This window comes from Trachypithecus francoisi, unplaced genomic scaffold (assembly GCF_009764315.1).
Source record: "Trachypithecus francoisi isolate TF-2019V2 unplaced genomic scaffold, Tfra_2.0 Lachesis_group16, whole genome shotgun sequence".
NCBI lineage: Eukaryota > Metazoa > Chordata > Mammalia > Primates > Cercopithecidae > Trachypithecus > Trachypithecus francoisi.
The window spans coordinates 81,571,351-81,643,439 of record NW_022681461.1 but is presented as its reverse complement, the minus strand read 5'-3'; the positions used below and the strand labels follow the sequence as shown (position 1 = coordinate 81,643,439).

The 72,089-nt window shown below is 37.0% G+C and overlaps 3 protein-coding genes and 2 pseudogenes across 3 annotated transcripts; 2 read left to right on the top strand and 3 right to left on the bottom strand.

The window, feature by feature from the left end:
• Nucleotides 1-6,051: 6,051 nt before the first annotated feature.
• LOC117099402 (olfactory receptor 13C8) lies at nucleotides 6,052-6,948 on the top strand. Its single transcript, XM_033238764.1, has one exon. The coding sequence runs from the start codon at nucleotides 6,052-6,054 to the stop codon at nucleotides 6,946-6,948; it is 897 nt and encodes a 298-aa protein (XP_033094655.1).
• Nucleotides 6,949-16,986: 10,038 nt separating this feature from the next.
• Nucleotides 16,987-26,211, top strand: LOC117099265 (olfactory receptor 13C7-like). The gene is made up of 3 exons (XM_033238714.1): nucleotides 16,987-17,038; nucleotides 20,381-20,521; nucleotides 25,262-26,211. Exons 1-3 carry the CDS (start codon nucleotides 16,987-16,989, stop codon nucleotides 26,209-26,211), a joined length of 1,143 nt encoding a protein of 380 aa, XP_033094605.1.
• An 11,485-nt stretch (nucleotides 26,212-37,696) lies between these two features.
• Nucleotides 37,697-38,650, bottom strand: LOC117099401 (annotated as a pseudogene).
• Nucleotides 38,651-44,153: 5,503 nt separating this feature from the next.
• On the bottom strand, nucleotides 44,154-45,105 carry LOC117099400 (annotated as a pseudogene).
• A 9,614-nt stretch (nucleotides 45,106-54,719) lies between these two features.
• Nucleotides 54,720-55,676, bottom strand: LOC117099399 (olfactory receptor 13C9). The gene has a single exon (XM_033238763.1). It carries the CDS (start codon nucleotides 55,674-55,676, stop codon nucleotides 54,720-54,722), a length of 957 nt encoding a protein of 318 aa, XP_033094654.1.
• Nucleotides 55,677-72,089: the final 16,413 nt, after the last annotated feature.

Here is a 72,089-nt window from a genome sequence, read left to right as displayed (position 1 = left end):
TGGTAGTTTCTTTGGCTGTGCAAAAGCTCTTAGTTTAATTAGATCCCATGTGTCAATTTTTGCTTTTGCTGCCGTTGCTTTTGGTGTTTTAGACATGAAGTCCTTGCCCATGCCTATGTCCTGAATGGTACTACCCAGATTTTCTCTAGGGTTTTTATGTATTAGGTCTAACATTTAAGTCTCTAATCCATCTTGAATTATTTTCGTATAAGGGGTAAGGAAAGGATCCAGTTTCAGCTTTCTACTTATGGCTAGCCAATTTTCCCAGCACCATTTATTAATAGGGAATCCTTTCCCCATTTCTTGTTTCTCTCAGGTTGTCAAAGATCAGATGGCTGTAGATGTGTGGTATTATTTCTGAGGACTCTGTTCTGTTCCATTGGTCTATATCTCTGTTGTGGTACCAGTACCATGCTGTTTTGGTTACTGTAGCCTTGTAGTATAGTTTGAAGTCAGGTAGCGTGACGCCTCCAGCTTTGTCCTTTTGACTTAGGATTGTCTTGGCAATGCGGGCTCTTTTTTGGTTCCATATGAACTTTAAAGCCGTTTTTTCCAATTCTGTGAAGAAAGTCATTGGTAGCTTGATGGGGATGGCTTAAATGTCAATGGACTAAATGCTCCAATTAAAAGACACAGACTGGCAAACTGGATCAAGAGTCAAGACCCATCAGTCTGCTGTATTCAGAAGACCCATCTCACATGCAGAGACATACATAGGCTCAAAATAAGGGATGGAGGAAGATCTACCAAGCAAATGGAGAACAAAAAAAAGCAGGGGTTGCAATCCTAGTCTCTGATAAAATAGACTTTAAACCATCAAAGATCAAAAGAGACAAAGAAGGCCATTTACTCATGGTAAAGGGATCAATTCAACAGGAAGAGCTAACTCTCCTAAATATATATGCACCCATACAGGAGCACCCGATACATAAAGCAAGTCCTTAGAGACCTACAAAGAGACTTAGACTCCCATACAATAATAATGGGAGACTTCAACACTCCAGTGTCAACATTAGACAGATCAACGAGACAGAAAGTTAACAAGGATATCCAGGAATTGAATCATCTCTGCACCAAGCGGACCTAATACACATCTATAGAACTCTCCACCCCAAATCAACAGAATATACATTCTTCTCAGCACCACATCGCACTTATTCCAAAATTGACCACATAATTGGAAGTAAAGCACTCCTCAGCAAATGTACAAGAACAGAAATTATAACAAACTGTCTCTCAGACCACAGTGCAATCAAACTAGAACTCAGGACTAAGAAACTCAATCCAAACCGCTACTACATGGAAACTGAACAACCTGCCCTGAATGACTACTGGGTACATAACGAAATGAAAGCAGAAATAAAGATGTTCTTTGAAACCAATGAGAACAAAGATACAACATACCAGAATCTCTGGGACACATTTAAAGCAGTGTGTAGAGGGAAATTTATAGCACTAAATGCCCACAAGAGAAAGCAGGAGAGATCTAAAATTGACACTCTAACATCACAATTAAAAGAACTAGAGAGGCAAGAGCAAACACATTCAAAAGCTAGCAGAAGGCAAGAAATAACTGAGGAGTTTCATTAGTTTAATAGCTAAAGCAATCAGTTAAGATCTAGCTGTGAAGGACCCAACAAAACTTTGGCCTTTCCTTCAAACTGAAACTACAAACACTTTAGTTTCCACTGATTAGTCTAAAACTTAGCTAAAAACTCAGAGGAAAAAGGATTGTCTCTTTTTAGAAAATAAAATAAATTAGGTAAATGACAAGTTAATGGGTACAGCACACCATCATCGCACATGTATACATACATAACAAACCTGCACGTTGTGCACATGTACCCTAGAACTTAAAGTATAATTTAAAAAATAAAATAAAATAAAATAACTGAATGTTTAAAAAAAGAATTCTTAAAGCATGTAAAATAAAAAAGCCAAAAAATTAAAAAATAAAATAAATTATTAAAATCAAATGTTTTCTTAGCAATTTAACCTAAAAAGAACTACTATGTGTCCATTTCCAAAGAAGATGAATTCGAGTCAGCTTCTCTACAAACCAAAGAAGGTGTCAACAATTGCCGTGAGAAACACTTACAGAACTACAAAGCACAGGTCACAGTCAAATATTGGGGAGAAAAGTACATGACCCTGAAGAATATTCCCATAACAATCTTGCGTGTTTGTGTGTGTTGTCAGCTTTAATATCCCCTGATCAAAACTCCAATGGCTCCCAATTGCCTAGATAATAAATAATAATTCCTTAATTCTACATTTGATATTCATCACAAATTGGCAAAGCAGCTCTCCTCTTTTTTTTTTTTTTCTTTTCCTGCTATCCTCCTGTAATTGTCTTTTTCTTCAGAATTCCCACTGATGCCTTTTAGCCTCAATCTATTACCTGAGGCATTTCCCTCTCAGCTCATCAGGACCAAATTCAATTAATGCGATGAAATCTTGTGCTACCCCTCTCTCAGAAGATTTCTCCTTCTTTGAAGTGCATCTGTACTTAATTTGGGTGTTTGAATAAAACGTGTAGTGATTCAGAGGATTCCCCGGGGAAAGGTGACTGATTTCCTACCAACATACCTCACTACATAGCAATGCTGTGGTGATTTTACCAAGGTCCACATTCTGTCCCTTAGTCCCACAGACTTAAAATTGATTTGATAAGTAAGAAGAGGCTGAATCTCATTCACAGGTGTAGATTCACATGAGCTCACAGATAGGACTAGAAAGTATAGTGCCAAGCTTTACAATGAGAAACAAAGGCCCAGGGGAAGCAGCTACCAAATTTCACTGCTCATTCGTTCTTTATATGCAAGTTACCTGAATGCGGGCTTGTCATTGGAAGGGAACACACTGTCAGATCAAGAGGATTACTTATGTGAATGGCATAGTTCATGGCATCAGGCTAATACAAACGCCAGATTCATTTTCCTCCACACTAAGGATAACCTTTCCAGTGGGACCACAAGACTGAAATTCCTTGGGTGAATCCCCTGCCTTCACCAGACCTTGGAAACTTCCTTTTGTTCTCCATTGCTGACCATCTACTTTATAACTGACTTTTTTCTTTACCTAGATGAAAAACTTTATTTTTAAAAATGTTTGGTCTAACTACACTCTTATAAAATTTTGTAAGTACCTCAATTTTTTATTCACTTAATCCATATTATGTTGTTTTTATGGCATCAGAAGTCGATTGCTCTTTTTCTTTTATCTATTTTTTTTTTAATCTATGACAGTCCCTTCTATTAAAACTACATTTCTTTTTCTGGCTGGGACAGAATGCTCCCTCATATTTTTCTCTTATAAAACTGACTATGCAAGTTGTATACTTTTATTCTTTCACATGAATTTAGGATAAGTACTCGTATCCCTAAAAAAAAAAAAAAAACAGCTAAATCTCTAATGGATTCAATTGAATGTATAGACTAATTTGAGAGGGAAATGACAGCATTCTTATATTTTTATCCTACCTATTACATGTCATACCTTTTCAATTACTCATATTCTACTATGCCCTTCATTATAATTTTTGAAGAATTTCTGTAAAGGTCTTATGTATGCCTTGTTGAGATAAACATTTTATCATTTGTTGTTAAATATACAGAAAGCTATTGATTTTTCTGTTAAGCTTGCTTCCAGAAGTCTTACTCATTTTTCTCATCTGGCCTTATAAATTTTTGTCTTTTTTAATCTATACTTCAGTCATTTCCTTGTCTTATGATTTTAACCAAGACTACCAATTTTATATTAAAGAGTAACTATAAAAGTGGGCATCCTTATCTTATTCCAGATCTGAATAAGAATGCATAAAATGGCCGGGTGTGGAGGCTCACACCTGTAATCCCAGCACTTTGGGAGGCTGAGGCAGGCGGATTATCTGAGGTCAAGAGTTCAAGACCAGAGTGACCAACATGGTGAAATACTGTCTCTACTAAAAATACAAAAATTAGCTGGGCGTGGTGGTGCACGCCTGTAATCCCAGCTACTCAGAAGGCTGAGGCAGGAGAATCACTTGAACCCAGGAGGCGGAGGTTGCAGTTAGCTGAGATTGTGCCACTGCACTCCAGCCTGGGTGACAGTGCAAGACCCTGTCTCAAAAAAAACAAAACAAAACAAAACAAAAAAACTTTAAGAATGTATAAACTGTCTCCATTAAGTAGTAGTGAATAGTAACTTAATATCTTTTTTTGGTATATAGTTTTCTTTGAAGTTCGGAACATTACCTTCTGCTTGAGGATTTCAGATAGTTTCTATAAAAATTATAAATTGAACTTTACTAAATGTGTTTTCTGCATCTTTTGAAATAATTACTACTTTTTTCCTTAAGTCTATTCATCCATAATTTACTGATGATGTTTACCAAATGTTTAAGAAAGGATAATTCTTATCTCCTACAATAATAGACCCATTTCCTTGGGTTGTTATGAATAAAAAAAATTAGAAATGTATCTGGCATAATCAATACATAAATTACTATTTTATTATTATTGTTTTTGATTAAAGGATTAAAATGCAGATTATTAATGTTATGTTTTATGTAGTGCATTGACGATTTTAAAACTGTGCTCCCTGGAATCCTCTTAAACTTAACTGAGGGAGTAAGAGTGAATAAACAAGTAAAGTATGGTGTTTTCTTCTCCTCTGTACACTAGTGTAACTTCAACTGGAGAAATTTTTCTTTTTATTTGTTTTATATATATTCGTTATAAATTTTATTTTTCAATAATTAATGGTTAGACATCATTGGTTTAGTTCAATGTATATATTTTGAATACAAGCACTATGATCACAATTGATTCGTTAGTTGTTGCATGTGTGAAAATAAATTAGGTAGAGGCTACGATAAACACCATTACATATTTTAATCAAAGCCTGTGATAAAACTGGCGTTGTAAATATTTTTAATTTATTCAATTTTTTAAAAATCATTTCTTTGAATGCATACTTCCTCATTATACTGAAAAAAGATATTGGAGGAATATGAAGGTATGTTCCTTTTCTCAACGAGGTTATCCTCCTCAAAGAGGTTATATGCAGATACATAACCACTACTATACCACCAGTAGTCCAGACTGAGTTTTCAAAAGATGCTCAACCACACAGGGCCACTTGATGATTTTGATGGGCCCTAGGCACTTTTTTTTTTTTTTTTGCCTTTGTGGGGCCTTATTTCCATAAAGATTTAAAAGTTATATTTTATTTCTGTATCGTTATAAAAACAAATATAGTATTTATTAAAATTTAAAGTTCACTTTTTTATTCATATTTTAAAAGAAATCAAAACATTTTCCTAGGTTTCTCACAATATGGTGGGCGTACTGTGCCTACTAGATACGTTGGCCCTGCAGCCATGGGTCAAGATTCCAAATCCAAATAAGATCCTGCCAGGTAATATAAACAATTGAAACCAACAATTGAGAATAACATGAGAACGACATGTTAATTAATAACTTATATTCACCTCCAGTGACAAGAGAGAGTGAGGATAGTAGTCTGGTAGAATGGAGAGACATGCATTGGATCCAATGCGTCAGTTATTAATATAACTAAGCTCCATGACAGAGACAGGTCTAATGTTTTCAAATATTCTAATTTATTCAAAGACAAGCTGAAAGCACAGATTTTTATACCGCATCTGTTGATTAGAATGTCGATCTCTATTTCGAATTTAAACACAGTACAGACAATCACTGCCAAACAAAGCACACCTGTCTGCTGAATTCAGGCTGTAGGACACTGATTTACAGCCAATGGGTTAAGAGGCAGAACTTGTGGAAATAGCAATAAAGTGGATTGGGATCCAAAAATCCTATAATCATATGTGTTCTCTCTTAACTCTGAGACAGTTAGGTTAGGATTCCTGCTCTAGTGGCCTGGGTTTTACAGGAAGAAATTTTCCCCAAACTTATATTGTTGCATCCAAATACAGAACTGCAATAATACAGAATATGATTCTTAAAAGTAGCTCTCACAGACACTGTATTAACATATTCCTGTTCTATCATTCACAGAGTTCTGTTGGAGAACAGTGTATGTAATATGGAAAGGACCAATGACTCCACGTTGACAGAATTTGTCCTGGTAGGGCTTTCTGCCTACCCAAAGCTCCAGACAGTTTTCTTCGTTCTAATTTTGTGGATGTACCTGATGATTCTGCTTGGAAATGGAGTCCTTATCTCAGTTATCATCTGTGATTCTCACCTGCACACTCCCATGTATTTCTTCCTCTGTAACCTTTCCTTCCTCGATGTTTGCTACACAAGTTCCTCTGTCCCACTAATTCTTGCCAGCTTTCTGGCAGTAAAGAAAACGGTTTCCTTCTTTGGGTGTATGGTGCAAATGTTTATTTCTTTTGCCATGGGGGCCACGGAGTGCATACTCTTAGGCATAATGGCACTTGACCGCTATGTGGCCATCTGCTACCCACTAAGATACCCTGTCATCATGAGCAACGGTGCCTATGTGGCCATGACAGCTATGTCCTGGGTCACTGGGCTTGTGGACTCAGTAGTGCAGACAGCTCTTGCAATGCAGTTACCATTCTGTGCTAATAATGTCATTAACCATTTTGTCTGTGAAATTCTGGCTATCTTGAAACTGGCCTGTGATGATATTTCAATCAATGTAATTAGTATGACAGGGTCAAATCTGATTGTTTTGGTCATTCCATTGTTAGTAATTTCCATCTCTTACATATTTATTGTTGCCACTGTTCTGAGGATTCCTTCCACTGAAGGAAAACATAAGGCCTTCTCCACCTGCTCAGCCCACCTGACAGTGGTGATTATATTCTATGGAACCATCTTCTTCATGTACGCAAAGCCTGAGTCTAAAGTCTCTGCTGATTCCTGTACTGAAGACATAATTGAGGCCCTCATCTCCCTCTTCTATGGAGTGATGACTCCCATGCTCAATCCTCTCATCTATAGTCTGTGAAACAAGGATGTAAAGGCTGCTGTCAAAAACATACTGTGTAGGAAAAATTTTTCTGATGGAAAATGAATACTTGATTTATACCACATGACTTAATATTCAACGCTGCTGCAGACATAAAATTCAGAAAGATAAAATTACCATGTGAAAACAAATTTGCCATGTGGCATTCAAAACCATATGGTACAAATAGTTTTGGGCCAAACACAGTGACTCACGCTTGTAATCCAAGCATTTGGGGAGGCCGAGGCAGGTGGGTTACCTAGGTCAGGAGCTTGAGACCAGCCTGGCCAATATGGCAAAACCCTGTCTCTACTAAAAATACAAAAATTAGACAGGTATAGTGGCATGGGCCTGTAGTCCCAGCTATTTGGGAGGCTGAGGCAGGAGAATTGCTTAAATGAGAAAAGTGGAGGCTGCAGCGAGCCGAGATCGTGCCACTGAACTCCAGCCTGGGTGACAGAGCGAGACTTCATCTCGAAAAAGAAATATTTTCTTTTTACTATTAGATTTTTGTTTAAAAACATATAACTACAGAAATAAAACATGTTCGTGGTGTTAAAACATACTATCATGGATAAATATTGAAAATCTCTTTGGAAGCCTGAGCAAAAAATAATCACTCTCCAATCTTCAGAAAATAATCAAGGCAAAAGGCATTTGAAAAAGCAATTTACGATCTATATTCAGTTCATTATTTATTAGTATGCAAAGTAAATATTAATCAGTACATGATGTATTATATATTCATTTTTAATTGTTCATTTATTTACTGTACAATGTCCACCACACATATAAGCTCCCTGGGGATAGGATCTGACCCTACAACATCTAAAAATCCTGTAATATAGCCTGACATATAATGGGTGCTCAATAAATATTTTTGAACAAATGGGTGAGCCACCTCATATATAAAATGAGAAATGTGTGTTTGTCATATCTGAGGTAGCAAAGGTTATTCAAACCAGAAACTGATTAAATACTTCTAAATAAACTGTATTGGCATTAGTCATATACATTCCTTAATAACGAAGGCATCACCTTTTATTTTCCATAATTTTTCTTGAATTTGATTCATAATGAGACTAAGATAAATGAAAGAGTTCCCTGGTAATGCATCCTAAGTTTTAATTTAATAAAATATAAGTAGTCTAGTAGCATAGTGCTACTCTTGGACTTTGAAAAGAGACAAGGCTGAAACAAGGACTTTTGATCTACTCTATTTAGATCACACAGAATCTAAATAGTAGAAAAACTAGGCAGAATGAGTGACTGCCAAAAATTGTGATATGAGAATAAGAAGTGGCAGAAGAAATTAAGTCAAGTCATCCAGTGTACTGAGGAGCACAGGGTTTTGGGCACTGAGGGGTAAGACAGAAATGGCTCAAAATTGAGATCATCTCTATTTATACTCCCTGTGGGGCAGCACCCATGTGAGGAAGTCCTACTTCCATTGAGGGAACTGAGTCAGTTATGGTCAATAGAAGAAAGCATTCCCTTTACCTCCAGATCTTTGAGGAGTCTATGGTAGTTGAAATATAAAACAAAAATCCAAAGTAAAAGACTAGAGCTACTTCTAAGTTGTGAGAATAAGACCACAACACTTTCCTGTCTTGTTAAAAGATAATTATTGTAATTTCGTAATATAATCAGTTAATTCACGCACAGCATTTAACAGTGCCTGGAATATCCTAAATGCCCAATAAACATCAGCTATTTTATTATTTTTAGTGTTAGGTATTCTTTAGTAAGTCAGAAACCTTTGAATTGGCACAAGATTTTTATCCTTTTTTTTTTAGAGAATAACTGATGCTATTAACTCTCTCATCTCTCAGCTTCAAATCTACTTTTCTATGTTCTGGCTTGTTAATTACGGTTGGCAAACTGAAAATCACATTTCTCCTTGGTTAACGAGCTTCTGTCAGACTCCGCCAGAAGAAGTGCTAGAGGGCGAATGAAAGCTTGGATGAAAATAAGGGATTTATCCCTCCCTATTTGCTTCCCATTCCTGTCAGCATCACCCCAGCTTTGGTTCTTCACTATGACAATTAGCTGCTTCCAATATTGGTTTTAGTTCCATCTATTCTTCTCCATAATGCAGAACTAATAATCTACCAGCACCATATCCTCAGAGTCTTGAGTCTGTCACTCGGCTCTTACTTCTGGTAAATTAATAAGGCCTGTCAAGTTTTTAGTCTCTCATGAGGTATCTTTAAAAGCAATGAAATATGCAATTATCTGCTTGAGAAATGTAGCAAATCAGATGGGTAATAAGCAATAGACTGGGTCAAGCTACCATTCCCATACAGAACTATATAACAAAATGTATGTGTAAGACATGTGCTTTTACTTTTTTTTTTTTTTGTAGTTTCAATCCAATCTTTATTTTCTCTTTGCTTTTTTTTTTTTTTAATTATTATACTTTAAGTTCTAGGGTACATGTGCATAATGTTTATATCATGTATAACTCCCCAATGCAATCCCTCCCTCCTCCCCCCTCCCCATGATAGGCCCCAGTGTGTGATGTTCCCCTTCCCGAGTCCAAGTGATCTCATTGTTCAGTTCCCACCTATGAGTGAGAACATGCGGTGTTTGGTTTTCTGTTCTTCTGATAGTTTGCTAAGAATGATGGTTTCCAGCTGCATCCATGTCCCTACAAAGGATGCAAACTCATCTTTTTTTATGGCTGCATAGTATTCCATGGTGTATATGTGCCACATTTTCTTAATCCAGTCTGTCACAGATGGACATTTGGGTTGATTCCAGGTCTTTGCTATTGTGAATAGTGCCGCAATAAACATACGTGTGCATGTGTCTTTGTAGTAGAGTAATTTATAATCCTTGGGTATATACCCAGTAGTGGGATGGCTGGGTCATATGGTACATCTAGTTCTAGATCCTTGAGGAATCGCCATACTGTTTTCCATAATGGTTGAACTAGTTTACAATCCCACCAACAGTGTAAAAGTGTTCCTATTTCTCCACATCCTCTCCAACATCTGTTGTTTCCTGACTTCTTAATGATTGCCATTCTAACTGGTGTGAGATGGTATCTCATTGTGGTTTTGATTTGCATTTCTCTGATGGCGAGTGATGATGAGCATTTTTCATGTGTCTGTTGGCTGTATGGATGTCTTCTTTTGAGAAATATCTGTTCATATCCTTTCCCCACTTTTTGATGGGGTTGTTTGTTTTTTTCTTGTATATTTGTTTGAGTTCTTTGTAGATTCTGGATATTAGCCCTTTGTCAGATGAGTAGGTTGCAAAAATTTTCTCCCATTCTGTAGGTTGCCTGTTCACTCTGATGGTAGTTTCTTTTGCTGTGCAGAAGCTCTTTAGTTTAATGAGATCCCATTTGTCAATTTTGGCTTTTGCTGCTGTTGCTTTTGGTGTTTTAGACATGAAGTCCTTGCCCATGCCTATGTCCTGAATGGTACTACCTAGATTTTCTTCTAGGGTTATTATGGTATTAGGTCTAACATTTAAGTCTCTAATCCATCTTGAATTAATCTTCGTATAAGGGGTAAGGAAAGGATCCAGTTTCAGCTTTCTACTTATGGCTAGCCAATTTTCCCAGCACCATTTATTAAATAGGGAATCCTTTCCCCATTTCTTGTTTCTCTCAGGTTTGTCAAAGATCAGATGGCTGTAGATGTGTGGTATTATTTCTGAGGACTCTGTTCTATTCCATTGGTCTATTTCTCTGTTGTGGTACCAGTACCATGCTGTTTTGGTTACTGTAGCCTTGTAGTATAGTTTGAAGTCAGGTAGCGTGACGCCTCCACCTTTGTCCTTTTGAGCTAGGATTGTCTTGGCAATGCGGGCTCTTTTTTGGTTCCATGTGAACTTTAAAGCAGTTTTTTCCAATTCTGTGAAGAAAGTCATTGGTAGCTTGATGGGGATGGCATTGAATCTATAAATATATACTTCTGCAGTTGCTTTGTTGTTTCTAAACTGTAGACTATTAAGTCTCTTTAGTATACTCTCAAATGGCATAATCATAATAATTATATAATCATTATATAATAATCATAGCCTCATGGAAATGTGAGACAATACTAAGTGTACCAACATACACATAATGGAAATAACAGAAGGAAGACAGCAGAAAAAAATACTTATTTAAGTAATTGCTAAAAACATCACAAATTTGATGAAACACTAGTCTATACATCCAAGAAGATCAATGAACTTTAAGTAAGGTAAACTAAAAAGAGATCTACACTCAGATACACCATAGTCAAAATATTGTAAGATAAAGAAGGAAAAAAAAACACCTCATAAACTTCAAGAGAAAACTGGTTCATCATGTGTAAGGGAGCCACTATAAGATTAACAGCAAACTTCCCATCAGAAACAATTGAGGCTATATGGCAATTGGATAACATATTCAAATGTCTGGAAGAAGAAATAAAACACAAAAATAAATGTCAACCAAGAAGCCCATGTTCAGCAAAACCATATTTCAAAGATAAAGGTGAAATAAACGTGTTACCTGATAAACAAACTGAGATGATTCTTTGCAAGCACACTTAGACTTGCTTTATGAAAATACTAAAGGAAGTTATTCAGGATGAAAAAAAAAAGTAATACCAAACAGCAATTCAATACACACACATACACAGAAAGTAACTCAAAAATACAGTTTAAAAATTAAGTAAATGAATTAAAATGCTATGTTAGCTTGTCTGGTTTGGTTGCCTAATTGTCTTATAAACATGGGTGTTCCTGTTGGTTTATTTTGGAGGGAGAAGAAATGACACTTATTCACTTGTTTCAAAGGAACTTTACAGAACTATTCCACTCACTCCTTACAATACTGTCAACATCTGGCCCTTGGGAAAGGCACAGACTGTTTTGTTTCACTAAACTCTGAAAATACAGTTCCTTTCCCTACATTGTTATTTCTCCATGCTCTGCTGCTAAGCATGGGCAGCTTCAGCCAAAGTCAATATTCTTCAGTAGGAAATGTCAGTCCCTTGAATTTTAAGGTGCTTTATGAAATGGCTCTCTTGAAAGATTACCTTCCCTTGTAGGTGGTTATAGAGTTTGGGGTAGAGAAAGAAGAGTTTATGGTGATGGTAGAATGTACATCATAATCATCTTTGCCCCTACAAAATTCACACAACTGATGTTTGCCCCTAAAAAATTCACACAACTACATTCTTCCCTTTCTCTCACAGATACTGCGAGTGTGTAACAAATAATGTGTGAAGAGAACTGGTTTCACAATTTTTTATCATGTTCTAAACAGTAGTCCATAAACTCACTTTAGTATACACGAGTTTAGGGTACCTATTATATTGCTCTGTGCTGTTGGAGCATCTGACACAACATGATATAATGCTAAATGAAACACCAAATATAAAAGTATGTCTATATCATAATCACAACTGTTTAAGCCAGCTCTACAGAAAAAAAGAATTCCCTAACCAAGCCTGAATATGACATTGCCCATTGTCCTTGCCCATATTTCCCACACACCATTAATTTTATGACTGGTTACATGGTGATATGGTTTGGATTTGTGTCCCCGCCCAAATCTCATGTCAAATTGGAGGAGGTGCCTAATGGGAGGTGGTTGGATCATGGGGGCAAGTTTCCCCCTTGCTGTTCTTGTGATAGTGAGTTCTCACGAGACCTGATGGTTTTAAAGTGTGTGGCACTTCCCCCATTGCGCTCTCTTTCTCTCCACCATGGGAAGATGTGCTTGCTTCCCCTTTGCCTTCTGCCATGATTGTAAGTTTCCTGAGGCCTTCCAACCATGCTTCCTATTAAGCCTGTGGAACTTCAGTTAAACCTCTTTCCTTCATAAATTACCCAGTATCAGGTGATTCTTTATAGTAGTGTGAAAACAAACTAGTTTTTAGTTTGCTAAAAAATGTCTAAAAATTTTAGCTAGTTACAGAAGATCTCATAAAGATGGATCAAAAAATGACTGAAGCCAAACAACAGACTTAGAGGGAACTCTAGCACTTTACTGATATATTTAATCCTTTTGATTTTCTTCAAGTGCCTGCCTAGAATTCTCCTTTGTCTCCATCCCAAATGAAATAAAGCAGAATGTTCAAAAGAATAAGAACTCACACTCATGAAAGAAAATTTTACAAATCGTTCTTCATTTCTGCTACTCCTATAGGATAGTAAATTAAATAGGTCTTTCTTATTAATAGTACCAAAATGAAATCTGGACTACATTCAATCTCCAGCTTAAGGCATAGTCTTTGCTTACTGCATCTGTTGCTATGAAACAATAAATTTTTTCCTAAAAAATCCCTCTAACTGTAATACAACTGGATATCAAATAAAACTGACATTGATATATACTTGGCATTACAAAAAGTGGCTATTTTCCCTAAGGAACCTCTTATTTCACGCCCTATGGTAGTCATTAGTGCTATTCACTGAACATTCTGGTTTTCCTTTTAGGAATACAGAAAAATTGCTATTCCCCTTGAAACTGGGCCCAAATTTTCTTTGCTGTGACCAATGAAGTTCTAGTGGAAGTGGCATTTATTGTTTCCAGATAGAAATATTTATTTGCCAATGAGAGACCCTGCTGCTCCCTCTTCCCCTTGCCACGTGGAAAAGTACATTTCAAAATAAAGCCTCCATTAGTCTAAGTCCCTGAGTGACTTTGTCAGAACCTTCCTGTCATTCATGACACATTATACTTGCAGCAGCATCAACAAGTAAACAATTATTGCAATAAGCCACAAAGGTTGAAAGGCAATTTGTTATTACATCCTAACCATCCTACAGCCATTCCTGACACACAAACCCAAACATACAAATAAAGGAAAAGGCTATGAGATGAAACAAAGTGAGAAGACCTGCAAAAAAAAGCAGCAATAAGATTAGATTGTTGGTAAATGCCATTATCAGCTGTGCAGATGGATTTTAAGTAAAAATTTGGAAATTTGAATCTGGGACTCCTCCATTAGACCTGAACCCTCTAATAGGGCAAAAGGGGCTTTTCAGGGTCACTGTGGATGATTTTACCAGATGTACTGCACAATTTCACAACACTCAATAATAAGCTATTCAAAACCTAGAAAGCATAGACTTGAAAATTTATCATAGCAATTTTCAGGGAGATAGAAGTAAAGTACTTTGTTTTAACAGTATCACCAGCATAATTTCTTAAAAGCTGGAGAGCAAACGTCCTAAGATGAGTCCTATTTTCTAGTGCTCACATATGTAACATATAAGCTAGCAGCAGCACTTAATGGTTTCACGTTAGTACCACTTCCTTATTCCCAACAAAAGCAGATCAAATGTTCTCTGGAAGAAATAATCTTCAATTTAATTCTGCAGGATACCCAAAGAAAAATTGAATTTACACTCACAAATCACTAAACACAATAGAAGCAAACTGCCATTAGTGAGAGTCCACACTCACAATAACCACAGTCATTGTAAATGAACTAAACTCATAATTTTTAAAGTAGTATTAGTATAATAGAGATATAATTTTTTATTTTAAGGGAATACATAACTTTCATATTATTTTAGTGTGTATATTTTCTACTACATAGGAAAAATAGGGGTTGAAGTACAAAGAAGGAAAAAGTATACTAGGCAAGTAATAACCAAAAGCTGATGTTACTATATTAATGTGACAAAATTGATTGAAGATCAAAAAGCATTACTAGAAGTAAAAGAGGAAGTTGCATTATGATAAATGTTTATTTGATCAGTAAAATGTGTATTCTAAGCTTTATTCTCCTAATAAAACAGCCTTAATCTATAAAAGAAAACTTAATATAACTATATATCATCTTTTTTTTTTTTTTGAGACGGAGTCTTGCTCTGTCGCCCAGGCTGGAGTGCAGTGGCCGGATCTCAGCTCACTGCAACCTCCGCCTCCCGGGTTCACGCCATTCTCCTGCCTCAGCCTCCCGAGTAGCTGGGACTACAGGCGCCTGCCACCTCGCCCGGCTAATTTTTCGTATTTTTAGTAGAGACGGGGTTTCACCGTGTTAGCCAGGATGGTCTCCATCTCCTGACCTCGTGATCCGCCCGTCTCGGCCTCCCAAAGTGCTGGGATTACAGGCTTGAGCCACCGCGCCCGGCCAACTATATATCATCTTAAGCACTGAAAGAATAAACAGACAAATGTAAGGATCAGCAGATTTGAACAAAAACATTAACAAGCTTATCAGCCCAACTATTATGAAATATAGATTCTTCTAAAACACATTTGAGACATTTGCAAAAATTGACATTACGTTAGGCTGAAAGCAAGAATCAGTAGATTTTAAGGAAGCAATATTAAACAGTCATATTCTCTTTCCTATATACAATTAAGTTAAAGGTAACTAATTAATTTAAAAGCTCCATAACCCGAGACAATTAAAACACACTTCTAAATGATTAAGTAGCAGTGATGATCAAAATATTTCACTTCTATGGCAAGTGTTCTAGTAAATTAGAATGAACATTTATCATAAACAACCAGTGTAGCTGTAGTAATTAATGTGTGCCAGCAAAGTGTCAGCCCTTGCTTACAGGTAAGAGAAAAAAATTAAAAACAAAAAAATTTAAATTACAACCCCCAAATTAAAATCTCATAAAACCATGCTTAAGACTGCAGCCAGTAGTACAGCTGTATCAGCTGTTTATAGCTAGTGTCCATTCTGATTGGGTGGCAGCTATGCCATAATCTTTGTTAAATACATTCACTATTAGTCCTGCTAAGAAATAAAGTGTAATTGAACAATGTACATTAAAGTTTACTAGATACCGAAAAAGTAACTTTTTCTGGAAAATGTTTATACTGAAATTCTTGTAGAAAACTTGACTTCATAAGGAAGAAAAAAGAATGAAATGAAAGCAAAGAAAGACAATGAAATAATCTAAGTAATTTGAATGCAGAGTGGATATGCCAAGCATTTTGCTGTTTATTCATATTATATTATTTCTAATTAAATCTTCATAATAATAGTGAAAAGTATATTTTCTTGTTCTTAATTCACAGCCAAAGACATTAAGACTCCTAGAGGTTCTAAGTGGAAAAGCTATGTTTCTTTTCTCTACATGCCTACTAGTCAGGAGGGAAACATCTGAAAGTCCAGTTGCTTCTGAGTCATGAAAAATAATCCAAAGGTATTAGAAGGCAAGAGAGTTAATAGATGTTACTGGATTTTACCTTTGCATTTCTCTAACACTGTTAAGCTGGATAATTAGATTAATTTGGGGGACTATGATGACCAAGTCCTGCAATGATTGTGGCCGTGATTTAGAGTGGATAATAGTTTGACCTTTCCTTGATCCCAGTATTGCATCATCCTCTTGAGAAACTTATGGATATCCCTCTACTCACAGGTAAAGGACAGTACGTGCTAAGACCAAGGGCTTTAACCAGAAAACTGCTGAATAAACCTAGGGTCATGGGTTTTCAGTGCGATGTACTTTAGGGAAGATGAGAGGGTGCAATAATTTTTTGTTAATTAAGAGAGACAGAAAAGCTTAGTGGTAAAGAGGCTAAATATGCTGTCAAACTGTTTAGATTGGAATCTCACCTCCACATCTATCTTGCTAGCCTATGCAAGTGATTTAATGTCTTTGAAGCTCAGTTTTCTGATGTACTGTGAAGGTTAAATGTACCAGCTCACTCATCCACATGTACAGCACTTCTCTCACTCTAGAGAAAAGATGCTTAGTTCAACAAACCAAGGAGATGGAGAAATAGGGGAGTTTAATTATAAACAGGTTTACCTGAGGTGATAGTGAATCACCAGGTAGATGGAATTCAGCCGGTATATGGGGATGCAAATTAAAACACTAATAATGGACATTCCATTTGATGTTATAGATGGTGTAATTCTTGATGCAAATAATGTAGGTAATACAGAATATGAGAAAAGTAGAGCAACCATTACTAACTTCAACCCACTTTCTAAAGAAGAAAGAAATACAAGCACTAAAAGAGAGGCAAGCAGGCTGTCCAATGGCTGGAAAAAGAGGCATGGCTGTGTTGTCTCAGAGATCACAAAATGAAGAGCCTCCATAGCCAAAGGGACTATCCTAACTCCGAGAATGGGATTTGGAGATACTAACATCAAAAATATCAGAGATACCCATGTAGAAAGTGAGTTCAGAAATGGTTCCTCTTGGGCATATTGGAGAGGAAACTCTACGCCAGTGAAAAGTCCAAAGTTGTCAGGATCACTAGGACTCTAAACAAAGATGATAGAGCAATTATTTTGCTGAGCCCAGAAAGGAAGTTATTTTGACTGTCTCTGGACCAACATCCATGAGGTTTCTAGAGAAATGGGAAAACGAAGAAAGCAACTTTTCCTCATTGCAAATTAATTAAAAATGAAACAACCACTTCAGTGACTTATGTTTTCTGTAGCTCAGTTAAGGGAACACAGTAAACATCATTTATGTCACAAATACATTTAATCCTCATAAAAACCTGCATAATTTACACAATGAAGAACATGTAGTCCAAAAACGTTATACGAATTGCCCTAGGTCACACAGCTAGGAAGCCACACCGTGGAGGGTGGAGTGCAACTAAAGAGATTCCAAAATTCTTACACTTCTTATTACCATACTGTAGAGCTCCATTTTTTTCTGATTGCTAAAAGACCTGCCAAGACCTCTCTATCCACCTCTGCAGCAAATAGATAATGACAATGTACAGCTCTATATGACCTTTAACGGTGTAAAACAGAGTGCTTCCAAACAGGCCAACCAACTCAGGAAGACCATTTCTTTTCTGTTATCTCTAGCCTGGTAACTTTCTCCCACAGGAATATAAAACACAGTCGAATATTTATACCTGAGCAGGCAACTACATCTCAGAGGACATCATTAAAAGTTGACTGACCTACTTCTCTCTGGTACAAATAGGTTACATAGGGATGACATCCCACGTGCCTGCTAACAGTCTAAAGTCAAGCTTGTTAAAGTGAACCTGTAACTTTTTAACAACACTCTTCCCTCCACAAGTTTCCTGAAGGGAATCTGGGGCTGTTCCTAGGAGATTGATTTTTCCTCTTTAGTTGTAACTAAACAGTAAAAAAAGGAGCATATGAGATCCTCGTGTGGAAAATTTGAAATGAATAATCACTTTATTCTTGGTAAAGAGAGCAGTCCTCTATGAACTGCCATCACCAAGTCATTTAGAAAATGTAATTAGGCTAAAGAAGACTTATTCCAATAAAGACATAGAGTCACAGAGATAAACTGGTGAGAAAGGGAATATGATAACACATGCATTTTGTTTGATCACATGGAATTAATGAGATTTGCCACAGTCCTCACCCTTCTATATTGCTTCACATCCAGTCTGTTTCATTCAAGTAGATCAATTGTATCGCAGTGAAGATATTTGAGTTTGTGACCCCAGAATACATTAAATTATTCAGGTATTTCAATTTCATCCTGGGAAATTAATTCGGGGCCTACATAATTAATGTTGTGATTTAAAAAAAAAAAAAAGAATTGGAGTTGTAAGGAAATAGAATGGATCCAACTTTTGGAGCGGAGAGGTTTTTCTCCTGTACTGTTCACATATCCAGGACAGCCATGGGATGGGACAATATGAAGGACAATCCTGCAGCACCAAGGATAGGATTCATTAAGACTTTTTCCCAATTCTGATTTACATAATCTACAAAGACACTTAAAGATGGCACAAAGTAAGAGCACAGGGCCACTAAGATGACTGGCAAATAAAGAACGAGAAGTAAATGACCATACTAATCAGCATGCCTTTGTAATCTGACTATCCTGTTGATTCAGAATCACTGTGGAAGCTATGCCCACACCCAAACAACAAACTGTTTGTTCATCTGAATCTATATAGGTGATATTCTGTTAAGTGAGGATACTCCAGGTTTCTAGCAGAGGCTGTATCATAAGCATCCATGAGATGCTTCACTGAGAGTATATTATATGGAATATAACACAAATGTGAGCAAGTGTTCAAAGGTTGATCACGTTGCTTAACTTTCTGTCATGATTGCTCAAATTTGTGATGAAATTTGAGAACTTAAATTTGAATGTCTCAAATAATTATACCATTTTTAACATTGTTTAGCACCAATTTCAACTAAAAATGTATCCGCATCTGTCCCTTTGACATCTGGTAGCATTTGACACAGGCATCCGCAGTGAGAAGGAAATTGGACCATGCTGACCTGCCACCTCCAGTGTTTCTGCCATACTACGGTCTTCACCCACACTGACTTCACATAGAGCTCCAGGAGAAGCATGATGCTCTAGCTCAGCCCTGGCTACTGATGAAACATCCAAAGATGAATATTGGGTTGGTTTGAAAGAGCTCATATCTTTTAGGGAGCTGAAGTTCTAGGACATACTAGTGAATGTTGCTGGAATGACAGTACTAGCCTTTGGAAGTATGAGCCATGTTGCTCTCAAACATTTTCTGCTTTATTTTATAGGCACCTGTGCTGCACATGAAAATGAAGAACATGCAGTCAGACTGTAGCATTTTCTCTCATTTTGAGACAAATTTCACAGTCCAGAAGACAATTCTCACAAGACACCAAGTTGTGACCATTTACCAGTTTGCTATGATTGTGAAACTAGGCCCTGACAAGGATTTTTTTTTTTAATTAAGAAGTAAAACATGGGCAACAATCAATCATTTAACAAATCTCAGCTGAAAAACAGAGTAGTGGTTTGAAATGTATCACATTTTAAGAATATCTGCCATGCAACTACCTGGAAAATATACTGAAGGAAGGGAACAGTGGAAGTTGAGAGAACAGTTAGGAAGCAGCTGCAAAATGCCATTTTATCTTATTTATAATTGTCAAAGATTGAATATATCCAAGGTATATATGTATATATTGGGTAATGATTATCAAAATCAAATTAATTAACACATCCATCACCATCTATGCTGTACATCAGATATCTTGTTCATCTTTTTATTTTATTTTTTCCGAGACAGGGTCTCACTCTGTTACCCAGCCACGGGTCACTGCAACATTGATCTCCTGGGCTCAAGTGATCCTCTCCCACCACAACATCCCCATAGCTGGGACTACAGTCATGCACCCCCTTGCCCAGCTAATTTTTTGTAGAGATGGGATTTCACCATGTTGCCCAGGCTGGATCTTGTTCACCGAGTTACTGAAAGTTTGTACCATTTGACCAATACCTCCCCATTTTCCCCACTCCCAACCCCTAGCAACCACCATTCTACTCTCTGCTCCTATGAGTTTGACAGTAATGCCATGATAAGTTTGTAAAAGTAAGTGCTGAACTCCCCTCCAAAAGAGGTGAGTCTCCCTTGAGTAAGCGTCAACTTAAGAACAAATTATGGGAAAACTAGAGTTACATCATTGATCATTATGCTTAATATGTTTTATTTCCTTGATATCCTCTTAAGAATATTCAGGTATAGCCAAATTGCCTGATTATGCCTACTCTTCCTCACATTTCTTTTTAGAAAGAGGAGGTACTGTATCCAAATTGAGAATCTTCTGGTATCATCTGAAAAATATAAGTGGAATTCAAATTCCTGGGAATTTTTTCCATTACTATGGAATGGTATGGAATGGTATGGATGATTTTCAAACCCAGTCAGGAGGTAAGATAAACAGAGAAGATTTTATTGTGATTATTTCAAAAGAAAAACATCTTATCAACAAATATAAAGACTTTTGAGTTGACATGGTCATTGCTTATGGTATTTCAAGAATATAAATATTTAATATATATGTCAAGGAAGAAAATACAAAAACCCAGTCATCACCTACCAGACCAGGAGATTTTATTTAAATTTTTCTCTTTAACTCCAAAATAATCCAGTGGTTTGCAGTCTCTTTTGATATCATAGAATTAATTCATGTGAGGAAAAGAAAGTTGATTACAATGCAACAGACTCATAAATAATAGGCTAATGGTTATTGTATTTAAATATCTGGTCCACTAAAGTCTTAAGTAACAGTAACAAGGAGAAAGAACACATGGCGATTTATATATTATTCATATATAAACTATGGCCAATAAGAGTTTGAGAAAGCATATAATTAAAGGTATTTGCAGTAAAAATAGAATTAACAACAAGTAATATGAAAGAGAGGTGAAAAATAATTATAACTGAGTGTTAGTTCGAACCCCAGGCAGCCAGGGTAAAAGAAAAAATACTAAATTTTTTTGAGTTCTTATTTACATAGTAAGTCAAATTCCACTATACTAGGCCTTAATTCCCACAATAGACCTGAAAGGAATTTGGGGTAGGCTTTCATTTGAAGTCATTATTGTGGATAATGTCTTTATAAATGGTTTTCAAAAGGGGTAAATTTATTCTCTATGTGCATAATTATCATATAGAACCTTTTTCAAAGTTCAGTTCATCTAATTAAATTGTGGTTTTATAAAATTTTTGTACCGTAAAAACAAGTGAACACTGCAGAACAGTGGTCATCTTTACTATTATCAGATATTGAACATTTTCTGCATTGATCTCACTGGGAGCTGCAGACCGGAGCTGTTCCTATTCGGCCATCCTTTGAAATTTCAAATTAATTTATTTGTAAAAAAAAAAAAAAAAGTCATAGTAGTATTTGGGTTATTTTGACAATTAAGTGATAAAAATTATATGAAATGTCAAATACATACTAATACTTCCCATGTTATAAATTGCCCTTCCCTTTGTGAGCTAAAATAATATGTCTTTCCTCATGGTGTATTAATTGAGGGTTAGAGTATATCTATAAATTGATGGTTGACATGTCCATTAAACTTTGTGTAATATCAATGATCTTAACTGCTCTCCTTAGAAAAGCTGGAGATTACAAGATTGTTTCTTCTAGGGAGTATTTAGGGTACAGATGTTACATGGTTTTGCTGAAAAAAAGTTAGTACTTTAAATGTTAGACCTTCAAGTAGCTAAGTTAATAAAGCAAAGCAAAACAAGGTTAGATGTTTTTCTAGAAAGTTAGAGAGTTTGACTTCTGGCTTGAATTAAAAAGTCATAAATTTTACTTAGGTCTATCGCAACACTAAAGCAGCCCCAGAGCATTGAATGATAGACTGGTTATTTCTTACAGGGGGTGGGAGAGGGGTATTTGAGGGTGGCGGGATTCCAGCTAGTTTAGAGCTTGTTGCAAATACAAACTTCATCTTCTAGTAACAATTCTGTTCTAGGCATTAATGGTCTGTAATCTCCTTTGAGATCATCTCATTAAGTATCAAGTTCTTTATCTTGGTTACCTTCAGAAAACAATAAAGACTATTACCTAGAAGATTTTAAGTGTAGGGATATAAATGCTCTAGATGCAATACAAAAACTAGTGAGTTCCTGTGGATAACTGGAAAGGACACACCAGCACAATTCAGTCACATTGTGCAATCTCTAGACAAAATTGCTGTACTATTTCAATTGTTTTAACATTGTTTACTCTGAATTAGTCTTCCTAATATAATTACAGACAACTGCTTCAGCGTTTTTCACTTTTGCTTACATTTTACTTTTATATATATTTATTTAGAAATGTAGATACTCAGAAAAGTAGAAAAAAGTTATCTAAAATAACCATTCATATTTTGGATATTTCTTTCCAGCCTTTATTTTCTATCTGGGTTATCTTGGTTTAGGTTTGGGTTTTGCACACAATGTTATAATATATACTTTTGTTTCTGTTTTAACTTAATCATCTTAAAATAATTTAAACATGACTTTTGTGTTCATACAAATTCCCCTCAAATATCATATTAATAGGTGCATAATGGCCCATTACATGAGTGTACTACGATTATTTGACAATTCCACTAACATTAGACAAGAATAAAACTCTTTTAAAAGATAATATCCAATAATAGCAAAGATCTGGAAAGAATAAAATTATTCGATACTAGAAGTCCCATGGAAAGTGATTTATTAGAAACTATTCAGCGTCTTAACAATCTTCATTTCCTGTTCCCAAGAAGATTCTGGGAACCCATGTTAGGAAATTAAACCTAAGTGCAGAAAAAATGAAGGCATAATGCCTACAGAGTGTTTGTTACTCGCTTCTTAAATTACACCGGCATTGCAAGAGTAATTCAAATAATTTATTCTATATTGTTCATTATCCCTTTTTCCCATGTGAAAGCATCAAAGCAGATTGGTGGTTTCTCTTATAAATATTTGTAAGTGAAATGATGATTGCAGCAACCATCTTAGGGCTGTTCAGATACTATTTATACCATAATTATTTTCCAAAATTAATTTCCAAATAGGAATCAATGTTTACATGTTCCAAGAAAAGAAAAGAGAGGGCAGTCTACCTGATTCATATCTTGCCTGAAAAAACTTCAATGCAGATTTTCAAGGCCTTTATGTAAATTTCATTGGCAGATTCAGAGTAGGTTAATATATGCAGTTACAGTCATTCAAATTCCTATCTTACTACTAAAAAAAGTGTATGCTGGCCTACCTAACACTTTCTACCTTCTCTGTAATTCATGCCTAGAAAGTAGGATGTAGCTTGAATTAGTTGAAAGCCCTCATTTCCATAGCCAACAGAAGTATAAACATCCAGCCAGGGATGGTGGTTCATGCCTGTAATCCCAGCACTTTGGGAGGCCAAGGTGAGCGGATCACTTGAGGTCAGGAGTTCCAGACCAGGCTGGCCAACATGGTGAAACCCCATCTCTTCTAAAAATACAAAAATTAGCCGGGAGTGGTGGCAGGCACCTGTAATCCTGGCTACTCAGGAGGCTGAGGCAGGAGAATTGCTTCAACTCGCAAGGCGGAGGTTGCAGTGAGCCGACATCACGCCACTGCACTCCAGACTGGGCGGCAGAGTGAGACTCTGTCTCAAAAAGAAGGAAAAGAAATATAAGCATCCTTTTATGCCGATTATGTTGCCTGACCATTGTAAACTGGAGTTTTCATAGAAAGCAGCACAACCTGTGGGCAAATGACTAGCACAGAAATGGCAAATCCTGTACCAGAAACACAGCCATTTTTTAAAAATATTAAGTCAAAATTCATTCATTGTATCAATTTTTTTCCGCTAGGGATATATTTTAAAGCTAGATAGTAATACTATGAGGATGTTGAGATGTTTTCAAAATGATATTCTGTGATTTATTTGCTATAAAGAAGAAGGTAATCTGCTAATATCTACCCTTTAAATTTTTTCAGATTAAAGTCATTTGTTCCATGTTCTTTGGTGCACTACTCAGGTGCCTGAACTGGACCAATATTCCTTCTTTAGGAAAACACTGGCCCTAACTGCAAATTCAACAAGAAGAGGAGTGAATTTCATATGGACAGAAGTAAAAGGCAGGTTCTTCTCTGTGCAATTTGGTTGCTTGCATATATAACCAGAATTGATTGCAATAAACTACACAGAGGTATCTTCATGTTTCACCAGTGTTCAGTTTAGCATTGTCTATTGTCCAATTGCTATTTTATACACAGTTGAAGTAGCAATATCACTGCAGTGGTATTGGAGTCAGATGGTCTGAAAGGCCTTGCTACTCAGGTATGTTCTGTAGACAAGCAATATCAGCATCACCTGGGAACATGTTAATAAATGCAGCGCTCCTAACCCACCACAGATTTCTTGAATCAGAATAGTTTACAGAATTCCCCACGTGATTTGTATGATGACTAAAGTTTGAAAGCACTCCACAAGATAGCTGGATATCTTCCTCAGTTGTACATTAAAATCACCTGAAGAGTATTATAAAAAAGAAAAGATGCCTGATTCACACCCCTTCGATAGAACTTACATCATTTTGGGAGGGTTATAAGGTACAGTTTTAAAAAATGGGATTTAAAGATAAAAAAATGAAGCTTTGCATAAGAACTCCCTCACTTACTGTAATTGTATGCAAGTTTCTCACTAGCCTTCATTTTCTTTGGGGAATTAAAGTGTAATAAAATGAATAATATGTGAACATATTTGTAAACTACAAAAAAACTAAGCCAACGGCATTAATTATTTTCATGATATAAGATCAAATTATAAATCTTTGTCGAACAGATTAAAGCATGCTCTCTTCAAAATACTGATTTTCAAAGTGGGATCTGTGGATCAACTGCATGAAAAGTAACAGATGCTTGTTAAAAATGCAAATGGTTCTTCCCTGCCTCACACCTCTTGCATCACAATCTCAAGAAATGGAACAGGGAGGCCTACACTTTTTAACAAACTACCAATATAATTAACATGTGTCTTCAATTCACTGTTTTATGATCTAGAAGAGGAATCCCAGACGCTAACCTCAAAGCTGTTACCACCACTCTAGCTAGCAGAAATATACTTGCCTCTCCCACACCAATTACCTCTCACTTCATATGTTAATGCTATACAGACTTGTTAAATTCCAGGTATAAAAAAAACAACATGGAAAGGACCAATTGGACAGAGTGAGTTCATTCTGCAGGGACTTTCAGAGTACCCGAGAGCTGAAAAATTCCTTTTCGTGACGTGCTTGGTGATGTACCTGGTGATTCTCCTGGGGAATGGCACCTTGATCATTCTGACACTCCTGGATGCTCGTCTCCACACACCCATGTACTTCTTCCTTGGGAATCTTTCCTTCCTAGACATTTGGTACACATCCTCCTTCATCCCCTCAATGCTGATACACTTCCTATCAGAGAAGAAAACCATCTCCTTCACTAAATGTGTGGTTCAAATGTCTGTCTCTTACACTATGGGATCCACCGAGTGTGTGCTTCTAGCAGTAATGGCATATGACTGTTATGTGGCCATCTGCAACCCTCAGAGATACCCCATCATCATGGGCAAGGCACTTTGTATTCAGATGGCGGCTCTCTCTTGGGGGCCAGGCTTTCTCAACTCATTGACAGAAACTGTTCTTGCAATACAGTTGCCCTTCTGTGGAAAAAATGTCATTAATCATTTTGTTTGTGAAATATTGGCCTTTGTCAAGCTGGCTTGCACAGATATTTCCTTGAATGCGATTATTATAATGTTGGGCAATATAATATTTTTGTTTTCTCCATTACTGCTGATTTGTATCTCCTACATCTTTATCCTTTCTACTGTACTAAGAATCCATTCGGCTGAAGGAAGGAAAAAGGCCTTTTCCACCTGTTCAGCCCACATGACGGTGGTGATTGTGTTTTATGGGACAATCCTCTTCATGTACATGAAGCCGAAGTCCAAAGATTCTGCTTTTGACAAGCTGATTGCCCTGTTCTATGGCATAGTCACCCCCATGCTCAATCCTGTCATCTATAGCCTGAGGAATACAGAGGTGCATGGAGCCGTGAGGAAGTTAATGAGTAGACACTGGTTCTGGAGGAAATGATGACACACTGAGACCTTTGAGTTTATGCACAAAATACGCTCACAAGTTTGAGAGAAGACTTTTAAAGATAGAAGAAAAGCAATTAAGGTCATGTTGAGTCAGAATTTCAGAGTTAGAAAAAATTTGCAGATTAAGAGTTTATATTGCTTTATGAAAATGATTGATTTCATTAAAATATAGAAACAAGTGCTGTGTGAGAGCAAACTTTTGGAAACAAGAAAAATATTTTAAGTAAGTCTTTCTAAGAAAATCTAGCTCATTAATTTTAACAATTAAAACACATTTGTCAGCCCTCTTGTTTAAAAAAAAAACTATTTTGTATTTTTGTTCTTTTATTCTTGCTTTTTTTTTTTTTTTTTTTTTTTTGAGACGGAGTCTCGCTCTGCCGCCCAGGCTGGAGTGCAGTGGCCGGATCTCAGCTCACTGCAAGCTCCGCCTCCGGGTTCACGCCATTCTCCTGCCTCTAGCTGGGACTACAGGCGCCCGCCACGTCGCCCGGCTAGTTTTTTTGTATTTTTAGTAGAGACGGGGTTTCACCATGTTAGCCAGGATGGTCTCGATCTCCTGACCTCGTGATCCGCCCGTCTCGGCCTCCCAAAGTGCTGGGATTACAGGCTTGAGCTTATTCTTGCTTTTTATTTTATCCAGGGACTGGATCTGGTCCCAACTCTCCCTTCCAGCCACATATTTCAACCTCTTTCCCCGTCCTTTCCCTCCCCCTACCTCTTTGCACAAGCTGTGTTCTATTTACTATGTAATTACCAAATTATATCATTTTGTTTCACACCTAATGACAATAGCACATGCTATTCCATCTGCATTTTCATATTTCTCCTTCTCAGGTGAAATCCTAACAATCTTATAAAGGACAGGTCAAGTGTCACATTCTCTGCAACACAATCCAAAGCTTTCCCAGAGTTAGCTATTCCCTCCTCCGTGCTGCCCTGGACTTTATCTCCACTAAGCGATTTTTCTTTTATACTCTAATCATTTACTACCTTCCGAAATTCTTCCCAATGGCAGAACTATGGCTCACTGTTCTCTGCATAAAATCTAATGTCAAGTTAATTAAAAACAGTTGGCAGTAATTAACTGTTGAATTAATTAAAAATTTTAAAGGATGGTAAAATACAGTCTAAGTACCTGATTTAATACAGGGAGATAACTGAAATTTATACATTATTTCCTTTACCAAACTACAATTCTAAAAGATTTTAGTAAAATAACAGCTGATTTTTAAACGTGGAGAAAAATAAGGGAAGATTAAGTCTGAATAAAATATTCTGAAGAGATCATTTTGGCCAGGTAAGACAAAAATCCTAATGTATATTATTATCAAATAAGCAATTGCTGAGAAAAATATATCAATTGTATAAATTATTATAGAACACTGGCAATTTCAATTTCTTTCAAAAGCAATTGATAGTCTCATTTAAAATATTTTCATTTTATTATAGTCTCAATTAAAATATTTTGCTTTCATTAGAAAAATCCTTGGACTGGCTAGTGAATAATATATAGTTGTATTTTTTATAAAATATATATTTGCATAATGTATAGTTGAGCTGCCTGGTACACTGTCATAGCCTGAGCTGGGTGAGGAACTCAGCTCAGGCTATGAGCTGAGGCTATGAACTTACTTGTTCAGTAAAACCAGTAAAGATTTTTATAACCCAATGGCACTGAGAAAGGCATCCTTACTTGTTCTGCCCAGCATGATGTTTTGAAGCCTGTCCAGAATAAGGGAGATGTCAACATGGAAGAGAGGCTCAGTTCAGGGCATCAAAGTCCAAGCAGCATGAAAGGGGCATACACATAAGAGGAAGGTGTAGCACCTGGTTGGGGACCACACCTGCAAAGAATAGCTGACTGATAGAAGATATTAGAACACAAATGGGATAAGGGAAACACCTGCACACCATAGGCAGGTGGTCTGGAGGGAGTTGTCAGAGTACTCATGGGGTGAGAAAAGCATCCGTGGTGGGATGGGGAGGTTTAGAATATGGGTATCCAAGTCTGAAAGGGGTGAAGAGAGATTCCCTGAAGAAAGACCTAAATGGAGTGAAAAGATCTCACCTGAGGAGGGGAGAAGAGTCAAGGTATGTGAGAAACCGATTAGGGTGAAGTGGGCGTTCTTAAAGGAAACGGCCTTGTCTGAAGTGTTGGAACCTAAGCCAGTTGAGAAGAATGTCAGCAATCACAGCTCACTGCAGCCTCGACTTTCACTGGCTCAGATGATACTCCCACCTCAGCCTCCTGAGTAGCTGGGGCTACAGGCACATGCCACCACACCCAGCTAATTTTTGTAATTTTTTGTAGAAATGGGATTTTGCCATGTTGCCCAGGCTGGTCTCAAACTCCTGGGCTCAAGTGATCAGCCTGCCTTGGCCTCTCAAAGTGCTAGGATTACAGGCATGAGCCACCATGCCAGGCCAGGATTTCTTTCAAGGTAAGACTACTAAAGAAGAATTCTTTGTGATAATAATGGGAGACTTCAACACTCCACTGTCAACATTAGACAGATCAACGAGACAGAAAGTTAACAAGGATATCCAGGAATTGAACTCATCTCTGCACCAAGCGGACCTAATACACATCTATAGAACTCTCCACCCCAAATCAACAGAATATACATTCTTCTCAGCACCACATCGCACTTATTCCAAAATTGACCACATAATTGGAAGTAAAGCACTCCTCAGCAAATGTCAAAGAACAGAAATTATAACAAACTGTCTCTCAGACCACAGTGCAATCAAACTAGAACTCAGGACTGAGAAACTCAATCAAAACCACTCAACTACATGAAAACTGAACAACCTGCTCCTGAATGACTACTGGGTACATAACGAAATGAAGGCAGAAATAAAGATGTTCTTTGAAACCAATGAGAACAAAGATACAACATACCAGAATCTCTGGGACACATTTAAAGCAATGTGTAGAGGGAAATTTATAGCACTAAATGCCCACAAGAGAAAGCAGGAAAGATCTAAAATTGACACTCTAACATCACAATTAAAAGAACTAGAGTGGCAAGAGCAAACACACTCAAAAGCTAGCAGAAGGCAAGAAATAACTAAGATCAGAGCAGAACTGAAGGAGATAGAGACACAAAAAACCCTCCAAAAATCAATGATCTAGGAGTTGGTTTTTTGAAAAGATCAACAAAATTGACAGACCGCTAGCAAGACTAATAAAGAAGAAAAGAGAGAGGAATCAAATAGACGCAATAAAAAATGATAAAGGGGATATCACCACCGACCCCACAGAAATACAAACTACCATCAGAGAATACTATAAACACCTCTACGCAAATCAACTAGAAAATCTAGAAGAAATGGATAATTTCCTGGACACTTACACTCTTCCAAGACTAAACCAGGAAGAAGTTGAATCCCTGAATAGACCAATAGCAGGCTCTGAAATTGAGGCAATAATTAATAGCCTACCAACCAAAAAAAGTCCAGGACCAGATGGATTCACAGCTGAATTCTACCAGAGGTACAAGGAGGAGCTGGTACCATTCCTTCTGAAACTATTCCAATCATTGAAAAAGAGGGAATCCTCCCTAACTCATTTTATGAGGCCAACATCATCCTGATACCAAAGCCTGGCAGAGACACAACAAAAAAAGAGAATTTTAGACCAATATCCCTTATGAACATCGATGCAAAAATCCTCAATAAAATACTGGCAAACCGGATTCAGCAGCACATCAAAAAGCTTATCCACCATGATCAAGTGGGCTTCATCCCTGGGATGCAAGGCTGGTTCAACATTCGCAAATCAATAAACGTAATCCAGCATAGAAACAGAACCAAAGACAAGAACCACATGATTATCTCAATGGATGCAGAAAAGGCTTTTGACAAAATTCAACAGCCCCTCATGCTAAAAACGCTCAATAAATTCGGTATTGATGGAACGTACCTCAAAATAATAAGAGCTATTTATGACAAACCCACAGCCAATATCATACTGAATGGGCAAAAACTGGAAAAATTCCCTTTGAAAACTGGCACAAGACAGGGATGCCCTCTCTCACCACTCCTATTCAACATAGTGTTGGAAGTTCTGGCTAGGGCAATCAGGGAAGAGAAAGAAATCAAGGGTATCCAGTTAGGAAAAGAAGAAGTCAAATTGTCCCTGTTTGCAGATGACATGATTGTATATTTAGAAAACCCCATTGTCTCAGCCCAAAATCTCCTTAAGCTGATAAGCAACTTCAGCAAAGTCTCAGGATACAAAATTAATGTGCAAAAATCCCAAGCATTCTTATACACCAGTAACAGACAAGCAGAGAGCCAAATCAGGAATGAACTTCCATTCACAATTGCTTCAAAGAGAATAAAATACCTAGGAATCCAGCTTACAAGGGATGTAAGGACCTCTTCAAGGAGAACTACAAACCACTGCTCAGTGAAATCAAAGAGGACACAAACAAATGGAAGAACATACCATGCTCATGGATAGGAAGAATCAATATCGTGAAAATGGCCATACTGCCCAAGGTGATTTATAGATTCAATGCCATCCCCATCAAGCTACCAATGACTTTCTTCACAGAATTGGAAAAAACTGCTTTAAAGTTCATATGGAACCAAAAAAGAGCCCGCATTGCCAAGACAATCCTAAGTCAAAAGGACAAAGCTGGAGGCATCACGCTACCTGACTTCAAACTATACTACAAGGCTACAGTAACCAAAACAGCATGATACTGGTACCAAAACAGAGATATAGACCAATGGAACAGAACAGAGTCCTCAGAAATAATTCCACACATCTACAGCCATCTGATCTTTGACAAACCTGAGAGAAACAAGAAATGGGGAAAGGATTCCCTTTTTAATCAATGGTGCTGGGAAAATTGGCTAGCCATAAGTAGAAAGCTGAAACTGGATCCTTTCCTTACTCCTTATATGAAGATTAATTCAAGATAGATTAGAGACTTAAATGTTAGACCTAATACTATCAAAACCCTAGAAGAAAACCTAGGTAGTACCATTCAGGACATAGGCATGGGCAAGGACTTCATGTCAAAAACACCAAAAGCAACAGCAGCAAAAGCCAAAATTGACAAATGGGATCTAATTAAACTAAAGAGCTTCTGCACAGCAAAAGAAACTACCATCAGAGTGAACAGGCAACCTACAGAATGGGAGAAAATTTTTGCAATCTACTCATCTGACAAAGGGCTAATATCCAGAATCTACAAAGAACTCAAACAAATTTGCAAGAAAAACACAAACAACCCCATCAAAAAGTGGGGAAAGGATATGAACAGACATTTCTCAAAAGAAGACATTCATACAGCCAACAGACGCATGAAAAAAATGCTCATCATCACTCGCCATCAGAGAAATGCAAATCAAAACCACAATGAGATACCATCTCACACCAGTTAGAATGGCAATCATTAAAAAGTCAGGAAACAACAGGTGTTGGAGAGGATGTGGAGAAATAGGAACACTTTTACACTGTTGGTGGGATTGTAAACTAGTTCAACCATTATGGAAAACAGTATGGCAATTTCTCAAGGATCTAGAACTGGATGTACCATATGACCCAGCCATCCCACTACTGGGTATATACCCAAAGATTAAAATCATGCTGCTATAAAGACACATGTACACGTATGTTTATTGCGGCACTATTCACAATAGCAAAGACTTGGAATCAACCCAATGTCCATCTGTGACAGACTGGATTAAGAAAATGTGGCATATATACACCATGGAATACTATGCAGCCATAAAAAAGGATGAGTTTGCGTCCTTTGTAGGGACATGGATGCAGCTGGAAACCATCGTTCTCAGCAAACTATCACAAGAACAGAAAACCAAACACCGCATGTTCTCACTCATAGGTGGGAACTGAACAATGAGATCACTTGGACTCGGGAAGGGGACATCACACATTGGGGCTTATCATGGGGGGTGGAGGGGGGAGGGATTGCATTGGGAGTTATACTTGATATAAATGATGAATTGATGGGTGCTGACGAGTTGATGGGTGCAGCACACCAACATGGCACAAGTATACATATGTAACAAACCTGCACGTTATGCACATGTACCCTAGAACTTAAAGTATAATAAATAAATAAATAAATAAATAAGAAATTTAAAAAAAAGAATTATTTGTATAGATGGAGGGAAGTTAGGGGGAAGAGTCTGGAAATGTTTTCATTTTGTTCTCAATTTTAAAGGATACTTTCACCGAGTGTACACTTTTTGGTTGGCAATTTCTTTTCAACATTTAAAAAATACTGTTCTTTATATTTGGTGTCCATTGTATCTGCTGAGAAGTTGCCTCTGTTTTGTTGCTGCTTCTTTGAAAAACTGTGTCTTCTTTTTTCTTTTGGTTGTTTTTATATTTTCTCTTTAGAGTTGGTCTCTGAAATTTTATAACAAGGTTCTTATAGGTGGCTTTTTTTAACTCATCCTCCTTGATGTTGTAGATCTCTTTAAATCTGTGGCTTGATGTCTTTCATAAGTTTAACAATTTCATTTGACATTTGCCATTTTTTCTTCCATTCCATTTCTCTTTCTCCTGTCCCTCTGAGCATCTAGTTAGATATATGTTAGATTTTTCCATTATATTCCATGTAGCTCTCACAGTACTTTCTGCATTTTACTTCCTTTGTTTTCTCCATGTGTCCAGTCTGATTATTTTCTACTGATCTACCTTCCAGCTTGTTAAGCCCTTCTTCAACCTTGTCTATTCTGCTATTAAATCTATGTATTTAGTTCTTAATACCAGTTATTGTGGTTTGGAAGTCCATAATTTCAATTTTTAAAATATAATATTAAGTTGTCTGTTGAAGTCCTCATCTTGTTATCTATGCTCATGGCAGGTTAACATTAGTTATTTTAAAGTCTGTGTCTGATTACTTCTATATTTAGATCACCTGAGGGTCTTTCAATTGTCTGTTTTTGTCTCCTGGTCCTGTTTTCTTATTCTTTGTAATTTTTGATTAAATGCCAGATACTGCAGATGAAAAAAATGTAGAATCTCTGGGTGATGTTTTATTTATCTAAAGAAGATTTACTTTATCCTTCAGTAGAAACCCAGAGTAAGGGAGATTGTCTTAGGTCAAAGACGGGTTGAAATAACTTAGAGTTGGATTTTAGACTTTGTAAATATAAGCCAAAATCTAACTCACCTCCTTTTCTTAGATTGTCTTCTCTGGAGTCTCCAGAGTCCCAACTGAGATTCTAGAGATTTCATTAAAAAGCTTTTTTTTCCTTAGGTCCCAGACTCCAATTTTGATCTCATAACCACATGAGGCAGCCACAATCTCACCTAACATTCTTAGTTATTTTTTGTACAGTCCTGGCTTCTTGTTCTGACTAGCCTAGAGTCAGCAAATGCCTCATGTGGAAAACCAATGACAGTGGGGAGCACTCATCTGTACATCCCTTCAGTTTGAGACCTTGGCCTCTCAAGAACAGGGTGTCTTAGCTGGTCCAAAGTTCATGTTTTGTTTTGTCTTCCTAGACCCAAGACAATGCCAAAATCTATTTTCACTTTTTCTGTCTCTTGATAGCAGCCCTCTGCCCAGTTTCTCAGCCTATCAAGCAATAATTAAGAATCAGCAAATGTCCCAAGAGAATAAAAGAGGCGTACAGAAGGTTTGGCTCATTTAAATAGACTTCTCTTTTCTTCAGAATCTTAGCTCTTTATATTCTGACTTCTACAGAAATAATTAAGTCCATTTACTTTAAAAAACATTTCTGGCTGGGAAGCGATTGCCCTCCATGGGCTAGTGAATTCTTAGAGATAGCAAAAAACTCAGCCAGGACCATGCCTCTGACATGGAAACTAACTAATCCAGAGCCATACCTTCTTTATCTGGCCCTTAAACCCTAGTTCCCAGGGACAATTGCCAGACAACCAGAGATCACTCCTTTAGCCCAAAGCCTGCAGAAATTATTCAAACCTTCCAATCCTAAACTGTTCACTGTGCCTTGACTTGCCTTTCCTGTGGAAACTCCAATAAAGGCAGTGGCCTAAACCTTCCCCGCACACCTGTTTTTTACCTTCTGACCATCCTGGTGGCTTCCCCATGTGGCCCTGTGTAATGTATCATGCCCCTTATCTCTAAGACTTGTGAGTATAATAAACTTTGCTTTCCTGACCCTCTTCTGTGTCTCCTCATGTGGCTGCACCTGACTAACGATTTCATAAAAGACTACAAAACAACTGTGTTTTGGGGACCTGATATTGGATCTGCAGTGGAAGGAAGATTGCTTCTGGTTATTGCTGTGCATATGTTTAGCATGTTTAGCACTTGAGAGTGTATCAGTGCTGGCTGCCTTGTGCTATCCTATTCTTCTTATAATAGATATTCTGGATCAAAAAACATTTTAACCCTGGATATAGCTGTCACAAACACAAGCAATATTTATTATCACAGTGGAGTATTTAGGAGCTGAGAAAAATAAGGTAGAATGAGAAAATTTTACTTGAAACATTTACCGTTGCCTGACATTGGCTATGGGCTATTTAAAACTAGGTTTTGAGTTCTTTAAAAATTAAGATTCTCTTTTCAGCAAATTGCAGAAAACATAAAATATTTTAGCACCAAAATATTATAGCAAATGTAAAGCAATTTCATACTATGAGGTATAAATGAGCTCCCAGGAATCCTATAAAACATTTTTCTAATGATATGAGTAAGGCAGCACAGAAGAGATGGAAATAAGTAAAAAAACACCTGGCCACTATCTGGTGTATAATAAATATAAAGGAAATTTCAAATTTCAAAGTAAATTGTGGAAAACATCATCATAATAGAGTCTCTTGGTAAATTTTGATGTGGCCAATGTAACTGCACTATGAGTAGATTCTGAGACAGGATTTCTTGTGCCTTGGAGATAAGGAGATGGAGACCCAAACCTCAGTGGAAAGCTTCACCAATTTTATCACAGACCAAGGTCAATTGTCCTGAATATTTTATGTTCCAACTTACATTCTGCCTGGAACCCAGTAATTGGAACTCATATCACTGAGCATTTGAAAATTTAAGGTGAAAAAATATACTTGAGGATAAAGCTTTTTTTTTTTTTGAGAAGATGAAAAGGTTATCTACACTAATTGAGTCAGTGTTATTAACAATAAGCTGACATCCCTTCTAACTGGATCCAAATATTAAAAACGGAGCATATCTCTGTTTTTCAATAAGTATGGATCTATTTATTAAATATTCTGCCAAAATGTAACAGCAGTTAAATACTTTAAAAATTGTGTGTTTCTGACCAACATTTTCCATGGGGTCTGGGGAAACTAGACACAAATCTACATGTCTGCAAATTTAAAGAGTATTACAGAGAGTAATGTTCTTTAGACTCATGGAGATTTCAGCATGAAAAAATATTACAGTCATAAAAATAGGGGTACGGTCTGAGAAATGCATAATTGGCAAATCTTATTATGTTGTAAACATCATAGGGAATATTTACACAAACCTAGATGGTATAGCCTACTATACACTTAAGCTACATAGCACAGTCTATTGCTCCTAGGTTGCAAAGCTAATACAGCATGCTACTGTACTGAACACTATAAGCAATTGTGTCACAATGGTATTTGTGTATCTAAAATAACTAAACACAGAAAAGTTACAGTAAAAATATATAATCTCATGAGACCACTATCATATGTTATCTGTCATTGATCAAAACATTGTTAAATGGCACATGACTTTAGTTCCTTATAGCTTTAGTTAATCTTACATCAGTATTCATTCTGTATGCAGGGCATGGCCTCCAGAATTTCCTCAGAACCTCCAAATTTCCTTGACATTGGTCTGAGCAACAAAGAAGTGTCTTCACATAAAGAAGACACTTAATGAACTATATATGAAAACTCTGGAGACTTGATTTTTAGAACTCAAGGTAGTTCATGGCTATGATAACTCAAGATAATATTAAATAGGCCGGGCGCGGTGGCTCACGCCTGTAATCCCAGCACTTTGGGAGGCCGAGGCGGGCGGATCACAAGGTCAGGAGATCGAGACCATGGTGAAACCCCGTCTCTACTAAAAATACAAAAAAAATTAGCCGGGCGCGGTGGCGGGCGCCTGTAGTCCCAGCTACTCAGGAGGCTGAGGCAGGAGAATGGCGTGAACCCGGGAGGCGGAGCTTGCAGTGAGCCGATATCGCGCCACTGCACTCCAGCCTGGGCGACAGAGCGAGACTCTGCCTCAAAAAAAAAAAAAAAAAAGATAATATTAAATAATATATTTCCCCCAGGTTTTTATAGATAACAGAACATCAGTTTCCCCAGGCCAGTGGAGAATGAAAACTATGGCTTTCAATGTTAGTCTTTTCAGAGTCACGGCAGACAACACATCCCGACTCTTCAAACTACCCCAGAATTTAGGGACCAAGAGTAACATCTCATTTTTAAAGATTTCATTTTACATAGCTTTTAGAATAATAGAGGCTGTCTATAAGAGCCTGAAAAGGGTAATTGCAAGAAGAATATCAAGGATGTCTTATAAAGCAATGGCATACACAAATCGATAGAACAAAAAGAAGTATATGAGCAAATGTATGGCTATGAAGCAATTTTAAGAGAACTGCCAAATCCCTAGCAATGATAGGCAACAAGGGAGTGTTTGAAATTTTCTATTTGTCTATAGATATTATCCCATTACATTCTGATGTTAAGGATAAGTTATAGGCCAAGGTGTAGAAGCTCAAAATAGACTCATCATTATATACCCCTCATCTAATAAAATACAAGCCAATAAGCATAATTTTCTAATAAGACAGCTAACATGTTCCAGTAAAAAATACAGAGTTGTTTTGCTTTGAATCCTCATTCTTTTACTTGTTATTGAATGATCACATATCATTTTAGATGAGTTCGTTGCCAATCTCTCCAAAATAAAAAAGACAACCAAAGACGTAAAAGAACTGTACGCTGAAAACTATAAAACATTGATTTAAAAAATTGAAGAAGACATAAGTAAACTGAAAGATATTACATGTTCGTGGATTGGAAAAATTAATATTGTGAAATGTCCATATTACCTAAAGCAATCTACAGATTCAATGCAATCCCTATCAAAATTCCAATGTCATTTTTCATAAAAATTGAAACAACAATCCTAAAATTTACATGGAACTAGAAGAGACCCTGCCTGGGAAAGAAATCTGGAGCAAAACAAAGCTGACAGCATCATATGCTGCAATTTTAAAATACGTTATAAAGTTATTGTAATCAAAAGAGCATGGTACTCAGATAAAAATACACATATCAACCAATGGAATAGAATAGAAACTTATTTCCAAACACTGACATTTATTTATTTACTTCTTTTCATTAGGTATTGCAATCAGAGAAGTGTATTTTGGAGCTTTAGAACTTTGAGAGATGAATGTGAAACAGCAACAAGTACCCATCTGTTTAACCCTGGTTTTTCTCATTGATTTCCATATTGTGATTATAAAATTACTCGTACCTTTCTCATTTACTTGTTAAAAACTTTTCTTCTCAGTAGGTGTTTTACTGACTCCTTCACATCCTTGTTTCTAAGACTAGATTAAAGGATTCATCATGGGAGTCATCACTCTGTAGCTTATGAATATAAGTTTGTCAGTGGCATCCAAGTCATCTGAATTAAGTGTCTCCTTAAATTTGGGCTTCATGTACATGGAGAGGAAGGTCCCATAGAATATTATGACCACAGTCAGATGGACTGAGCAGGTAGAGAAAGCTTTGCTTCTCTCCTCAGAAGAGCTAATTTGGAAGATGTTCACAATGATTAACGTGTAAGAGACAATGATTAATAACAAAGGTGTCAGTATGAACAATGTTGTGGCCATGAGCATGATGAACTCATTGCCTGAGATGTCAGCACAGGCCAATTTCATGACAGCCAGAATTTCATAGGTGAAATGATTGATGATGTTATTCCCGCAGAAAGGCAATTGTATCACAAACACTGTTTGTACTGCAGAATTGACAGCTCCTATGATCCAGGACCCAACTACCGTGGACACATAGGCATCCTTGCTCATGATGATGGGATATCTCAGAGGGTTGCAGATAGCCACATAGCGGTCAAAGGCCGTCATGCCCAGGAGCACACACTCTGTTGTCCCTATGGCCAATCCAAGGAACATCTGCACTGCACAGCCAGAAAAGGAAATGGTCTTTCTTTCTGAAAGCAAGCTCACCAAGGTGGAGGGAATAGAGGTGGTGGTGTAGCAGATGTCCAAGAACGAGAGGTTCCCCAGAAAGAAGTACGTAGGGGTGTGAAGGTGAGGGTCCAAGATGTTGATTAAAATGAGAGTACCATTTCCCAGAAGATGACCACATACATTATGAAGATTAGCGCAAACAAGAGTAACTTAAGCCTCGGGTAACCAGAAAGTCCCTTCAGAAAAAATTCCACCAAAATGGTGTGGTTTTCCCATTCCATTTTACTCTCTCTTTAACCCATAAGACAGAGCATGTTAAGACAAATATTTATCTTACTCTGATTACTTTCAAGCATGTATCAATGAATATGTACCATAATTCCCAAGGAAAAAGAAAAATAAAAAAGGAAAAGACCAAACAAAGAAGAGAGAGCATAAAGAAAAATGGACAGAAAAGAGGGAATTATGAATGGAAAGAAGGAAGAGAATGAATGAATGAGTGAATAGAGAGAAGGAAGGGAAGACAAAACTAACCTTTTTCATCCTACAGCCATTTAATTCATTTAATCTCATCACAGTTCTAGGAGAGGCGTATTAGTATCCATATTTTACAGATGAATAAATCAAAGTGGGTATGTTAAGTAAACTTGATCAAAGGTAAATAGCATATAGCAGAGCTGAGATTCAAACCTAAATCTTCTTGTTGAAGCCTGAACTTTTTGTCATATTTGTCATCACATATGTAAGCTGAAGGTTATAATAGAAATGAGCATTGTATTATGTATAACTGAACACTAAACTATTTTTATTGGCTATAAATCACCACACAATAGATCAATGCTCTTATCACTCCTTGAAATTATACTATGTTACTTGTATTGTCTGTCCTTTCCAGTAGAATGTAAACTTCATAAGGACAGGTACTTATTCTTATTTCCACAGCCCTTGTAGCTAGAATAGAACAGACAACGAGGTACATATTCAAAAACATCTGTTGGATGAATGGACAAAGTCACAAGCAAAATAATTGCTATATTTCTTACTCTGTGCCAATCCTCTATTGTTTTCTTTGTGCATTACATAATGGAGTCTGAATAGCAAGCCTATGAGGTAATTACTGTTACTATTAGTATCACCAAGCCTACTGTGTAGAGGAGAAAATAAGGCACAGAAAAGTTAAGTAATTTGCTTAAGGTCAATTTCATACAGCCAAATAAATGAGAGCAAGGACTTAACCCCAAGCAGTATGGCTTCAGAATTCGAACTCTTAATACTCAAAACTTAATACTCAGAACTTAATAACTTAATACTTAAAGAGAATTTGCAAAGAGAATTTGGCTTATGGGCTAGAATACCTTGTAATCTAATTAACAGTATTAATATTTCAAAAGAAATACCAGATAAAAAATGTGATTGGTCAGAAAGGGGATTTCAATATGGTAACATAACATTGATTTTGATGTTTCATATTTTGCTAGAAAAGTACTCATAACAAATGTTGTCACAGAGTTGCATTTGATCTTTATAATTCTTGTGTCCTCCCTTACACGAAAAGTTCTCATTTTCATTATGATGCCAGTTTGACTTTTTTCCCCTTTATTCGACTCACAAGGGGTTTTCCTATATTACAGGTCTTAAAAAAAAGTGCAGCTTTAGGATAGATTTATTCTTGACTTTTTGCATTTCATTAAGTTTCTGTCTTCATAAATTTCTTGTTTATTCAGATCTATTTTTCTAATTTTCTGATTTCTAATTTCTAATTCTATTTTTCTAATTTCTTGAAATAAGAAGAAAAATTTCTTCTTGAAATAAGAAGAAAATTCTTATTTCCTTCTTCTTACTTCTCTATTTCTTTCTCTAATGAAGGCACTTAGAGCATTTTTTGTTTTATTATAGACTTTGTATTTTGTGGGAATTTTTTTACTGGTTTCTAGATAATTTTTTTGTTTTTCTGTTAAGTTCCTCTTGAATCCAAGCATCTTTCTTCATTATTTAGTGATTAGGCATTTTCATTCTATTTTTACTATTTACTTCCCATTTTATTTTATGTATGTATGTATGTATTTACTTATTTATTTATTTTTCTGAGATGGAGTCTCCCTCTATCATTCACGCTGGAGTGCAGTGGTGCGATCTCGGCTCACTGCAGCCTCCACCTCCCTAGTTCAAGTGATTCTCCTGTCTCAGCCTTCTGACTAGCTGGGACTACAGGCATGCACCACCACGCCTGGCTAATTTTTGTATTTTTGGTAGAGACAGCGTTTCACCATGTTGGCCAGGCTGGTCTTGAACATCTGACCTTAAGTGATCCACCCACCTCAGCCTCCCAAAGTGCTGGGGTTACAGGCATGAGCCACCGCGCCCAGCCCCATTTTATTTTAATATGAAAACATGACCTATAATTCTGTAGTTTGCACATTTTGTAGTATTTGACTATTTTACAATAAGCACATATTTCCTTTGGAATTTTAGATCTATAAATAAAATAAAGGTAGTTGTCATCCAAAAAGAGCATTAAAAAATTTCATAATTTCAAAGATAAAATATTACTTACACACCATAAATTAGGAGCCCCGTTTTTGTAAAGTGCGTGTTATCTTTACTAAAACAAAACAAGCTATTTTTATAGTCTTTTCTGAAAGATTAGTGCTAATATTAAATTCCTCCCCTTCTCATATCTCAATTAATGTCAGATCTTCCCCTAATTTAAGGTTTAATTCCTATCAATTGTGATTAAGCATCATTTTTGGACAGAGCATGTGGTGGTGTCAAGGTTCTTTCATAAATAATTAAATTAATTTTCTTTTGTAAGTTATTTTCCAGAAATGTAAAATACTTGCTATGAAAGTTGAGAAGCAGGTTAATAGTTTCTTTGATCATTTCAGATATGCTGCCCAGAAATACTGGTGTTAGATGTCATGACAAGCAACCTGGAAAAGTAAACATGCTGTAGTATGAAGAATAACTAACTCAAGAAAGAATAGCCAGGTGTGTATGCTTGTCTTTAACTTGCATCCTTTGAGGTTTGGGCAAGATGTATTAACTTCCATAAGTTTTGTGGCCTCATCTATGAGATAGTGACACTATAGCCCAGATCACAGGATTTTAGAGAGATGAGTATGTGAATTAGCTGATAGCCAACATATTACTACTTTTTTTTTTTCTTCTGAGATGGAGTCTTGCTCTGTTGCCCAGGTTGGAGTGCAGTGGCGCGATCTCGGCTCACTGCAAGCTCTGCTTCCCAGCTTCACACCATTCTCCTGCCTCAGCCTCCCGAGTAGCTGGGACTACAGGCGCCCACCACCACAGCCGGCTAATTTTTTGTATTTTTAGTAGAGATGGGGTTTCACCATGTTAGCCAGGATGGTCTCAATCTCCTGACCTCGTGATCCGCCCACCTTGGCCTCCCAAGCCACATTTTTAAGTGTCCATTTCAGAAGTCCCCAGGACCCTAAAAAGTTGACATAATCTCAAGCTTAGAATATTTGGAAATTGGGCAGGCATAAAAGTGTACGAAAATGATGAAATAATTTGTTGGATTAAGAGCAATGAAATTTTGCCATTTTTGCTGTGTCTCTACTTTTAAATCCCAATCATGAACCTGTCTTGGGACTTCAGTGGGATATAAAAGTATGTGTTTCGCTCCTGTTGCACCTCCTTCCATATAATTTTCCTATTCATGGATATAAATATATATTGAATCATATTATAAATGTCATGTTCTAAATTGAGTGCAATGGGAGTAAAGAGGGTAAGACTACAGAGAAATACTTACCTTTGTAGATTTTGCTATCTGGTAGAATTTTCACCAGGAACATGCACACACTACACATATGCAAACTAAACACACACACACACACGCACACGCACAGATACATACCTGGTATATCAGATCAGTTTATCTTACTTTGTCTCCAAATTAGAGAAAACAAGTTGCTAACAACAAAATCATCCTCCTTAAGCTTTTAAAATAAATTTTCTGAGTGAAAACTCCTCCAGAGGCCCAAGTATTAAAAGAAAGCATTATGTCAGTGTTATAATGATAGTGTATTTTGCCCAGCAAATTTGAACACATAAATATATCAAGACAGGTAACATACCTTTATTTTCTTCAGACCTTGATTCTACAACCCTGTGAGAGAAAAACTCTCCTAATACACTCCTGTGAGGAGAAATGTGTGTTTTAAAATTTCTTCTTGCTTTAACTAATTTTCTATCAAAAATTTATAAATCTGATATAAGACTATGGAGCTACCTCAGTCACCCCAGAGAATTAATGAGGGTGGCTGGATTTAAGCTGTGAAGGAAAACAATATTAGAACTTGAGGATTCAAGACAGCCTGCCTGTCGGTCAAACATAAAATGCCTGACTTCCAGGGCTTTCTACCCACCGGGAATTCCTAGTGGGTGCAAAAAGTCCAATGAACTGGTGTATGGGAACTAATAGATTCTCATAGCCTATTTTGTCAGGATGTAAATTTAATTATCAATGATCTCAACTCTTGCCATCGGATTTAATCTGTAAACAGCTATGATGGATATATTTAAATATAGTTTGTGACTGTTTAATATTCCATCCACTAAAATTAACAAGTGAACTTGGGAAGATTAAATGAGTGACTAAACCCAAAAGATTCCACAAGCAGGTAATTCTTATTTGTCTGTGTAAAACATGTTCATGCCCAATATAATCTACATTCACTGGTCCATTAATAAAAATTGATTCAGCCAAACTGATTACCTAGAATGTGGTTCACTCCTGAGCACACTCTGTCATTCATCTTGGGCTGTAAATTTAAAATGTTCTTCACATAGAGTAAAAAGTTGACATAAAAACCAAGGAAAAGCAATATAATGTCTGAGATTCCCAAATCCTCTTCTTCCTCAAATCAACCTGGTTAGTAACAGAGACAAGACTTGAACAGTATTCATACTAAAAAATCAAGAGCTTGGATATTCTTCTAAGACTTGGAAAAATATTGGAATTCCCTCGGGATAGCAAAGAAATCTGGCATCTTCTAAATGGGCATTGATAGGACACTCCATTCAACCCAAAACTAGTCCACATTATTATCTGGACCAGTAGACTGATTTTCAAACCCATTTTTAATTTTACAAAATGTTCTTTATGCAAAAGCCAACATATAAGTTAAAGCAAAGAAAGACCATAAAGCAGGATATCCTGATTGATTGCATAGGCCCTGCTTTTAAACTCTATCTACTCCCTTGATAGTCCCAAATACTCAGCTTCACACATGAAAAAAAATGTAATACAGAAAAAGAAAATAGTATTTAATGACTTAACAGGATCTGGAGATTCATGTGAAACTATAACACAAGGCTTGTCACTGGAAAATGTGAGTGCAGTATGTTGGGGTTTTCTCCATTTTGCTTTTTCTCAACAGATGGCCTTATTTATTTTGAAAGATTCAATTAAATGTTGCCTATGAAATAATGTTATGCAAAAAAGTGAACATAAAAAGGCACATTGCAACCAATTCCAATGCATTAAAAAAAACCATAATATGAAAGATATTGTTCAAAATGTTGAAAAGGGGCCATTTCCCACTATTAGAGTAATAGGTAACCCCTCTTTCTTCATCCTACTGCCCTGTATCTTGCAAATTCTCTAGAGTGAACATGCAATAATTTTGAAATGCTGTATCTCATTATTTTAACATAATATATGAAAATGCAGAAAAACAGTAAAAGTATCCAAAATTCTAACATAATTCTGAAGTTTCAACAATATCAAGTGTGTTCACACTCCAGTACATTTTGCACTCACTTGCTAAAGAACCTTCTGTTCAGTAGGTGTTTCACTGCCTCCTTCACTTCCCTGTTTCTAAGACTGTAGATTAAAGGATTCAACATGGGAGTCATCACCCCACAGAACATGGATATAATTTTGTCGGTAGCTTCCAAGTCGTCTGAATTAAGTGTCTTTTTAGACTCGGGCTTCAGGTACATGAAGAGGAAGGTCCCATAGAATATTATGACCACAGTCAGATGGACTGAGCAGGTAGAGAAAGCTTTGATTGTTCCCTCAGAAGAGCTAATTTGGAAGATACAATGATTAACGCATAAGAGACAATGATTAATAACAAAGGTGTCAGTATGAACAGTGTTGTGGCCATAAGCATGATGAACTCATTGCCTGAGATGTCAGCACAGGCCAATTTCATGACAGCCAGAATTTCACACGTGATATAATTGATGATGTTATTCCTGCAGAAAGGCAATTGTACCACAAACACTGTTTGTACTGCAGAATTGACAGCTCCTATGATCCAGGACCCAGCTGCCATGGACACATAGGCATCCTTGCTCATGATGATGGGATATCTCAGAGGGTTGCAGATAGCCACATAGCAGTCAAAGGCCATCATGCCCAGGAGCACACACTCTGTTGTTCCCATGGTCAAGCCAAGGAACACCTGCACTGCACAGCCAAAAAGGGAAATGGTCTTTCTTTCTGAAAGCAAGCTCACCAAGGTGGAGGGAATAGAGGTGGTGGTGTAGCAGATGTCCAAGAACGAGAGGTTCCCCAGAAAGAAGTACGTAGGGGTGTGAAGGTGAGGGTCCAAGATGTTGATTAAAATGAGAGTACCATTTCCCAGAAGATGACCACATACATTATGAAGATTAGCGCAAACAAGAGTAACTTAAGCCTTGGGTAACCAGAAAGTCCCTTCAGAAAAAATTCCACCAGAATAGTTTGGTTTTCCCATTCCATTTTACTCTCTCTTTAACCCATAAGACAGAGCATGTTAAGACAAATATTTATCTTACTCTGATTACTTTCAAGCATGTATCAATGAATATGTACCATAATTCCCAAGGAAAAAGAAAAATAAAAAAGGAAAAGACCAAACAAAGAAGAGAGAGCATAAAGAAAAGTGACAGAAAAGAGGGAATTATGAATGGAAAGAAGGAAGAGAATGAATGAATGAGTGAATAGAGAGAAGGAAGGGAAGACAAAACTAACCTTTTTCATCCTACAGCCATTTAATTCATTTAATCTCATCACAGTTCTAGGAGAGGGGTATTAGTATCCACATTTTACAGTTGAATAAATCAAAGTGGGTATGTTAAGTAAACTTGATCAAAGGTAAATAGCATATAGCAGAGCTGAGATTCAAATCTAAATCTTCTTGTTGAAGCCTGAACTTTTTGTCATATTTGTCATCACATATGTAAGCTGAAGGTTATAATAGAAATGAGCATTGTATTATGTATAACTGAACACTAAACTATTTTTATTGGCTATAAATCACCATACAATAGATCAATGCTCTTATCACTCCTTGAAATTATACTAGGTCACGTATATTGTCTCTCTTTCCCAGTAAAATGTAAACTTCATTAGGGCTGGTACTTATTCTTGCTTAATTCCACAGCCTCTGTAGGTAGAATAGAACAGACACCAAGGCAAATGTTCAAAAACATCTGTTGGATGAATGGACAAAATCAAAGGCAAAATAATTGCTACATTTCTTACTCTGCACCAATCCTCTATTAATTGTTTTCTTTGTTCATTACATAATGTAGTCTCAATAACAAGCCTATGAGGTAATTACTGTTACTATTAGTATCACCAAGCCTATTGTGTACAGCGGAAAATAAGGCACAGAAAAGTTAAGTAATTTTCTTAAGGTCAATTTCATACAGCCAAATAAATGAAAGAGCCAGTACTTAAACCCAAGCAGTATGGCTTCAGAATTCGAGTTCAGATACTCATTTTGCAAAGAGAATTTGGCTCACGGACTAGAATACCTTGTAATCTAATTAACAGTACTAATATTTCAAAAGAAATATCAGATAAAAACTGTGATTGTTCAGAAAGAAGATTTCAATATGGTAATTTGATAGCAGTTGATTTTGATACTTTATATTTTGCTAGAAAAGTACTCATTTCTGTAACAAATGCTTTGTCACAGAGTTGCATTTGATCTTTATAATTCTTGTGTCCTCCCTCACATGAAAAGTTCTCATTTTCATTATGATGCCTGTTTGATTTTCTTTTTTTCCTTTATTCGACTCCCAAGGGGTTTTCCTATATAACAGGTCTTTAAAAAAAAACAAAAAAAAAACAAAAAAAACAGCTTTAGTATAGATTTATCCTCTTGACTTTTTGCATTTCATTAAGTTTCTGTCTTCACAAGTTTCTTGTTTATTTGGATCTATTTTTCTAATTTTCTGATTTCTAATTTCTATTTTCTATATTCTAATACTATTTTTCTAATTTCTTGAAATAAGAAAAATTCTTATTTCCTCCTCTTTACTCCTCTATTTCTTGCTCTAATGAAGGCACTTAGAGTACTTTTTGTTTTATTATAGATTTAGTATTTTATGAGAATTTTTTACTGGTTTCTAGATAATTATTTTCATTTTTCTGTTTAGTTCCTCTTAAATCCAAGCATCTTTCTTCATTATTTAGTGATTAGGTATTTTCATTCTATCTTTATTATTTTTTTCCTTTTTATTTTAATTAATTTATTTATTTATTTATATTTTTTTCTGAGACAAAGTCTCGCTCTGTCATTCAATCTGGGGTGCAGTGGCACCATCTTGGCTCACTGTAGCCTCTACCTCCCTGGTTCAAGTGATTCTCCTGTCTCAGCCTTCTGAGTAGCTGGGACTACAGGCATGCACCACCACGCCTGGCTAATTTTTGTGTTTTTGGTAGAGACAGGGTTTCTCCGTGTTGCCCTTGCTGGTCTTGCACTCCTGAACTCAAGTGATCTGCCCACCTCAGCCTCTCAAAGTGCTGGGGTCAGAGGCATGAGCCACCACGCCCAGGCCCATTTTATTTTAATAGAAAACCTGACCTATAATTCTCTAGTTATGAGCTTTTGTGCAGCCAATTACATGATGCATGTTGTAAATGTTAACAAAAAAATGTGATTTCTCTTTGGGAAGATACATAGTTTTAAATACATGGACAAAACATGTATACATGTAAAATTTATTAAATATATTATTAAAATCTTTGAAATAACCTATTTTCTGCCACCTAGATTTAATGAATTCTATGTAAATATTGTTATCAAATTCTTGTATACCTAGGATCCTTTTGTTATATAGGCTTAGTTTCTATGTTGTTTAGTGTAGATAGATTTATGCTTAATATATCATCTTCATAAATTACAACTCATTGTTAATGATGTTTCTTTATTCTATTTGACACTTTAAAGTTTAATTCTACTTTTATGATATTGATATTACACTCCCGCATTCTTTTAGTTTGCTTTTGTCTGCTATCTCTTTGTACAACTTATTTTTAACTTCTCTTTTTTACTTTATTTAAAGTATACTACTTTTAAATAACAAATATCTGAGTACGTTTTAACTACTTTTTAAATGTTGGAGCCATTTATGAGAATATTCAGACTATTCTATTTACTTTAACAATTATTAATGTACTACATCTTATTCTTTCCATCATGCTTTATTTTTATTATTTGAATTATTGCATTCTTTTTCCCACTTTTTTATTTTCGCTAATTGATGAAGTTGTCATTCACTATTTGTTTTCATTAACTTGAACACTGCTCATTTTTTTCATTCAGTAAGTGATTGCCTTCTTTTTCTCTCGTCTCATAATTTAACTTCTAAGGCCATAAACTGTTTTCTCCAGTAGGGTGTGCTCTAATCACCTTAATTATCCCTGAAATGGAAATGAAGCCAAAACTTAGAATACTTTTGCTCCCCCACTTTTATCCTAATCTCCTAATTCCTAGGTTTTACTGGTAGAATACTTACAAAGTCCTTACAATCTGCCTTTCTGAGAGTTCTTTTTCAGCCTTTAGATTATACAAGCTTGGATAGTCAATGTGTCTACCTGTCAATACATCTATTCATTGATCATCACTGATCCTTGAGGATTGTATTTATTGTTTTGTGTTTGATTATAGCATATTTGCCGAAATTTTCCTCATATGAGAATGTGAGTAATATATACTCAGATCAATCCCTATAGATTATCAAATGTCTTCCTTTTATCTCGTAGGCAAAAGTTCATGAATTTTGACCTACACATTCTGTGTCTGGGATGTAGCTTAAGGAAATAATAAAGATAGTTATATACAAAGTGAAACACATAGTATATATTTTATATATAGAAAATATGTTACATATAACATAAATATATGAATTATTATATATACAGTATACACACAAATTGTGCCTGTTATCGTTAATTGACATATCTTTATCCTATTTGATACTTTATTAGCTGAAAAGAATATTTAAGAAACCAGTGACCAAAATCCCAGGGAACTTTCAACAGAAATTCTCTAATACCTTCCACTCTGTGGCAATATTTATCAAAATAACTAATACATACATATAACATTTGACCACAGACTTACTTCTCAGTAATTATCATACAGATATACTGGCACATGTCAAAGTGATTTTAGTAAAAGTGGATTCATTAAAGTATTATTTGTAACAGCAGATGTAGCAAACAATATAAATTTCCACAAGAAGAAAACATAGAAACAATGCAACACTATACTGCTGTCAAAAGCAGTAAGGATGTTTTGTGCACTGATGAGGAAAGATCTTCAAGAAACATTAAATGGAAAAGTAATCGTCAAACAGTGTATATGGCACACTATCATTTGTGTAAAAAAGATTATATATGTATATGTGTATATATACATGCACATATTTTTGCTCACACATAGAGTATCTCTAGAAAAAATAAACAATAGCTTGTTATCCCCACAAAAGGGAATATATAGCTTATTAATTGGGGTGGGAGTGTTAACAGTATATCCTTTAGTACATTTTTAAAATTTTGAATCTTGTGAATATATTTCCTATTAATAAAACAATATTTAAGCTAAAGAGTTCTTGTTTGTGGATTCCTAGCCTTTCTCCTTTCATCTTTCCAATAGCACACTACATTAATGCCAGCCATTGCCGTAGGACATAACCACATATGTTGAAAATTGTTCTAACTTGTTCAATATCACACACTAAATGGTAATTGCTGAGGATGAACAGGTACTTTACAGTCACATTCCCAATACTTAAGATAATTTATTTAGTATCAATAGGACTTGCAGTACTATGTCTCATTTCCTACCAACAAGCTCTAGGCTATTCTTTGACCTGGCTTAGGGTCTAACATCCAATTCCATGTCACTTTTTTTCCACTAAACATTTTAATGTTTTTATGATCTAAGAAAGTTCCTGGAATAAAATTACGACTCAGTAAATTTTGGCTATTCTTCTTTTCCGTTTTCAGGTTTAAGGAGCCTTTTATCTTCAGAATCCTTCTTCCACCTAACATTATGAGGTAGTTTGCTCTGAATCTCAAGTCCATCTTCTCAATTTCAAGACATAATTAGTCTCCTCAGGATCACTTCAAACCCAACCTGATTTCCCTATTCTAATTCCTCCTATCATTCTGTAACTTTTTATAAAATTTACATTTTCTAGAATTTTTCAGATTTTCTTGACTAAGATATTAACTACTTGAGACCCCAAAGAGTATTTTGCAATGTGGAGTTCTTTGAATAATGGAGATTATATGCACACCTGTAAAAATCTGCTCTCTGCAAAAATCATTGTTTCATGAGCTACCTCTGTGCTACAAGATACACTATCAAGCAGATTTCATAATATTGTCAAGGTCACAGACTTTGGAGGAGGCTTGGTTCAAATGCCATCTCTGCCCCTTATTAACTAGGTGACCTGGACATGTCTCTGATTGCTGTCGTCATCAGCAGAATGAAGATATGGACAACATCTATACCATGTACTTGTGCATAAGATTAAATGAAATGATGTGTGTAACTCACTTAGCACAGGAATGGTTCCTATTGTAGTGGTTTCCTTCATGCTTGTCTTTTATGACTTTTCATTCTGTTAGAGCTTTTTTACATCCCTGAACTAGTCATTATCATCCTTCCATGAGGTCAGGGATATGTAGCTTACTTAGTCAGATTGCACACAATGTTCCAATAAATGGTATTATTTTCATTTTTAAAAAATTCTGATACATTTTATCACAGTCACTCCAACCCTTTGGATGCCAGTGAATTAGGCGGCAGAAAAGAAAAATTATCCATTTATAAAATTTATAAAATTACCTTTTATCGGAGTCAATCTATTTCATAAAAAAGATAGGGGTTTTTTCACGTTGATAAGTTTATTGTGTCCTCTTATACTTGATGGTTTTATTGGATATAAAACCTTGTCTTTTTTTTTGAAGCCTTTATTATTATTATTATTATTATTATTATACTTTAAGTTCTAGGATACATGTACACAACGTGCAGGTTTGTTACATATGTGTACATGTGCCATGTTGGTGTGCTGCACCCCTTAACTCATCATTTACATTAACTATAAAAGATAGGATTTTAATAAGGTGCCACTGTGTTCCTAGTTTGAAAACTTAACATGGCTGAGTTTTTCTTGACTAAAACTATTTTAACATCTTGAGCAAGCCTATTAACATAAAAGAGGAAAAGGAAAGTTACTATGACCTAATGACAGAAAAGCAAATATTCAAAATAGTCACCAAAACTAATGCAAGCACATAAGGATATTCCCTAAGATGGTCTCTTTCTGACTGTGCATTCCTTTGGCAAATTATATGTTTCAGATCCCAGGAGATTATTTAGCTTTTTTTTAGTTTGCAAAATTTGTCATAATGTTCTCATCACATGATATTTTTGTATAAAGGGTCCCTGGCACAGTCCAACTTCTTCACGGGTAACTGAATCAAATGGACCTGAGTTACCACTAGGGAACCACAGTCAAGGATTTGTTTAATATGAATTCTATACTAAAGAACATACAATCTACTATTTACTGTGTAATGAGCTTTAATTAGCTAAAGTAGATGACACCGTGTCCAAGTACTTTGTAATGTCATAAAAAACTGCACACTGACAAAAAGTAATTCATAAGGGCTGGGCAAATTCAGATGTTGTTCAATTGCCTTTGCAAGCAGAACTGCTCTTCTGGTCTCATGGCTTTTATTTTGTTCCTACTACATTCCAGCGAATAGACACTTAAATTCCATTTCCAGTAATCAAAGTCACTCTCAAATGAGGAAAAAAAAAATCTCATTTTCAAACTGATTTAACCGATCAGTCCAAGTCTGGCTTACAGTTGAAACATTGTTCTTGTTTTTGCAATAACTAACCTCCAAACCAGAGGTTGTCTCTCTCTATAGGTTGCAAAGCAACAGACAATTTTGTCTTACTTTTCTACTTGCAGCCAGTCTTCATAGCCACTCATTAGTAGCTGAATCTCCAAAGAGGCAAGAAGAGTGAGTAATCATTTTGTCATAGAAATTGATTGACTAGTTGATGTTTACAGAAACATGGTATTATGGACATGATTACTAGGATAAAGTGTCATGAAATTCCTCTAGTTCAGAAAAAGTATTATCAGATTCCTCTAGTTTAAAAATAGAAAGAAAATTAGTATTTGGCAATAAATTTTAGGAATAGGGCAAATTGAATTTGCCTCTGAAGTGCATGCTGAAATACCACCCCATTGTGGAGACCCACAAATTCCTAAAGATCTGCCTCAGGATTTAAGAAACAATTTAAATAATCTGCTCTTAAGGACTCTTCTAAACCTCTGTGCGTAACTTTAAATTGCCTGCAAGATGAAAGGTGAATAAAACTTATGTAACTTCAGAAATAAAGCCCTGAAGACCTAATTATGGGAGGCCTATTACTCTATTTCATACGCAAAATCAGAAGGGAGCTCCTCTCTCTCTCTCTCTCTCTGTCTCAGTCTCTCTCTCTCTATCTCTCTCATCATTTTGGAAGTATAATTGATGTTTTCTGTACACAAATTGTCCATTCACCTTATGGATTTAGTTTACAGTAAAAGCTGACTCTGAATAAACATATATTTATAGATAGTGTGAAATAATATGCATTCAGTAAAAACTACATCAAGAACCCATACAACCATTCTATTTTGCACTTTCAGCACAGTATTCAATAAATTACTTAGGATATTCAACACTTTAATACAAAATAGGCTTTGTGTTACATGATTCTGCCCACCCATAGGCTAATGTAAGTCTTCTGAGCATATTTAAGGTAGGCCAGGCTAAGCTGTGATGTTTGGCAAGTTAGATATATTAAATGCATTTTCAATTTATGATATTTTCATGTAACGATGAGTTTATTGGTATACTCTTTGACATTGATATATTTTCATTTATTCTAACGGTGATACATGCTGTAAATAAAAGAATGAAAGGACAGAAGAAAGAGAAGGACGGAGGAATGGGAAAAGGATAAAGGAAGGAAGGCAGGGACAGAAAGAGAAGGTAAAATAAGGCAAGAAAAGAAAAGATATCCTCAAGCAGTATATAATGCTGTAAGAAAATGTGACCCATACACCACAGAATACTATGCAGCCATAAAAAAGGATAAGTTCATGTCCTTCATAGGGACATGGATGAAGCTGGAAACTATCATTCTCAGCAAACTGTCACAAGGACAGAAAACCAAACACCGCATGTTCTCACTCATAGCTAGGAATTGAACAATGAGGACACCTGGACACAGGGCAGGGAACATCACACACCAGGGCCTGTCACGGGGTGGGGTGTTGGGAGAGGGATAGCATTAGGAGAAATACCTAATGTAAATGATGAGTTGATGGGAACAGCAAACCAACATGGCACATGTATACCTATGTGACAAACCTGCACGTTGAGCACATGTACCCTAGAACTTAAAGTATAATTTAAAAAAGGTATAAATCTGATATAAGACTATGGAGCTACCTCAGTCATCCCAGAGAATTAATGAGGGTGGCTGGATTTAAGTTGTGAAGGAAAACAAAATTAGAATTTGAGCATTCAAGACAACCTGCCTGTGGGTCAAACATAAAATGCCTGACTTCCAGGGCTTTCTTCCTACCGGGAATTCTTAGTGGGTGCAAAAAGTCCAATGAACTGGTGTATGGGAACTAATAGATTCTCATAGCCTATTTTGTCAGGATGTAAATTTAATTATCAATGATCTCAACTCTTGCCATCGGATTTAATCTGTAAACAACTATGATGGATATATTTAAATATAGTTTGTGACTGTTTAATATTCCATCCACTAAAATTAGCAAGTGAACTTGGGAAGATTAAATGAGTGACTAAACCCAAAAGATTCCACAAGCAGGTAATTCTTATTTGTCTGTGTAAAACATGTTCATGCCCAATATAATCTACATTCACTGGTCCATTAATAAAAATTGATTCAGCCAAACTGATTTCCTAGAATGTGGTTCACTCCTGAGCACACTCTGTCATTCATCTTGGGCTGTAAATTTAAAATGTTCTTCACATAGAGTAAAATGTTGACATAAAAACCAAGGAAAAGCAAGATAGTATCTGACATTCCCAAATCCTCTTCTTCCTCAAATCAACCTGGTTAGTAACAGAGACAAGACATGAATAGTATTCGTACTAAAAATTAAAAACTTGGACATTCTTCTAAGACTTGGAAAAATGTTGGAATTTCCTTGGGATAGCAAAGAAATCTGGCATCTTCTAAATGGGCATTCTAAATGGCATCTTCTAAATGGGCACTGACATTCCATTCAACCCAAAACTAGTCCACGTTATTATGTGGACCAGTAGACTGATTTTCAAACCCATTTTTAATTTTGCAAAATGTTCTTTATGCGAAAGCCAACTTATAAGTTAAAGCAAAGAAGACCATAAAGCAGGATATCCTGATTGACTGCATAGGCCCTGTGTTTAAACTCTATTTATCTACTCCGTCTTGACAGTCCCAAATACTCAACTTCACAAAAAAAAAAAAAAAAAAAAAATTAAATACAGAACAAGAAAATAGTATTTAATGAGTCAACAGGATCTGAAGATTAATGTGAAACTGTAACACAAGGCTTGCCACTGGAAAATGTGAGTGCAGTATGTTGGGTATTTTCCGTTTTGCTTTTTCTACAACAGAGGCCTTTATTTATTTTGAAAGATTCAATGAAATGTTGCCTATGAAATAATGTTATGTAAAAAAGTGAACATAAAAAGGCACATTGCACCCAATTCCAATGCAGAAAAAAAAAAACATAATATGAAAGATACTGTTCAAAATGTTGAAAAGTGGCCGTTTCCTACTACTAGAGTAATAGGTAACTCCTCTTTCTTCTTCATTCTACTGCCCTGTATCTTGCAAATTCTCCAGAGTGGACATGCAATAATTTTGAAATGCTGTATCTCATTATTTTAATGTAACATATGAAAATGCAGAAAAACAGTAAAAGTATCCAAAATTCTAACATAATTCTGAAGTTTCAACAATATCGAATGTGTTCATATTCCAGTATATTTTGCACTCACTTGCTAAAGAACCTTCTGTTCAGTAGGTGTTTCACTGCCTCCTTCACATCCTTGTTTCTAAGACTGTAGATTAAAGGATTCATCATGGGAGTCATCACCCCATAGAACATGGATATAATTTTGTTGGTAGCATCCAAGTCATCTGAATTAAATGTCTCCTTAGACTTGGGCTTCATGTACATGGAGAGGATGGTCCCATAGAATATTATGACCACAGTCAGATGGGCTGAGCAAGTAGAGAAAGCTTTGCTTCTCCCCTCAGAGGAGTGAATCTTAAGGATGCTGGAAATGATTAATGAGTAAGAGATAATAATCAAGAGCAGTGGCAACAATGTGAACAATATTGTGGCCACGAGCATGATGAACTCATTGCCTGAGATGTCAGCACAGGCCATCTTCATGACAGCCAGAATTTCACAGGAGAAATGATTGATGACATTATTCCTGCAGAAAGGCAATTGTACTACAAATGTAGTTTGTACGGCAGAGTTGACAATGCCTGCAAACCAGGACCCAAGAGCCATGGGTACATAGGCATCCTTGCTCATGATGATGGGATATCTCAGAGGGTTGCAGATAGCCACATAGCGGTCAAAGGCCATCATGCCCAGGAGCACACACTCTGTTGTTCCCATGGCCAGGCCAAGGAACATCTGCACTGCACAGCCAGAAAGGGAAATGGTCTTTCTTTCTGAAAGCAAGCTCACCAAGGTGGAGGGAATAGAGGTGGTGGTGTAGCAGATGTCCAAGAAGGAGAGGTTCCCCAGAAAGAAGTACATAGGGGTGTGAAGGTGAAGATCCAAGATGCTGATTAAAATGAGAGTACCATTGCCTAGAAGGATGACCACATACATTAAGAATATTAGCACAAAAAAGAGTAACTCGAGCCTTGGGTGTCCAGAAAGTCCCTTCAGAAAAAATTCCACCAGAATGGTTTGGTTTTCCCATTCCATTTAATTGTCTCTCTTTTACCTGTAAGAAGTCAAAACAAAATTTTTAATATAATTTATTTACATGGTAAATGCAAGTATACCAATATACAAATATAAAAATTTGCCATGAACCCAATAAAAGTATTGAAGAAAGAGAGAAAATAGGGAAGACAAGGAAGGAATATAAGGAAAGGGAGTGAAAAGAATTAACAATGCAGGTAGAGAAATAAGAGGAGAAAGCTTGCGATATTGATCACTCTTGGCCAGGAACTTTGTGATTTTTTTTTTCACATGTTGCTTCCTTTAAACTCCACATTATCATTTGAAAGATAAGAAAACCTTCAGTGAGAGAGAGTTCAGCCTAAAATCATATAACTAATGTGTAGCACAGCCTAGACTCCAAGACTACCTGCTTGTGGCCCATACTTGCCTGAGGTTTTTTAATGAATTATAAAAGCAATACAGAGTATATTGCATAAAAGATTTGGTAATTTACTTTAAAACCTCACTCCCAGGTCAGAAGAACTCAAAAACAACCCACGTGTATTCCAACACTGAAAGAAGTGTGTCAATCTGGAGGTAGAATCATCAGAAATGAACCCAACCAGTGATTACTGTGTTCCTGATTATCCAGAGAACACGACCAATTCACGTAAAGCCCAATAATCCAAAATCCTAGTGTTAAAGTGCAAACACCTTTTTCTTTGGTTAGGGGCGGAATTTTTTTGTTGTTTTTTAAAATTATCATACAGTTAAATGTCATACCATAAATTGACTTTTTATCTTTCAGAGTGTGGTTCTATGAATTATAAAACTCGTATAGATTCATATAACCACGGCCATAACCAGAACACAGAACTCCTCTGTTACCCCAAAACGCTTCTTTGTGATATTGTTTTCTAGTCACCTCTTCCACCTACCTATACATCCTGGCAACCACTGATATTTTCTATCCCTATAGTTTTACCTTTACCAGAATGTCATATAAATAGAATCATATGAGCCACTGGAGTTGGGCTTCTTTCACTTAAAGCCTCTGAGATCCATTCAAATTGTTACTGCTAAATAGTATTCTATTGAGTAGATTACTGTATTTTGCCTATCTGTTCATCTTTTGAAGGACATTTGGATTGTTTCCAGTTTTTGGCAATTATGAAAAGAGCTACTGTAAATATTTCTGCCTAAATTTTTGTATGACCAAAAGCTTTTTTTTTTTAGAATAAATATCCAGGAATGAGATAATGAGCATGTTTAAATGTATAAGAAGCTGCCAAACAGTTTTACAGAGTGGCTATACCAGTTTTGCATTTCAACCAACAATGTATGAGAGCTCCCCTTGCTTTCCATCTCATCATTTAATATCATCAGTAATTATTTATTCATTCTAATAGATATATATTCATATTTAATTATGATTTTATTTTACATTTCCTTGATGACTAATGATGTTGAACCTCTTTCTACATTTTTTTCCATTCTTTAGTAAAGTATCTGTTCATATCTTTTGTCCCTTTTTTTTGTTAACAAAATGGGGGTCTCACTGTTTTTCCCAGGCCATCCTCAAACTCCTGGCCTCAAGCCATTCTCCCTCCTCAGCCTCCTGAGTAGCTGGGACTATAGATTCTTATAACCACCAACTTAACCAGAATACAGAACTACAGGCATCCACCACCCTGCTGGTTCTACTGTTCATTTTTAATTGAGGTTTTTTTTTCTTGTTGAGAGTTCTTTATATATTTTGGATATGAATTATTTATCATATGACTTGCATATATTGTCTCGTAGTAGCTGGTTTGTCTTCTCATTCTCTAATGGAAACACCTTTTAGTTGCCATTTTAATTGGTTGCTGCATAAGTCCCATTGAACATGATGCAAAGAAAGCCTATGACTAAAGAGACATGTTCTGACAGCACATCTCACTTTGGGTAATACTGCAGGAAAAAATCCACTGGAAAATAGCCATTCTCTGGGAATTGGGAATAGTGGATTTTGCTTAACCTTGCCTCAGAAAGTCTCAAGCTATCTCTTAATTTTTCCTCAGGAACAGTCATTTCTTCCAACCCCACCACCCCTCTACACAAACAAATTTCCAGTAGTATCATTGTCCATTGATGAAAATGCTCCACTTAGTTCACAAAACAAAAGGAATTTCTGAAAACAAACCAGGCACTTAACACATAGGCCATTTTTCTTTATTCACAAAGCTTGGCACAAGTTTAAGGTCTAAATTGAGTTGTTTGAACCTATTTCAACCAGCATCTAACTAACCAGATCTGCCTTTGGCCATCATAAGGGTATTTCTCCTTTCAGTCTATTTTGCCCCTTATTTCCATCAACTCCACTTTTTACACTTTGAGATTCTTTTATACCCTAGAAATACATCCTTTTTTATCTAAATCCTAGATTCACTTTTTAAATGCTATGTTATAAATAAAGCCACCTCAATTCCAATTCCCTGTTAAATTGTGACTGAGAAGCAATTTCATGGTAAGAAACATTCTTCTAACCACTGCCACAATGCAGCTATTATTGTGTCAAGTCCACTTTGTCTAATAGAGAGGACAAGTGCTTAAGTCCTATCTTGGTGAGTTACTAGCTGTGACCATGGGCAGTTTATAAATTCTCTGCATCTCACTATCTTCATCTGTAACATGGGGGTCTTAGGCTTATAATGGGGTTCTCGGGAGAATAAATAGGCAATGCATGTAAAGTACATAGCATGTAGTAAGCACTATTTTTGTTTCTTTTTATCTTCTACTGACTTGTTCTTCTCTCAAATATTCTTTTATATCTCTGTCACCAGTATCAACCGCTGCACAAGTATCTTCGGAATTTCATCAATCACACTTTCTCAGGTATCAAGTCTCCTTTCATCTAACTCAACCTAATTTTTTTTTTATCACATCCATGATATGAGATGGATGCGCATTTTACCAAAGTCTACTCACTTTGCAGTGAACAGTGTTATACCATTATAACAAAAGTCCATTGCAGTTTAAAACAAGGAACGTATAGGGTGACATTTTTAAATAGAGACTATTTCAATTCATTCATCTAAAATCTAAATGTGTGTGTGTATCTCACAAATGTTACATCTAAAGTCACCATACAAATGCATTACCAGCAAGAAAAAAAATTAAAAATATTCAAACTTCTCCAAAATACTCAGGCAAGCATAAGAAGTCAAAATTCTTCCTATTAACTAAAGACTCATTGCTCCTCTTCATTTATGTTTTTCACAAATTCAAAGATATATTCAAGAACAAGTAATAAAGTATTTGTGTTTCAAATAGTATGCCTAGTTAGAGGTTCTGGGACAGGGACTATGCTAGAACATTGTCTACTTATGGTTAGTATTGGATGAACATTTGCTAAACTGAATAAAATCAAACTGAATTGGTGCTGTGATTTAAGTGGCCACAGAATCAGAACTTTGGTGGTAACAGACTTCTTTGCATTGTGGATCAAGGGTACAGATTGGCAGCCTATTGAGCAGCAGAAGAGAGATGATACTGTTAGATACATATCTGTGTGCTTGTAATAAAGTAAGAACCACAAAACTATATTTTGATCAATAAATCTTTATTCCCAGTTAGAAATTATAAACCTATTCCCCAGTAGGACTGTTCATGAAAACAACTATACACCTAAACATCATCTGTTTTGAATGCTCAGATTACTTTGGATATGCAAGTAGTCTTTCAGTAATATTGTTTCTTTTTTTCAATTTTCTAACTATATCTGAGACAATCCTCTTGGATTTTTTAACTTCCTGTACACTTTCTCTAATAAGAAATATCACATTTTCAAAAGACATGGCTTATTTCAATTCATTTCATAAGGCTAACCACCCCCCACCCCACCCCCTTAGATTTGTGTTAGTAGTATGGCTTCAGCAATTACCTCTAAATGGAAGGTCAGCTCACTTCCTAGGTTGCAATGCACAGCAGATTGTTTTGCCTTGATCTTCTATTTTTAGGCTGTTCAACAAAATTTCCTGTGAAGCTGATGAATTTCTGAAGAAGGGATTACTGTTTGGAAGCCATAATGACACAGGGTATATTATCTGTAAAACATTGATAACAAAGGTATTATTTCTAAATTGTTTCAAAACTGCATACATTACATCAGATACATTTACAAAGAGAGAGTAATTTGGTTCTGCTAGTTCAAAAGTAAGAGGAGAAGAAAATATTGGGCAGTTCATTTTGTGAATATGGCACATTTCATTTGCCCTTGAAGCCCTGGTGGAAACATTGTCCCGTTGAGAAGACCCAGTAAATTCTCCAAAGAATCTTCCTTGGGCCCAGGGAGGCAATTTAAATATTTCTTGCTCTCTGGGGCTTCTGCAAATTTCTAAGTCATAACTTTAAATTGCTTCAGGCAAAAGATATTCAAAACTTTTAGAAATTTCAAGAATAATGCCCTAAAGACTTAATTATATGAGACCCATTATTGTAATTTACATAACCAATCAGAAGTCTTGAACACATGTCTTATCACATTTTCAATCTATTACTATATACTGCTAAGATCCTTTCTCCAAATATATTCTAATGACTTGGTCCAGACCTTTTTTCATCCTATCATGTTGTCTTGTATTTAGTACAGTAGAAAGAACTCAGGCTACATTAAGTCTTGATTATTAATAATAATAATAATAGAATACAAATTTCTAGACCTCATTATAAGGGTTTTATAGATATGTCATTTGTTTTTGTTAAATTAATAAGTAAAGAAAAAACAAGTTTTAATGTACAACTAATCTAGAAATAATTGTACTTTGCTCTGAAATTGGAATTTAGATGTTATTGTAAATGTGGGTTGCATTTTGAAATTCACAACAAATTCAGAAATGTTTAAATCATACAATAGAAATGTAGAAGCTATTCAGCTTTTTTATTGTAACTCCAGAAGCTAATTTATAACTTCATCTCACTCCATACTGTAAGCATTTCCAAAAAATTCACCTAAACAGATATACCTCTATTCCCTAGATTTATTAGTATAAAAATCTTATCTAATTTACAATGGGAGGAGGCAATGCAAAAACCATCCCAGATCACAAGGAATTGCTTCCTGGCCATCTTAAGTTCAGATCTGTCACCACATGGCTAAGCTTCTGATATGGTTTAGCTGTGTCCCCACCCAAATCTCAACTTGAATTGTATCTCCTAGAATTCCTGCGTATTGTGGGAAGGACCCAGTGGGAGGTAATTGAATCATGGAGGCCGGTCTTTGCCGGCTATTCTCGCAATAGTGAATAGGTCTCATGAGATCTGACGGGTTTATCAGGGGTTTCCACTTTTGCTTCTTCCTCGTTTTCTCTTGCTGCCACCAAGTGAGAAGTGCCTTTCGCCTCCCACCATGATTCTGAGGCCTCCCCAGCCATGTGGAACTGTAAGTCCAATTTAAACTCTTTTTCTTCCCAGTCTCAGGTATGTCTTTATCAGCAGCAGGAAAATGGACTAATACAGTAAATTGGTGCCAGTAGAGTGGGCGGTTGCCGAAAAGATCCCTGAAATTGTGGAAGCCACTTTGGAACTGGGTAACAGGCAGAGGGTGGAACAGTTTGGAGGGCTCAGAAGAAGACAGGAAAATGTGGGAAAGTTTGGGACTTCCTGCAGACTTGTTGAATGGCTTTACCCAAAATGTTGGTAGCGATATGGACAATAAGGTTCAGGCTGAGGTGGTCTCAGATGGAGACAAAAAGTTGTTGGGAGCTGGAGCAAAGGTGACTCTTGTCATGTTTTAGCAAAGAGACTGGTGGCAATTTGCCCCTGTCCTAGAGATTTTTGGAACTTTGAACTTGAGAAAGATGATTTAGGATATTTGGCAGAAGAAATTTCTAAGCAGCCAAGTATTCAATAGGTAACTTGGGTGCTACTAAAGGCATTCAGTTTTATCAGGGAAGCAGAGCATAAAAGTTTGGAAAATTTGCAACCTGACAATGTGATAGAAAAGAAAAGCCCATTTTCTGAGGAGAAATTCAAGCCTGCTACAGAAATTTGCATAAGCAACCAGGAGCGAAAGTTAATCCCTAAGACAGTGGGGAAATGTCAGAGGCTCCAAGGCATGTCAGAGGTCTTCCTTGCAGTTCCTCCCATCACAGGCTGGAGGCCTAGGAGAAAATGGTTTCACAGGCCCAGGGACCCCCTGCTTGGTGCAGCCTAGGGACTTGGTGCCCTGCATCCCAGCTGCTCCAGATGTGGCTAAAAAGGGCCAATGAAGAGCTCAGGTCGTGACTTCAGAGGGGGTAAGCCCCAAGCCTTGGCAGCTTCCACATGGTGTTGAGCCTGCAAGTGTACAGAAGTCAAGAATTGGGGGTTGGAAACCTCCGCCTAGATTTCAGAAGATGTATGGAAACACCTGGATGCCTAGGCAGAAATTTGCTGCAGGGATGGGATACTCATGGAGAACCTCTGCTAGGGCAGTGCAGAAGGGAAAAGTGGTGTTGGAGCCCCCACACCGAGTCCCTACTGGGGCACTGCCTAGTGAAGCTGTGAGAAGAGGGCCACGGTCCTCCAGACCCCAGAATGGTAGATCCACCAACAGCTTTCACCATTCACCTGGAAAAGCCACAAACACTCAATACCAGCCTGTGAAAGTAGCTGGGAAGGAGGCTGTACCCTGCAAAGCCACAGGGTGCGAGCTGCCCAAGACCATGGGAGTGCACCTCTTGCATCAGCGTGACCTAGATGTGAGATCCGGAGTCAAAGGAGATCATTTTGGAGCTTTAAGATTTAACTGCCCTGCTGGATTTCAGACTTGCATGGGCTCTATAACCCCTTGGTTTTGGCCAGTTTCTCTAATTTGGAATGGTTGCATTTACCCAATATCTGTACCCTCATTGTATCTAGGAAGTAACTAGCTTGCTTTTGATTTTACAGGCTCATGAGTGAAAGGGACTTGCCTTGTCTCAGATGAGACTTTGGACTGTGGACTTTTGGATTAATGCTGGAATGAGTTAAGACTTTGGGGGACCGTTGGGAAGGCATGATTGGTTTTGAAATGTGAGGACATGAGATTTGGAGGGGCCAGTAGTGGAATTATATGATTTGGCTGTGTTCCCACCCAAATCTCAGTTTGAATTCTATCTCCCAGTATTCGCATGTGTTGTGGGAGTGATGTGGGGGAGGTAATTGAATCATGGGGGCCAGTCTTTCCCGTGCTATTCTCATGATAGTGAGTAAGTCGCATGAGATCTGATAGATTTATCAAAGGTTTCCTTTTTGCTTCTTCCTCATTTTCTCTTGCTGCCACCATGTAAGAAGTGCCTTTTGCCTCCCACCATGATTTGGAGGCCTCCCCAGCCATGCAGAACTGTAAGTCCAATTAAACCTCTTTTTCTTCACAGTCTCAGGTATGTCTTTATCAGCAGCAGAAAAATAGACTAATACAGCTTCCCTCCTAAGAAGAAAGTGGTTTTGGACTTCTGTGTTTTGTTTCGTAACTATGTATTTTTTTTTTTAAAGAAATAAAAAGGTAAGCTCTTTACTCATTTTCCCCTCCTCTTTCTTGCCAAGTTACAAGGGACCCCTAAATCCTATATCCAGCATTATTTAAGTAAAGCCTCCAAATCAGTCATGTCAGAACAGAGTTTCAAGCTAATAAGATTGTTCACTTACTTTATTTGGCAAAGTTTTAGTTACTGTTTTTTTAACCTATTTCATTAAACCTGGGACATAGGTCACATTTATATAAAATTAAAGGGTCCATTAAAGTATTCCTCTATCAGAAAAATTTTAAAAGTACAGTTATTTCTTCTGATATAACTTTGGATGTGAAAAACATCCTAATGGGCATGCAGCGCAACTCAGCCTTTATGTGTGATCTTCAGATACCTAAAGAAATTGCCTATTTAAATTAAGATTTGACAGTTTTTACTGAGTCATCTTACTTATATAATTATGCCCCTGCTTCCATTTTTTTTGAGTTACATTTTTCTTTTATCCCTATGTATTCATATTTATTTTAAAAACTTAGAAATTTCAGAAAAGATACCAAGATAAATTTTTTGGATATTCCTTTTTTCTTTTTTTTCTTTTTCTTTTTTTTTTTTTTTTTTTTTTTTTGAGACCTACTTTCACTCCTGTTGCCCAGGCTGGAGTGCAGTGGTACGATCTCAGCTCACTGCAACCTCTACCTTCCAGTTTCAAGTGATTCTCCTGCCTCAGCCTCCTAAGTAGCTGGGATTACAGGTGCCCGCCACCACGCCTGGCTAATTTTTGTATTTTTAGTAGAGACAGGATTTCACCATGTTAGCCAGGCTGGTCTTGAACTCCTGAGTTCATGATCTACCCGCATCAGCCTCCCAAAGTGCTAGTGCTGAGACCAGCTCGGTCGGGGAGACCCTAACCCAGTGGCACTGGAGGAATTAAAGACACACATGCAGAAATATAGAGGTGTGCATTAGGAGATCAGGGGTCTCACAGCCTTCAGAGCTGAGAGCCTCAGAGATTTACCCACATTATTTATTGACAGCAAACCAGTGATAAGCATTGTTTCTATAGATTATAGATTAAAAGTATTCCTTGTGGGAAATAAAGGGATGGGACGAAATAAAGGGATGGGTTTGGCTGGTTATCTGCAGCAGGAGCTTGTCCTTAAGGCACAGATCGCTTATGCTATTGTTTGTGGTTTAAGAATGCCTTTAAGTGGTTTTCCACCCTGGGTGGGCCAGGTGTTCCTTACCCTCATTCCAGTAAATCCATAACCTTCCAGCGTGGGCATCATGGCCATCATGAACATGTCACAGTGCTGCAGAGATTTTGTCTATGGCCAGTTTTGGGGCCAGTTTATGGCCAGATTTTGGAGGGCGTGTTCGCAACAGCTGGGAGCCACTGTGCCTGGCCTTTTGGATGTTTCTTTTCAGTCTTTATTCTGAATAAGTTTTCTTGCTTTAGGTTTTGGTTTTATAAACAATGCTAAATACTGTTTGGTTTTTCTTTTAACTATATTAACATAAGTATTTTTATATTAATACAAATTCTTCAAAAATGTTATTTAATAGTTACAAATATTCCATTAAATAAATGTACTATGATGATTCTATATTTCCCCTTCATCACAATAGACAAGTATAAAAATGATAACAAAATTATCCAATCCTCTAAGTCCTATAAAAATAATTTATTAGGGACTCTTGATAGTCTGAAATTTTCAATATCTTTACCCAAACAGAATATAAGACTTCACTTTAGAGGAAAAAAAAAATAAGTGCCAGAAGTCTCTAGCACGAAGTATTAAAACACAGTGCTTTTTCAATGATCAAACATTTGGAATCTATCAACTGATGTTTAAAGAAGTTACACTAGTTGGCCGGGCGCAGTGGCTCACGCCTGTAATCCCAGCACTTTGGGAGGCTGAGGCGGATGGATCACGAGGTCAGGAGATCAAGACCATCCTGGCTAACATGGTGAAACCCTGTCTCTACTAAAAACTTCAAAAAATTAGCCGGGCGTGGTGGTGGGCGCCTGTAGTCCCAGCTACTTGGGAGGCTGAGGCAGGAGAATGGCATAAACCCGGGAGGTGGAGTTTGCAGTGAGTTGAGATCACGCCACTGCACTCCAGCCTGGGAGACAGAGCGAGACTCCATCTCGAAAAAAAAAAAAGAAAAGAAAAGAAAAAGAAGTTACACTAGCATTACAAGAGAAATACAAATAATGGCCTCTATGCTATTTTCTTTTTTAAAAAAATGGATCAAAAGGGTTGGGTGGATTCCATAGGGATGTTTGTAAGTAAAATTCTTTGGGAATAACTGTCTTGAGGATGTTCGAGTACCAAATGTACTACCTCATTCTCAGCATAAAATATTTTCTTAAAGCAACTTTAAAATAGGAATAAACATTTTGGAGAAAAGAGAAGGAATGGCTTTCCATTTAATTCAGACTTTCCCTGAAACAGGTTTAGTATGAACCCCAGACTACCGATGTTTGTTCAAAGCCTCTCTTAGAATTTTGCTGTCCAACTGAGATTGCACTCCTATGGTCAATCAAATTCTAATCATAAATAGTACCAAACAGGAGTATATCTTGTCCTATCCACATTTTCCTGCTCTACTTGGAGGCATGCATAGTTTAGGGAATCTTGAATTGGATGACAATCCTCCTTTCCAAAGTCAACAGGATTAGAAACTCTCTTCTATGTTGAACATTGTTTAATTAAGGAGCAGCATAACCTATTGGCAAATGACTATTATAAGGCAAATCCTATACCATAACCAAGTATTAATACCAAGTATACTCATCTATTGAGTCAATTAATTTATTTGTCTAGGGATATATTTTGCAGCTGAGGTAGAACACCATGCAGATGCAGAGTTGTTTTTAAAATGATATTCTGTGATGCATTTATTACAAACAAGAAGGTCACCCACTAATAGTTATCCATTAATTTTTTTAAGTTAAAGTCATTTTCTTTATGCTCTTTGGTTCACAGCTCAGATTCTTGACCTGACTCAAAATTCCTTCTTTAGGAAAATATTGGTACTAACAATAAATTAAACAAGTAGAAGAAAATGACTTTCATATGTACAGAAATAAAAGGCAGGTTCTCCTGTGTGCAATTTGGTTGCTTTTAATTCTAAAATATCAAGAACTCAAAATTGTTTGCAATAAGCTATACAGAAGTCTTATCTCCAAGTCTCACCAGAGTATTGTTTCACATCAGCTATCTAATTACTGTCCCACACACAATTAAAGCACCAATGGTCTTCTCTAAGGTATTAAAGAGAGATGGTCAGAGATACCTTGCTACTCAAAGTGTTCTGTATATGAGCAGCATCAACATCACCTGGGAACATGTTGATAAATGCAGATCTCAGAACCCACGTCAGACCCACTGAATCAGAATCTTTTACAAAGATTCCCCAGGTGACTCCTGGGAATATTAAAGTTTGAGAAGCACAATGACTAAATCAATTACGTTCTTCTTCAGTTGCACATTAGAATAACCTGGAGAGCATTATTTAAAAGATGTCTGATTCTCACCCAATGAAGTACAGTTAAAAAAAAAAATGGGATTTAAAATCAGAAAACTCAGATTTAAATAGCAGCCCACTCACACTATAATTTTATATAAATTTCATCTTTCAAGATTTCATTTCCCTCAGAGAATTATAGTGATGATAAAATGAGTAATGTGCATGATCATATTTGTAAACTATAAAATCCTAAACCAATGGTATTGTTAATGATTTGTATGGTATAAATCCAAATAAATAAGTCTGTTGATCAGATTAAAGTATGCTCTCTCTGATGCTAATTTTTCAAAGTGGAGTTTGTGGATCAACTGTATCAGTAATAACCGACACTTGTTTAAAATGCAAATAGCTCTTCCCTTCCTCAGACCTCATGCCTCAATCTCAGGAAGTGAAATACAGAAGTTTGCATATTTAATGACCTACCAATATAGCTGAATTGCTTTAAGGGCTAAAAGAGGAATCCCATAAGCTAATCTCATTCCTGTTACCACTACTCCAGCTAGTACTAGCATAGTTGTTGGACCTCCAACTTCTATGACCTCTTACTTTACATAATATGGGACCACTCATTTAACTCACATGCTGTGTCCTCTTCTGGATTATTCATACTCCAGTATGAAAAAGTACATGGAAAGGACTAATTGAACAACTGAGTTTGAGTTGATTCCCATAAGACTATCTGAGTACTCATAAGTTGACAAAAACTCCTTTTTGTCACATGCTTAGTGGGTATCCAGTGACCCTCTTGGGGAACAGAATCTAGATCATCCCACCACTCCTCGTTTCCAACCTATATTTATCCCATGGCAATCCCTCCTTCCTGGATATCTGGCTTACATCCTTTTTTACTCCCTCAATCCTGATAAACTTCCTATCAGAGGGAAAAAACAACTCACTTTCACAGATTGTATTATACAAATGTCTATCTTCTATTCCATGGGGTCCACAGAGTGTGTGCTCCTAGCAGTGAAGACATATGATAACTGTGTGGTCATCAGCAAATTCCTGAGATACCCCCTCAATATAGATAAGGTGCTTTGGCCAGGCGCAGTGGCTCATGCCTGTAATCCCAGCACCCTGGGCGGCCAAGGCTGGTGGATCACTGGAGGTCAGGGGTTCAAGACCAGCTTGGCCAACACGATGAAACCCCATCTCTACTAAAGATACAAACAATTAGCTGGGTGCGGTGGCAGACACCTGTAATCCCAGCTACTCGGGAGGCTGAGGCAGGAGAATCACTTGAACCCAGGAGGCCGAGGTTGCAGTGAGCCAAGATCGTGCCACTGCACTCCAGCCTGGGCAACAAGAGCAAAACTCAGTCTCAAAAATAATATAAAATAAACTAAACAAGGTGCTTTGTGTTTTCATGGCTGCTATCTCTTATGAATTAGGATTTCTCAACAGACTGGCACAAAATGTATTAACAGTTACATATGAATGTACTTTTGTGGAAAACATGTCATTAATCATTTTAATAAAATATTACAGTTGATGCATCTGGCCTGCATAGATATTTCCTTGAATGAGAATATAATAATATTGGCCAAAGTAAACTTTTTATTTACTTTATTACTACCATTTCAGTTCTTTATATTCAGTTTTTTATATTTTTCACTATGTATGCTGTATTGAAATCAATTCAGCTGAAGGAAGGAAAAAGATCTCTTCCACCTGTTCAGCCCACATAACAGTGGTGATTGTGCTTCATGGAACAATCCTCTTCGTGTACATAAAGGCAACATCTAATGGCACTACTTCAGAGAAACTGGTTGACTGTTCTATGGGGTAGTAATGCTCATGCTCAATCTTATCATCTATAGCCTGGGGAATATGGAGGTGCTTGGGGCTATGAAAAAATTGATCAGTATGAGTAGACCCTGGTGCTGGAAAAATGATGAGAATCTGACATCTTTGAGTTCATGTACAAAATCAGCTCACATATTTTGAGGCAAGAAGTTTAAATATAAATAGAACAAAAGAAATGACAATTATGTCTAGAAACAAAATTTCAGCATTAGAAAGAAGTTTCAACATTAATAATCTAATATTTCTCTTTAAGAAAATGACTGTGACCTCATAAAAATATAGAGACAAGTAATCTAAGAAGTTCATGTAAAGTTATGGGAATAAGACAAAGAATATTTGTAATTAAGCCTTTCCAAGAGAAGACAACATAAGTCCTTAACAAATAAAACATATTTGTCAGCCCACTTTGGAATACCTTTTACATATTTATTTGTTTATGCTTGTTTTTTTTTACCCAGGGACGTTATCTGGCCCTCACCTACATTTCTAGCTACATACTTCACCCTTTTCTGTCCATGCCCATATTGCCTCCATCCCCCTTTCCATATACTGTCTTTCATTCTCTATGTATTTACACAATTATTTCAAGCTCTTTCACACCTAAGTGCAACAGTACATGCTACTTCTTCTGCATGATCACATTTCTCCTTCTTCTCTGGTAAAATCTCAGAAGACATGGGCAAAGTGTCATATCCTCTGCAAAGCCTTCCACTACTGTCATTAAAACAGCAAAAACAGGCCAGATGCAGTAGCTCACACCTGTAATCCCAGCACTTTGGGAGGCCGACGCAGGCAGATCACGAGGTAAAGAGATCAAGACCATCCTGGCCAACATGGTGAAACCCTGTCTCTACTAAAAATACAAAAATTAGCTGGGTGTGGTGGTGCGCTCCTGTAGTCCCAGCTACTCAGGAGGCTGAGGCAGGAGAATCACCTGAACCTGGGAGGCAGAGGTTGCAGTGAGCCGAGATTGCGCCAGTGCACTCCAGCCTGGGCGACGAGGGGGAATCTCATCTCAAAAAAAAAAAAAAAAAAAGAAACAAACAAACAAACAAAAAAGCTCTCAGCAAAGAGGGGACCCGAGAGTGGGTCGCCATCTGTCCGGCTCAGTCTAGCTGGTTTTTACGGGCTCAGAATGGGGGAGTGGGTGCTGATAGGGTCCATGCATGGTCTTGGAAAAAGCACCATTCAATTGGTTAAAAGGCATTGAGGAAGTTCTCACACCGGTCGTGGACTCTATCCAGCCAACATATCCATCTTCAGGCTTCAGGCTGTATTTGGCTTGAAGGTCGGTTTTCACCGGAGACTCATCCCTGTCTGTGCAAGAATTTGTCTGTCCTCTGTCACTATCACTCTAAGCCTACAACTCCTCATTTGTAAAATGACAGTAATGTCTGTTACAGAGTTCTCTCAAACTAATGCTTGAGGGTAGGGACTGTACCCTATCCAGCATTTGATTTCCAGCACTAGTAGAAGGACAGGCGCATTTCCAATGCTGAATAAATAAGATAAAAATTTAATCAACAAAATGAAGACAATCATATGTTATACTGTCCGTCATCATTAATTAATTTTTTAAAAAATTTAAATCGCATATGTAGGATACCTTGCATATGCTTTGTATTCCTTTAAATGGTGCTGAAAAAGAAATGTCTGGTCCCAATTTAAAAGTAATTAAATAAGACTCTCTGGAGATTAGACTTCAAAATCAGTACTTTTTTTAGTTTGCCAGATGATTCTAATTAGAAACCGGATTGGCAATCACTAATCAAACTGTCTGTTATTTAAGGCTTTTCCACACTATGGAACCATGGCATATGTTACACTCCCTGCATTGTCACATTTCATCTTCTCTAATGAAATGTCTCACCCTCTAGGGAGTCTTCCAAAACTGCCCCAAAGTAATTGAAGCCTTCCTCTCTGCTGTCCTTGCCACTTTCCCATACTATAGCGCTTAGTTATTATATTGTAATCATTTGAGACCTTCTCAAAGTTTCCCAATGGCGGGAAACATGGCTCTGTGTTTTAAAGAGAGAGACAGAGACAGAGAGTTGCCCAATGCCCAATAAAATAAAAATACTAGGAAGTTAATAAATGAACATATGGAAGAAAAAATTAAAAGGATAATAAAAATTGAGTCCAAGAAACACATTTAATACATAGAATAAAAGAGAATGGGAGAGTAACATCAGCAGGATGGCCAACTGGAAGTGCCTAATTATCATTCCTACCACAGAAAAGGACCAAGATAATGAACAAACAACTACATTTCAACAAGAATGATTAAAAGAGTGTGCTGGAGTACATTGAGGAAGTGGTAGAAACTTTATAAAACACAGAAACTCAGGCTGACTACATAGAAAAGGGAACAAAGCACCCTGCCTCTGCTACCTCATCTGCCCATATGGGATCAGCTGGAAACCAGGAGGGACTTCTCTGCCGAGAAAAGGTAAGCAGGAAGCCACCAGCAACTCCCATTACCACCACTGCAGTCTTTGCTATGAGAGAACCCTGCAGTCCTCATGGAGCCTGAACCCAGTTTAAGGGAGCTGCCTGGAATTCAATTCTACTCCAGCAAAGAAGCCCATGTTGTGCCCCACCCCACCCACCCTCGTGTCCCAAGTGGCCACTGCACTTGCCATCTTGAAATGGAAGCCATTGCCTCTGGGGGTCAGTAGCCGCTGCACCTCTCCATTTCTGAGTCTCCACCATCATTGCACCATGCTCACACATGGTAATACACCATTCATCAGCTGGGCTCACCAACCCCTGGAAACAGGCTGCCTAGGAGACACTCCATCTTCCCCATTCCAGTGACTACTGCATTCCACTCCTGACTACTTAGAGCCTTGGCATCCCATCCCCAGGAAAGCAGTGCCTGAGCCAGCAGAGTTGCCATGACTCCCCAGCATGTAAACCACCCTGGGGCCCCTCTGCTGGGAAAGCCACATCCAACGTGGTGAAGCAGCTCTGCAGCCTTGGTGCCCAAGCCAACCTGGTGCCTCAGGCCCAGAAAACTAGAGCTATGACCCAGGAAAGCAGCTGCAATTGCAGTGCCCAAGCCCACACAGTAACCTGCCTCTTGGGAACCAGGCTTCCCAGCCTAGTAGAGAAGCTACACTCAAGCCGGCAGAGCAGTCATGCCTCCTCAGCACCTACACCAGCCTGGTACCTCAACCCGAGAGGACTGGATCTTTGGCTCAGGGAAGCAACTTTAACCCTGTACCTGAGCCCATGCTGCACCCTGCTCCTTAGGGACCAGGCACTCCAGCATGGCTAAGAAACCACACCCAAGCCAGCAGAGTAGTCATGCCTCCTCAGCACCCTGAATCAGCCCAATGCCTCAGCCTCAGGGGAATGGAGCTTTAGCCCAGAGAAACAGCTGCAAACTTGTTGCATGAGCCCAGCCCCCCAGGGAAACATAACTTTGGCTGATCTGTATGACCCCCACCTTAGTGCTGAACAAACACACTGCCCCACCTCAATGGGTCTGGACCAGCCCTCTAAAGTCTGTGCTGCTGAAGTGCACCATCTCCCTAGAGAATAAAGACAACATTGCACTGCTCCTCATCCATGAAGCTGAAGCCACACAACTCCTTGCTGCCAATAAATGGGCTCTTGTTGCTACTGTATTCAGCGCCAC

Coding starts and splice junctions, on each gene's coding strand:
- LOC117099402 (XM_033238764.1), top strand. CDS start 6,052: ATGGAAAGGACCAATGACTCCACGTTGACAGAATTTGTCCTGGTAGGG.
- LOC117099265 (XM_033238714.1), top strand. CDS start 16,987: ATGGGATTTGGAGATACTAACATCAAAAATATCAGAGATACCCATGTA. Junction 17,039..20,380: donor CAGAGATACCCATGTAGAAA/GTGAGTTCAGAA, acceptor ATTTCTTTTTAG/AAAGAGGAGGTACTGTATCC. Junction 20,522..25,261: donor TTTTCAAACCCAGTCAGGAG/GTAAGATAAACA, acceptor GTTAAATTCCAG/GTATAAAAAAAACAACATGG.
- LOC117099399 (XM_033238763.1), bottom strand. CDS start 55,676: ATGGAATGGGAAAACCAAACCATTCTGGTGGAATTTTTTCTGAAGGGA.